The sequence below is a fragment of the Sycon ciliatum genome, chromosome 12, assembly GCF_964019385.1.
Source record: "Sycon ciliatum chromosome 12, ocSycCili1.1, whole genome shotgun sequence".
In the NCBI taxonomy this organism is placed as follows: Eukaryota; Metazoa; Porifera; class Calcarea; order Leucosolenida; family Sycettidae; genus Sycon; species Sycon ciliatum.
This window is the reverse complement of record NC_088654.1, coordinates 9,711,353-9,783,441: the sequence shown is the minus strand read 5'-3', so window position 1 is coordinate 9,783,441 and position 72,089 is coordinate 9,711,353. Positions and strand designations below refer to the sequence as shown.

The window sequence follows — 72,089 nt, the reverse complement described above, 5'->3', positions numbered from 1 at the left end:
TGATGCAATTTGCGAAGGTGGAGTCTGTAGCTAAGTTTGGAATCAAACGTCACTCCGAGCACCTTGAAAGATTCATCTTGCGGGTGAGAAGTTCCGCCGAATGACAGCTGTGGAGTCACGGTATCGTTCTGCTGGTGCGGTAGAGTAATGGTTTGCAATTTCGAAGGCTCAAACGCAATAGTCCTTATGCACGTTGTACAGATGTTCGAAGTTCTGTACTAGGGTCGTAGGTGTGTACATACCCGGTTCGGTGTTCATTGTGTGCTATGCATGCAGACCCATTCAGCCTCATAATTCAGGGCAAACAATCGCTTTTCCAGCTTCTTCACTTTGGGATTGAACTAACGACTAGCTGGATCTCTGCCAGAAAACGTTTTTGTATCATATACCTTCAGGGCCCATTTCATAGTGGAAATAGGAGTAAACACAATAGGGTCCTGCAAAATCAACACCCAACTGGGTCTACGGGATTGTACGAGATTCTTCGGGATTTTGTGCATCTGTACAACATGCATAAGGCCTATCCTCCATCTCTTGCCCCAGGCATGAAGCTGATCTAGGCGCCGTTGTAGTGAGGCATTCAAGGCTTGGTCAAGGAGGGAGTACAAAGTGGTTTCATCTGCAAACGTTTGGACCATGCAACAAGCAGCTTGAAATGTCGTTCACATACACGAGTAACAATGTAAGACCAAGGGTACTACCTTGTGGACGACGGACTGAACAGGGTGCACCGATGACCTCTGGCCATGAACAACAGCTTTAATGCAGGGGTGTCGGACACGGTACGGTCACTACGGTATTGACCGTACCACTATTTGCCCCAAGTACCCTGTTAATCAATAAAATGCACTGATTTTGGGCTCTATTTTCCCAAAATTTTCGGCTCAGCCATCCCTCCCCTACGAGTAAATTGTACTTCGAAGTACTTCAGATGGCTGACCGTACCACACTAAAATACCTTCCGACGCCCCTTTAATGGAACAACATATCAGGTAGCGCGTAAGCCATTTGAGCAGAGAACCCCCTATTCCCAGCTGGTGGGACTTGTAAAGTATGCCAGTATGAGATACTCTGTCAAAAGTCCCCCGCCATGTCCACAGCCACTGCTTGCATAACTCCACCTTGCGCCATGGCATTGGCCCACTCATACTGTAGGACAGTAAGGAGGTCTGGCGGCTCCGGTGCCACGACGAAAACTGTACTGATCAGTATTCGGCAGACGGTGGCGTTCTAAGAAGTTGACAAGTTGGGAGTTGACTATACTCTCCATTACTTTCGACAGGATGCTGAGACGAGACACAGGTCGATACTTCGAAACAATTCACTTGGAGGACTTCTTGTTTATGGAGGACACATGGGCTAGTTTCCAGAAGCAGTCTGGACCCCTGCTCTGAAGCATCAAGAGAACAAGGGACAAGCAGGCTCTGTCAGCTCCCTGTGGCATTCCTTCAGGACTCTAGACGATACATCATAGGGGCCAGTGGCCTTGTGCGGATTCCGCCCAGCTAGTTGATGATGGACATTGGCTGGGCGAAAGTAGATGGCTGTGATCTGATGTGTCGAGGCATCAAGCTGCATAGAAGGGAGCTGATCAGAGGCAGAGAAACCGTTGAAGCCGAGGCTGCACTTTGTGGCAAAGTACTGGGCAAAGCACTCGGCTTTCTCTCTCGCAGTGGTGTGCTCGTTTCCAGATCTGTCGACCAGAGCAGGAAAATCATTTGGCGGGTAACACCAGCAACTCAAGGTTTCTAGAAGCTCGCTCCTTGCATTGATATAGGGCATGTTACAGAACATGCACACAATGTGTGACAGATGCCAGGAAAGTTTCTTTGTCTTGAAAGCTATCAGGGTCTTGTCGCCAAACTGTCCAGGCTTGTTGCTTTAGGTGCACAGCTTGTTGGCAGGCAGGTGTCCAACAAATGCCTTGCAAGGAATGAACTGTGACATTGCATCACGCACAATTCCTGTCAGGGCTTCACACGCAGCGTCAGGGTCATTTGATCAATTGGTTGGCCAGTCAGTGCGGCTAAGATGTGTGCGCATCTGCCCCGAGTCCTCCCTAGCATACTGCCAAACGGTTCTCAGGGCCGGTTGCTCCTTGGGGGACATTATGGTCTATCTGTGTGTGTATGCACGTGTGTGTATGTATGTGTGTGTGTGTGTGTGTGTGTGCATGCCGGAGTATGTGGTGTGATGTGTGTGCGGGAAAAATAAATAAAAAGACCAAAAAGTAGGGATTCACTGGCCAGAAAAAAGCCACTTCATAGCTGTGTGGTGTAGACCAGGCTGAATAGTGGTGGTCAATTATTCAGCCTTGCAAGCTGTTGAATGGTGCAATCCCAGCACAAGTTGCTATGGCTTCTGCTGTAGCATCGCTATCATCGCCTCTGGCGATGGGCGTCCAATGGTCCAATGGTGTGTGTGTGCGCGTGTGTGTGTGTGTGTGTGTGTGTGTGTAACTGTGCTTAAAGGGGACGGTTGCACTTTTTGTAGCTCCGTTTTATCTGAGTTTTCAGTCTTTCCTCTTACTAGTCTTAGGCCACGGGGTGGCTCTGGGTCCACCAGAGTCGCCCCTGGCGTGTTTCTGAATTTGCTGGGGCAAGGGTTCCGCGACGCGGTCGCCAGGGCAGTGTCTTTTCTGTCACGACCGGTGTCGTCCTCGTCTCTCCATTCGCGGTGGTGTAGCTGACCCCCGAATGGTTTCAAACTGCGAAGCTCGGAGTACAGTGGTGACAGAGGCATGAGCTGTGAGTGGAGACGGTTGTTGGAGATGGATGGTGATGAAGGGAGAAGAGTTACGCTGCCTGACGACGCATGGGAAATTGTTTGATCCTGCAATTTCAGTTCGAGCGCGGTGGACTTCTAGACGATGTGTCCTCATGGCTGTTTTTCAACGCTTGGCCTATCGCTGATATCCCTGCGTGGAATTTTCTTCCAGTGGAGTCCAGGTGGGACTTCGGGTGCCCACACTCCATCACCTGGTTGATTGTTTCGGAACTGAAATAATACAGGTTCAAATAATTATTGTTTCCTTTTTGTGCGTATCTCTTGTCATCTCTCTTTTCTATACGTCGCACACCAGATGTACTACTATCGCTGTCTTTCTCCTGCTATCTCTCTCTGCTTGCTGTTTGTGTTTTTGTTGCCACTGCCCCTCATCATACCCATGCTTGGGTGGAGGGCGGCGTGACCCGTTAGGGCAGCTGTCAATACAGTACAGTACAGTGTGTGTGTGTGTGTGTGTGTGTGTGTGTGTGTGTGTGTGTGTGTGTGTGTGTGTGTGTGTGTGTGTGTGTGTGTGTGTGTGTGTGTGTGTGTGTGTGTGTGTGTGTGTGTGTTCAAGCGGCAAAAATGCAGCCGTGGTAGTCGCCCTACTTGTAAACAGAGAAATCTTGGAATATGAGTGCCAGCTCTGCAACAAACGTTTTCGGCTTCCACGAGATGTCAACCGGCATGGGGTTCACCGGCATTGACTCTCTTATCCTGACTCTGGCTCATGGAGTGGCGTGGCCCTATGGGGCAGTCATGCTAAAGTAGTTGTAGTAGTAGTAGTGTGTGTGTGTGTGTGTGTGTGTGTGTGTGTTTGCGTGCACTCGTGTGTGTATGTGTTTGCGCATGGGCGTGTTTGCATGTAATCTGTGTGTGTGTGTGTGTGCATGCGTGCACGTATGATTGCGCGCACGCGCGCGTGTGTGTGTGTGTGTGTGTGTGTGCGTGTGCGTGTGCGTGTGCGTGTGTGTGTGTGTGTGTGTGTGTGTGAGGTAGAGCAGCGATGAGCAAAGAAAAAAAGAAGTTGCTGAAAATCAAAAACAATAAACAATTGAGGGATAGTACCAGTAGGTTTTGTTCTGAAATCATCTTTGGCACAATGGGCAAATGGTGTACTGGAAACGCCTGCTTCCAAAACTTATACAATTACCATGATTATGACACTTCCAACTTAACCGAGTATGGAACAACTTTTGGCCACACTGTATCTCCCGGTTGTAATGCTAAAAGTGGATTGATTTCATGTGCTTCTTGCATGGTGATGCAACTGACACTGAAAGACACATTGAAAATAATCGACGCGGAAACATCAATTTTAAAAAAGCAATAAAGAGAACAAATTATGCTGTCATCGCCACACAAGAACGCTGTGTTCAGCACGGATATTCTTCAGTCACCTAACATTCCACTGATGAATGTGACATGAAAATCGATTTTAGACAACTTTCATGACTTCATTCTTGTGTGGTCATGACAGCAGAAAGATACCTTATTCCATTTTATTCCCGTAGCTATGCAGAAGACGTTACTTCAGTAACGTCTGGCGCTAGCCAGAGTCCACTCCACACAGCTTTAATTTGCTGTTTATTCCCGTAGCTATGCAGAAGACGTTACTTCAGTAACGTCTGGCGCTAGCCAGGGTTCACACAGCTTTAATTTGGTGTTTGTGTGTTTGTGTCACGCCTGGCGCTATCCCGTATCTGTCCCGTATCGTACCGTACCATCAAACACAGTTGGCCACATACAGCTGGCCGCAATATTCAAATAGGGCTTTCAAATGCAAGATCATAACGTGAAGCAACTTGGAAGAATGAATATGAATGCGAAGTGTATGGGGGAATGCATGTAGGGCGATAGTGCCGGTTCAAATCCCAGGTAATGCCTGAAAAAATAGGAGAATTAAAATAATTTAACATCCCTTTTCTTTTTTTCCCGTCATCAATGCGGTAGACGGTATCGTATTACCCTCGACCGTACCTGTCCCGTACCAGTCCCGGACCTATCCCGTACCGTACCGTACAATCAAAGACGGCTGGCCACAATGCATATTCAAATAGGGCTTTCAAATACAAGATCATAACGTGAAGCAACTTGGAAGAATTAGTATGTATACGAAGTGTATCGGGGGATGCATGCAGGGCGATAGTGCGGGTTCGAATCCCAGGTTATGTCTGAAAACAAAAAGTAGAAACTTTTAAGAATTTATAACATCCCTATGCTTTTTTTTGTCTAGGTCATCAAGGCAAAAAAGCATAGCGTAGGGCCCTGAGCTTCCAAGCTCTCTCGTTTGTTTGTTTGTGTCACGCCTGGCGCTATCCCGTATCTGTCCCGAACCCTGCCGTACAATCAAAGACAGCTGGCCGCAAACAGCTGGCCACAATATTCAAATAGGGCTTTCAAACGGAAGATCATAACGTGAAGCAACTTGGAAGAATGAGTATGAATGCGAAGTGTATCGGGGAATGCATGTAGGGCGATAGTGCCGGTTCAAATCCCAGGATATGCCTTAAAAAAAAATAGGAGTATTAAAAGGTATACCATCCCTATGCTATTTTTTGCCTAGGTCATCAAGGCGGTAGACGGTGTCATATTACCCTCGACCGTACCTGTCCCGTACCGTACCGTACCATCAAAGACGGCGGGCCACAATATAATAATAATAATAATAATAATAATAATAATAATAGGGCTTTCAACTGCAAGATCACAACGTGAAGCAACTTGGAAGAATTAGTCTGTTTGCAAAGTGTATTGGAGGATGCATGCAGGGCAATAGTGCAGGTTCGAATCCCAGGTTATGTCCTGAAAATATAGGAGAAATTTATAAGAAAATTTATAACATCCCTATGCTTTTTTTGTCTAATTCATCAAGGCAAAAAACCATAGCATAGGGCTCTGAGCTTCCAAGCTCTCTCGTACAACCTTATTGTCGTGTTTTCTTCTGCTGTATTAGCAGCAGGTTCCCTTGGAACTACAGGAACAGCCGCACTGGCAGCAGCTGGTGCCGTGTTCATGATCGCCATCATCCTAGTGATTGTCAGCATCGTGCTGGCTAAACGTTCGATGATCCACCGTCCTGCACATCTGCCGGTCAACGGAAAGGACTCGACGCCTAATCATTCATTATCAGCGGCGTGGGTTCCCATGCGGTCACAATCAAGCCCGTACGATGAACACACCGTCTCAAGACCCAGTCAGCAAGTATCGCCAGCCACTTCACCTGTGCTGACCGACAACAGTGCGTATGGCTTTGCACAGCAGAGCCAGTCGGCACCCTTGGTACAACAAAGTCTTCGTCCAGCCAATAGGATTTCAGCTGAGCCAACCTATGAAGTAGCTGAGACAGCAGGCACCCGGCTGGGTAGTGCGATCTCTAAGCCACGGATGGATTATGAGGAACCCATGTAAAACATATTTCATTTCTGCCTCTGGCCACGTTTTACAATCCAATCATGGTTGCTTCTTTTTTCGTCTTTGTTTTTATTCTCATTGGGCGCTTTCGATTACACGCATTTAGGTCAATTCTAGAATTAGTTATTGTTGATGCACAGTTTGATTACACAAAAAGTGACAAATTCCGTCAGAATTGATTTTATCCAATTCCGTCGAAACCGTCAATTCTGAAGAGAGGGCGGAATTTCTCTAATTCTGGCGCCAGAATTGCACCGTCGGTGTGTTACCGGTCTGGTCATGACTCAAGCGCTTCGAGTATTTCGTCTTTTTTGACGAGGACGTATTACTGGGGTATCGCACGCCGGAGAACCCCACGAAAGTTGTGTTGGATTTCCCAAATGATGACACAACATTGCACAAGTTCAACGAAGTGCTTCTCCAAGATCGGCCCATGAAAGCATGGGTCAGAGAACTGGTATGGTATGGTAAGAGATATGATATTACATTTTACTTCGGTACCTCAATAGCATTGAGTACTGTTCTACAATGATAGTCGAAGGAGATGAATTGCTGCGCACTTATTGTGAACTTCATTCCTTTTTCACATACATGCAGCTTTCTCACTTGCCCCTCCTCACTCCGCACTTGCGCATACCACTTCTTGCCTTGTAATCACGCCTTCACTGCTGTTACTTTTAGCATATTAATGTTTCTCGTATTAGTTTTAGATCAAATTTTATTCACTTCATTCTTTTTGGTAGCTAATGCCCCAAGGGCGAAAATTTGGAGATTTCATTTCTTTTCAAAAGAATTTGCAGCGTCAACGACCTTGGTGTGGTGGTGGTGGTGACTAAGCGTGATATGAATTGGCTGCATGCAGTGAGTGCGTTCGATTACACACTTGAATCGATTCATGAATCCATTCGCATGCATTCAAATCGTTCGATTTCATGTCATGAGCCCTGGAATCGATTCGGAACCATTCACTCTATTCACATGGGATGATGTGAATAGCGCGAATCGATTCATGAATCGATTCGTGAATCGATTCGCGTGCATAATCGAACGCACTCACTGGAGCCTCCGTGTTCTAAAAAAGCTAATTGAGCTACTTCAAAATTAGTAATTACGCGAATTTAGTTCGGTGTTGGGCTTTCAAATAATAATAAATAAGAGAACAGAGCTTGTAGTGCACGACTACACCGATTGAAGAGGAAGGCACTGAGGGACTAGTATCTTAACAATTATCCAGCTAGCGATACAAAAATCGACCACTATAGGTTGATGGTAAAACTGAATCATTTTCTGTGAGATTTGGACAATTTTCGTATCAAAAGCAGGAAAAGAGTCACAAGTGTTTCTAGTGCTGCAAACTAGAGCATCATGCCATACGAAGTTATTGGCCAATAGATGAGGCTTGGGGCAATGCATGCTGTATGAGACGTTGGATTAGTTCCTGAAAGTCACTCTAAATACTCATTAGTTATACCGATATACCACAGAAACACACTAGTCGACAGGTTAGCTAAGCACAGAACTGGAGATGGCTGGGCTCAGAAAGGAGATCAGGCGGGAGCTGCTTCCATAGGACTGCGCTGATTAAGTGGATGATCGCTCGACCCGCAAGACCGGGCCAAAATAGGACTTGAAGGAGGTGCTGCACTGCTCCCGGCCTGCGGTTACCAGTAACCCCGAAGGAAGAAGCTAGCTTGGGAGAACAAACAAGGACGGACAAAGATGGGGAGAACTCAGATGGTGAGCCAAGGAAAACAATTGTAACATGGAAAAATATGGATCGTATAACTTGTGCCCACATTTTTCCATGTTAAAAAGCTGAGGAGCGTGAGATTAACCGTGTCCTCCAGGGTGGAGAGGCGGAGCTGTTGAAAAAATCAGGTTTGTGCACGACAACAACTAGTGAAAGACCAAAGATTGTTTATTATCTCCGTAGGAATGGGTTTGCTCCCCACACTGGAGCTCTCGCTATTCTGTTGACTGGACACTTGACCGACTCACGGCTGCCATCCAGAGCACACCAGAAGTCCATCGAACCGTCCACTCAGCAAACCTGCAAGAAAGCACCACTCCCTGCTCAATATACAGTGTTTCGGGGACTGATTCACCCCTCATCAGTTGAGCTTGAGTAGGCGGAGGAAGATTGTGGCTGAAAAGCACCACTTATATAGTGCGCTCCAGGCACAAACACGACCAGGTCCAGGGATACAAACTTACAGAGACGCTCCGCTTCCAGCTCGACAAACGCCGTGAACGCCAGATAGCAGCGTGAGTCAGTGTCGCTCAGACGTCGAGGACCCTAGGTCATTCACAACACTGTAACCTGACAACCAGCTAGTCGCAAGCCCGCGCTTGGTACAACAGTACGAAATAGTGGTTGCGGCTAGCCCTTTCCCAAAGGTGCTCTTTTAATTCGCACTTAGTGCTTTTCGCGTCCCTCAAAATAATTATGCTGAAAAAGTACTCTTTTTTCAGTGAAAACAGGCAAAAAGTGCTCTTTTTTCAGTGAAGCATAGCCATGATACATGTTCAGATACAAACCCAAGCTGAGAAATGAATACGCACTCTTCCATTTATGGGTCCACGAAAGGCAAAACAGGGAGTAAAGTTCAAAAAAACACTTTTACAAGCTTCACCAACTTGTTGCCCCCTCCCCCCCCCCCCCCCCAAAAAAAAAGCGGCGTGCCAAGGCACATGGAGCACTCGGAAACTGTAATCGCACGCATGAGCAAACAGATTTTAGCACTTTTTATTATTATTATTCTCAATTCATGGATGACATGGTGTCAACCAATATTATGAATGAGGGCTACCAGCCATGGAATAAAAGAACAAGAAGGCAAAAATGCACACGCAAAATATGGCAAGTTAAATGAAAATGAAAATGAAATAAAAGTAAATCAATAATCAATCCAAAACCCAAATGAAAGTAGTATAGTGCCGTAGGGGTTCTGATCCAAAAGTGACCTTTGACCCCTGGCTGCCAAATAAGGAAGAATAGTCCATATATGGCAGATGACCTTTGACCTTTGAGTTGACATTTGACCTTTGAGGTACCATATAAGGCAGAATAGTCCATATATGGAAGATGTCATCTGACCTTTGACCTTTGGTGTTGACCTTTGACCTTTCCATATAAGGATGAATAGTCCATATATGGAAGATGACCTTTGCCCTTTGACCTTTGACCTTTCCAAATACGGATGACCTTTGACCTTTCCAAATACGGATGATTGTTCCATAGAAGGAATGTGACCTTTGACCTTTGGGATTGGTCTATATATGGGTGAAGTGTCCTTATAAGGAAGGTGCACGTGGTTCAGGTGTGACCTTTGACCTTTGAGATTGGTCTATATATGGGGTGAAGTGTCCTTATAAGGAAGGTGCACGTGGTTCAGGTCATAGTAGGCATCTTCCATAGTGGGGTGAAGTGTCCTTATAAGGAAGTTGTACACGGATGATGTCATAGAAGGCATGTGCCATAAAGGGGTGAAGTGTCCTTATAGGGAAGGTGTACACGGATGATGTCATAGAAGGCATGTGCCATAAAGGGGTGAAGTGTCCTTATAGGGAAGTTGTACACGGATGATGTCCTATAAGGCATATTCCATAGTAGGGTGAAGTGTCCTTATAGGGAAGGTGTATATGCTGTAGTTTTTAAATAAGGCATATTCCATAGTGGGTGGAAGATGCCTTATATGGCATGCGTATCCTGGCCAGGTCATAGTAGGCATGCAGTTGAAACAATCATTGAGGTCCTTTCTGTCTGAGGCTTTGAAGAAAAGAAGCATCATGTAACAAAGCTGGGTTCGTACCCGCAACCTCTCGTACGGAAGGCATGAACTGTACCAAACGACCAGGACGACTACACACAAGACCCAAGGCTCAAATCACCTATTTATACCCGGACCGTAAAGAAGAAGAAAAAACGCATCATGTAACAAAGCTGGATTCGTACCCGCAACCTCTCGTACTGAAAGCACCAACTGTACCAAACCACCAGGACGACTATGCATAAGAGGGAAGGCTCAAATTGACTATATATACTGGGACCGAAGCTCACCAAGGTCTCGCTGGATGAGAGATCAGCGACCTATCGTCATCTACAATGGCATCGAGGATGGAAAGAAGGGGGATGGTGGTGGGATCAGCATGGCATCCAACAGATGGACAGTCGCCAACAATCACTACCCGTGCAGGATCATGATGCAAGTCAACCCAGCACGCATACATCACGTACCTGGATGCCAACAATCTCTACGGGTGGTCTAAACTTCCTAACCCCCCTACAGACACCAGTTGATTGATGACATACTACAACATCCATCAGATGCACCGAGAGGCTATAATATGATTGAGTGTGTGTGTGACCTCAGGATTCCAGAGATGTTACACCACTATTTTCAATGACTATCCATTGGCTCCAGATCCCTTCACAGTCAGCCGACAGATGCTGTCACCATATCAAAGGGATCTGGCGGCCCCATTTTTGCAGTAAAAAAAACCAGGCGCCGTATTTTACGTTAAAAACGTCATTCTCAATGACGTCTTTAGCGGTGAATGGGTTAAATACGATTTGGATGGGGAAAACATGCGAAGAGTATTGGTTAGTTCATATAAGGCTGATTTTAATATATGGTAGGATAGTCTTTATAGAGAAGGTTTATAGTTCAGTTTTTATAAGGCATATACCATATTGAACCACCAGATCATCCAGCTCTGGGAATATGATGATCTGTTTTGCAGAAACCAAAGTCATACCACATACACACATAATGACACTGGTACACAGACAGGCAAACAGACCGACCGACAAACGGACAGAAAGACAGACAGAAAGACAGACAGACAGACACACCATCACTGACGATTTCCATCTTGTGCAGAGTTGTAGAAGCAGGAGATACCTTCTTCTTCGTGAACATCTCAAGTTGAAGTGGAGGAGGAGAGGCAGGATGAGGTCGCCATCTCGAAAAGAAAGAGGTTGCAAATGATCACCTGACAGGACATCTTCTCCTTTTTTTTTTTACTAAACACAATTTACCATCAGTCTCTATCTCAACAGGTCAGAACGTGTCTACCTTACACAGTTCTTAGACTTGCCTGGGACGCACTCCTGAAGCTCACCAAGGTCTCGCTGGATGAGGGGATTCAACTTCCTAGCCCCCTACAGACACCAGTTGATTGACGACATACTACAACATCCAGCAGATGCACCGAGAGGCTATAATGGTTGAGTGTGACCTCAGGATTCCAGAGATGTTACACGACTATTTTCAATGACTATCCATTGGCTCCGGATCGCTTCACAGTCAGCCGGGACATGCTATCACCATATCAAAGGGAGCTGACGGCCCCATTTTTGGGGTAAAAACCGGTCGTCCTATTTTTACGTTAAAAAAAATCATTTTTCGGGTGTTGTAGGCGGTTGAGGGGCATGACATCATGATTGTACCCCAATGGTTGTATCTGCTAATTGCCCCGGATGGGAGTGGGTTTATAAAGTAGGTACATTGTTGGATAATGTTTCATGATGAAGATGACGATGATATGGGGTGAAGATGGATTCTGATTTTGATACTTACGCTGCACATGAGCGGTTATGTGGTGTGGATCGTCATCATTTCCATTTTCTTTCGAAAACTGAACTCTTATCCGATCAGCTTCGTGCACACCCTCTTCGAGAGCAGATATGTGCGATGAAGAAGTCCTGTTTGTACAAGAGTCTAAACTATGCTATAGCATTATCCTGTATAGTATACGATACGAATGTGGATGCATTACGTAAACTACATTCCTGCTTACCTCATAGCAATGTGTCCTGGCTGATGTTCAGTCGAATCATGAAACCTCTTCCTCAGCATTTCCCACTCGTATACGTACTGCATCTCATGGAGTCGACTAGGATGGTGGCTTCATTGCAACTGTCCACGTTGCGTTCGAATTTGCTGCTTTTATCTCCATCTGATATATCTCTTATGACATCATTAATTGATGCTTATTGCTGCGAAACATATTCACTTGATCACGTGATCCAGAACGTGCACACGTTTGACTGTGATCTTATTTCCATACTGTATCAGCTAACAAAGGTGGCGGTATCGTGTGAGGAACCTTTAAAATGAGATGAATCATGATTTTGGCGGGCATGATGCTTATTGCTGGGAAACATATTCACTTGATCACGGGATCCAGAACGTGCACACGTTTGACTGTGATCTTATTTCCATACTGTATCAGCTAACAAAGGCGGCGGTATCGTGTGAGGAACCTTTAAAATGAGATGAATCATGATTTTGGCGGGCATTATGCTGATTGGTCAAATGTTTTTGGTGGGCTTTTTGGCGGGCTTGATGCTGATTGGTTAAATGTTTCTGGTGGGCTTGATGCTGATTGGTCAAATGTTTTGGTGGGCTTGATGCTGATTAGTGAAATGTTTTCACTACCCCGGGGGTTGGTTTTTTGCTGGATGCAAAGCTTACGAGCTTTTGTCATGCAAGGCTAACTTTTCGGCTAACTTTTCGGCTAACTTTTCGGCTAACTTTTCGGCTAACTTTCGACAAACGTTGTGATTAAAATTATCCTTGCTATACACAAACACACCACGAACGCCAATGATGGGTTAATGGTAAAGTGTGTTCATTGTTCTCAGGTTCAGTTCCATTCCTGCAAACCACCCTGAAGATGTCACACCCTAAAGCATGTTTTCTCTGGAGATTGAGTATCAGTGGTTCACAGTTGACAGGAAAATGTGCCGCTTGATTCAGATATTAGTGGCGAAGAAGCTCTTCCGACTGACGGAACGAATGCTGGGTTTCAATCGATTTGACTGTCTTGACATAGGGGACAACAATGGACGCCAGTAGCCATCAGCTAGATGCTCCTCGCCAGATGAAAAGACATTATGATCCAGGAGCTAAAGTTGAGGATGAACCACCGGAGAAACGCGCTACAGAAAGTGATGATGGGTTTGAATTGGTTGATGTTGCGCGACGAGGTGCGCTAAAGACGTACAAGATGGATGTAAATGATTTGGATCTCGTGGTGAGTTTGGATGCGAATTATGCGGCCATTCGCCCAGCACATTACCATGGTATTTCACAATCTGCAGCACTACGACGCTCACCATCTGATTTCGTTCATTGGTGGTGTAACGGACGTGGAGACGGTGGGCTATGTGAATAAGTATGGCAAGTCCAAGTCCAGACAGGTGCATGGGGCGGTATCTCAGTGATCCCAAACAACATGGAATAGTACATCAGTTTGACATGGAGGTAGTTTCGCTTCATCAACAGTTTGGCGTTTCTAAATGCCTCTCTCGAGAAATTGGTGAAGAACACACCACCGGAGGCTTTGGTGTACACTAACACACTGGAAAACCCGGATTTGATGAGCCAGAAAGGAGTGTATCCTTATCAGTACATGGACTCGTTTGCAAGATTCAATGAAACGGAGCTGCCATCTCGAGAGTCATTTCATTCAACATTATCAGGTTCTGGAATCAGCCTAGAGGAGTATGAAAGGGCGCAGCATGTATGGCAAGCGTTTGAATGCGAAGATCTGACACATTACCATGACATATACTTGCAAGCTGACGTATACCTACTTGCTGATGTGTTCGAAAACTTCAGGAAGACCGCTTTGAACATATACCACCTGGATCCTGCTAGCTACTATACGTTGCCGGGGTATAGTTGCAGGGATGCCTTGCTCAAACTCTCCAATGTCAAACTGGAATTGGTGACCGATGTTGACAAATACTTGTTTGTCGAGAAAGGCAAACGAGGCGGTGTCAGCATGGTACGTCATCGATATGCCAAGGCGAACAATAAGCATATGGACGATTTCGACAATACGCAGCCATCATCCTATATCCAATACATGTACTTGGGTGCTAACAATCTGTATGGATGGGCAATGTCACAGTACCTTCCAGTCTCTAATTTCCACTGGATCAATGAGGACCTCGACACCACCTTGGGCACAGAAGCGAACAGTGATGTAGGCTACATTGTTGAGTGTGATTTGGTGTACCCAGCGGAACTTCATCGATATCATAACGACTATTCTCTAGCCCCTGAGCATTTGAAGGTTACCGAGAGTATGCTCTCACTGTATCAACGAGACATGGTGCAAGAGCTTCACACCGGATAGGCAGTTTACAGTATATCACCTTGCTGTGAGTAAGACTGCTTGAAATATACCTGGATCCATACAAAAACTGGATCCTAGTGGATCCATTTTTTTTTTGAATTTTTGAAATTGTTGCTATGCTGTGAAGTAGGACTTTCAAGCCCTATTCAGCAGTGTGTTTATTTGTAAATTCGCCTTGGCCTTGTTGTTCTGCATACAGAGATTAAGGGTGAATGTACATGTACATGATGTCATGTACGCAAGTATGAGTACTGTTGCCTGTTGGCCACCGGGTGATCATCTTACTGCAAGTATATTCTTCTACTAGTTCTAACACAGAAGTACATGCGCTGTGCACTGTTAGGTCGAGCAGCTACGTTTCACAACTATAACCCAATGCTGTAGACAGCTAGCTGTGTCGGCCATCTTTGTCTCATCAGTAAAGCTACGAACTATAAGTAAGCCGAACTACCAGCCATGGCACAAAGGTGGCATCACCGACATTAATGGGGAAGTTAAGCCTAGGCAGGCACAGTGCCTAGGCAGACACAGTGCCTAGGCAAACACAGTGGGTTGGTCAAAGACCATGATTGAGATACGAGAGGTACCTGGTTCAAGTCCTGCCTGGGAGCGGTTTTTTCAGCCGTGCTGCTACCCACAGTCAACTGTGAACTTGTGGCCAGACACAAGGGGTACATTGATGCAGCTAATGGGGTCGTTTTCGGCACTTATGCCAGTGGTTGTGAGACTTGCCCACTCACCCCCACCGTTAGGCGCTGCATCTGCCACTAGGGTTTATCGGGTGTTAGCGGCCGTCGTGAGTTCTCTTCGGGAACGTGAGTTCCCTTCGGGAACCGATACAATAATTACTCTTTTTTTAAGCCAAAAATCCAAAATTTCACCAGTTGTAAACTTCGAGGTGCTGAGTCGAATGATCTTGGTTCGAGGAAGCTGAGACGCCCCCTTGCTTCTATATTCCCAATCGAACTCGCGCACTCCCACCGAAATTGGGTGACTGCGCCCTACGAGATGGGGATTTGCATGCAAAAGGTCACAAAAAGCGCCATTTCGTTCTTATAAAAGCACGGATGACCTGGATTGGCCCCTATGTTGTAGTCTTTTGGACGCGGAGTCGTCTGATTTTGATCCGAAAAGGCTGCGATACAGCGTTTGACCCTTATTCCCAATCGAACATGGCTGAACAAATGGTCACGTGCTCCTGCATATACCAGTCACCTGGTCATCGCGCCTGCAGGCTGCAACTTACAGCATGTTTGGGCGAGTTTCTGTCAATCGAGTTGAACCTTTGAACCTTTGAGTTGAATCTTGGTTTGAAAGTTGTCGCCTGCTGGCGCGGGGACCAGGTGACTGGTGTACGCAGGAGCACGTGACCGCTTGTTCAGCCATGTTCGATTGGGAATAAAGGCCGAACGCTGTATCGCAGCCTTTTCGGATCAACATCAGTCGACTCCGCGTCCAAAAGACTACAACATAGGAGCCAATCCCGATCACCCGTGCTTTCATAAGAACGAAATGGCGCTTTTTGTGACATTTTGCATGCAAATCCCCATCTCGTAGGGCGCAGTCACCCAATTTCGGTGGAAGTGCGCGAGTTCGATTGGGAATATAGAAGGAAGGGGGCGTCTCAGCTTCCTCGAACCAAGATCATTCGACTCAGCACCTCGAAGACTACAACTTGTGACATTTTGGATTTTAGGCTTAAAGTAAAAGTAAAAGTAAATTATCGTGTCCGTTCCGGAAGGGAACTCACGGCGGTCGCTAACACCCGGTAAACCCTAGCGGCAGATGCAGCGCCTAACGGTGGGGGTGAGTGGGCAAGTCTCACAACCACTGGCATAAGTGCCGAAAACGACCCCATTAGCTGCATCAATGTACCCCTTGTGTCTGGCCACAAGTTCACAGTTGACTGTGGGTAGCAGCACGGCTGAAAAAACCGCTCCCAGGCAGGACTTGAACCAGGTACCTCTCGTATCTCAATCATGGTCTTTGACCAACCCACTGTGTTTGCCTAGGCACTGTGTCTGCCTAGGCACTGTGCCTGCCTAGGCTTAACTTCCCCATTAATGTCGGTGATGCCACCTTTGTGCCATGGCTGGTAGTTCGGCTTACTTATAGTTCGTAGCTTTACTGATGAGACAAAGATGGCCGACACAGCTAGCTGTCTACAGCATTGGGTTATAGTTGTGAAACGTAGCTGCTCGACCTAACAGTGCACAGCGCATGTACTTCTGTGTTAGAACTAGTAGAAGAATATACTTGCAGTAAGATGATCACCCGGTGGCCAACAGGCAACAGTACTCATACTTGCGTACATGACATCATGTACATGTACATTCACCCTTAATCTCTGTATGCAGAACAACAAGGCCAAGGCGAATTTACAAATAAACACACTGCTGAATAGGGCTTGAAAGTCCTACTTCACAGCATAGCAACAATTTCAAAAATTCAAAAAAAAAATGGATCCACTAGGATCCAGTTTTTGTATGGATCCAGGTATATTTCAAGCAGTCTTACTCACAGCAAGGTGATATACTGTAAACTGCCTATCCGGTGTGAAGCTCTTGCACCATGTCTCGTTGATACAGTGAGAGCATACTCTCGGTAACCTTCAAATGCTCAGGGGCTAGAGAATAGTCGTTATGATATCGATGAAGTTCCGCTGGGTACACCAAATCACACTCAACAATGTAGCCTACATCACTGTTCGCTTCTGTGCCCAAGGTGGTGTCGAGGTCCTCATTGATCCAGTGGAAATTAGAGACTGGAAGGTACTGTGACATTGCCCATCCATACAGATTGTTAGCACCCAAGTACATGTATTGGATATAGGATGATGGCTGCGTATTGTCGAAATCGTCCATATGCTTATTGTTCGCCTTGGCATATCGATGACGTACCATGCTGACACCGCCTCGTTTGCCTTTCTCGACAAACAAGTATTTGTCAACATCGGTCACCAATTCCAGTTTGACATTGGAGAGTTTGAGCAAGGCATCCCTGCAACTATACCCCGGCAACGTATAGTAGCTAGCAGGATCCAGGTGGTATATGTTCAAAGCGGTCTTCCTGAAGTTTTCGAACACATCAGCAAGTAGGTATACGTCAGCTTGCAAGTATATGTCATGGTAATGTGTCAGATCTTCGCATTCAAACGCTTGCCATACATGCTGCGCCCTTTCATACTCCTCTAGGCTGATTCCAGAACCTGATAATGTTGAATGAAATGACTCTCGAGATGGCAGCTCCGTTTCATTGAATCTTGCAAACGAGTCCATGTACTGATAAGGATACACTCCTTTCTGGCTCATCAAATCCGGGTTTTCCAGTGTGTTAGTGTACACCAAAGCCTCCGGTGGTGTGTTCTTCACCAATTTCTCGAGAGAGGCATTTAGAAACGCCAAACTGTTGATGAAGCGAAACTACCTCCATGTCAAACTGATGTACTATTCCATGTTGTTTGGGATCACTGAGATACCGCCCCATGCACCTGTCTGGACTTGGACTTGCCATACTTATTCACATAGCCCACCGTCTCCACGTCCGTTACACCACCAATGAACGAAATCAGATGGTGAGCGTCGTAGTGCTGCAGATTGTGAAATACCATGGTAATGTGCTGGGCGAATGGCCGCATAATTCGCATCCAAACTCACCACGAGATCCAAATCATTTACATCCATCTTGTACGTCTTTAGCGCACCTCGTCGCGCAACATCAACCAATTCAAACCCATCATCACTTTCTGTAGCGCGTTTCTCCGGTGGTTCATCCTCAACTTTAGCTCCTGGATCATAATGTCTTTTCATCTGGCGAGGAGCATCTAGCTGATGGCTACTGGCGTCCATTGTTGTCCCCTATGTCAAGACAGTCAAATCGATTGAAACCCAGCATTCGTTCCGTCAGTCGGAAGAGCTTCTTCGCCACTAATATCTGAATCAAGCGGCACATTTTCCTGTCAACTGTGAACCACTGATACTCAATCTCCAGAGAAAACATGCTTTAGGGTGTGACATCTTCAGGGTGGTTTGCAGGAATGGAACTGAACCTGAGAACAATGAACACACTTTACCATTAACCCATCATTGGCGTTCGTGGTGTGTTTGTGTATAGCAAGGATAATTTTAATCACAACGTTTGTCGAAAGTTAGCCGAAAAGTTAGCCGAAAAGTTAGCCGAAAAGTTAGCCGAAAAGTTAGCCTTGCATGACAAAAGCTCGTAAGCTTTGCATCCAGCAAAAAACCAACCCCCGGGGTAGTGAAAACATTTCACTAATCAGCATCAAGCCCACCAAAACATTTGACCAATCAGCATCAAGCCCACCAGAAACATTTAACCAATCAGCATCAAGCCCGCCAAAAAGCCCACCAAAAACATTTGACCAATCAGCATAATGCCCGCCAAAATCATGATTCATCTCATTTTAAAGGTTCCTCACACGATACCGCCACCTTTGTTAGCTGATACAGTATGGAAATAAGATCACAGTCAAACGTGTGCACGTTCTGGATCCCGTGATCAAGTGAATATGTTTCCCAGCAATAAGCATCATGCCCGCCAAAATCATGATTCATCTCATTTTAAAGGTTCCTCACACGATACCGCCGCCTTTGTTAGCTGATACAGTATGGAAATAAGATCACAGTCAAACGTGTGCACGTTCTGGATCCCGTGATCAAGTGAATATGTTTCCCAGCAATAAGCATCATGCCCGCCAAAATCATGATTCATCTCATTTTAAAGGTTCCTCACACGATACCGCCACCTTTGTTAGCTGATACAGTATGGAAATAAGATCACAGTCAAACGTGTGCACGTTCTGGATCACGTGATCAAGTGAATATGTTTCGCAGCAATAAGCATCAATTAATGATGTCATAAGAGATATATCAGATGGAGATAAAAGCAGCAAATTCGAACGCAACGTGGACAGTTGCAATGAAGCCACCATCCTAGTCGACTCCATGAGATGCAGTACGTATACGAGTGGGAAATGCTGAGGAAGAGGTTTCATGATTCGACTGAACATCAGCCAGGACACATTGCTATGAGGTAAGCAGGAATGTAGTTTACGTAATGCATCCACATTCGTATCGTATACTATACAGGATAATGCTATAGCATAGTTTAGACTCTTGTACAAACAGGACTTCTTCATCGCACATATCTGCTCTCGAAGAGGGTGTGCACGAAGCTGATCGGATAAGAGTTCAGTTTTCGAAAGAAAATGGAAATGATGACGATCCACACCACATAACCGCTCATGTGCAGCGTAAGTATCAAAATCAGAATCCATCTTCACCCCATATCATCGTCATCTTCATCATGAAACATTATCCAACAATGTACCTACTTTATAAACCCACTCCCATCCGGGGCAATTAGCAGATACAACCATTGGGGTACAATCATGATGTCATGCCCCTCAACCGCCTACAACACCCGAAAAATGATTTTTTTTAACGTAAAAATAGGACGACCGGTTTTTACCCCAAAAATGGGGCCGTCAGCTCCCTTTGATATGGTGATAGCATGTCCCGGCTGACTTTGAAGCGATCCGGAGCCAATGGATAGTCATTGAAAATAGTCGTGTAACATCTCTGGAATCCTGAGGTCACACTCAACCATTATAGCCTCTCGGTGCATCTGCTGGATGTTGTAGTATGTCGTCAATCAACTGGTGTCTGTAGGGGGTTAGGAAGTTGAATCCCCTCATCCAGCGAGACCTTGGTGAGCTTCAGGAGTGCGTCCCAGGCAAGTCCAAGAACTGTGTAAGGTAGACACGTTCTGACCTGTTGAGATAGAGACTGATGGTAAATTGTGTTTAGTAAAAAAAAAAAAGGAGAAGATGTCCTGTCAGGTGATCATTTGCAACCTCTTTCTTTTCGAGATGGCGACCTCATCCTGCCTCTCCTCCTCCACTTCAACTTGAGATGTTCACGAAGAAGAAGGTATCTCCTGCTTCTACAACTCTGCACAAGATGGAAATCGTCAGTGATGGTGTGTCTGTCTGTCTGTCTTTCTGTCTGTCTTTCTGTCCGTTTGTCGGTCGGTCTGTTTGCCTGTCTGTGTACCAGTGTCATTATGTGTGTATGTGGTATGACTTTGGTTTCTGCAAAACAGATCATCATATTCCCAGAGCTGGATGATCTGGTGGTTCAATATGGTATATGCCTTATAAAAACTGAACTATAAACCTTCTCTATAAAGACTATCCTACCATATATTAAAATCAGCCTTATATGAACTAACCAATACTCTTCGCATGTTTTCCCCATCCAAATCGTATTTAACCCATTCACCGCTAAAGACGTCATTGAGAATGACGTTTTTAACGTAAAATACGGCGCCTGGTTTTTTTTACTGCAAAAATGGGGCCGCCAGATCCCTTTGATATGGTGACAGCATCTGTCGGCTGACTGTGAAGGGATCTGGAGCCAATGGATAGTCATTGAAAATAGTGGTGTAACATCTCTGGAATCCTGAGGTCACACACACACTCAATCATATAATAGCCTCTCGGTGCATCTGATGGATGTTGTAGTATGTCATCAATCAACTGGTGTCTGTAGGGGGGTTAGGAAGTTTAGACCACCCGTAGAGATTGTTGGCATCCAGGTACGTGATGTATGCGTGCTGGGTTGACTTGCATCATGATCCTGCACGGGTAGTGATTGTTGGCGACTGTCCATCTGTTGGATGCCATGCTGATCCCACCACCATCCCCCTTCTTTCCATCCTCGATGCCATTGTAGATGACGATAGGTCGCTGATCTCTCATCCAGCGAGACCTTGGTGAGCTTCGGTCCCAGTATATATAGTCAATTTGAGCCTTCCCTCTTATGCATAGTCGTCCTGGTGGTTTGGTACAGTTGGTGCTTTCAGTACGAGAGGTTGCGGGTACGAATCCAGCTTTGTTACATGATGCGTTTTTTCTTCTTCTTTACGGTCCGGGTATAAATAGGTGATTTGAGCCTTGGGTCTTGTGTGTAGTCGTCCTGGTCGTTTGGTACAGTTCATGCCTTCCGTACGAGAGGTTGCGGGTACGAACCCAGCTTTGTTACATGATGCTTCTTTTCTTCAAAGCCTCAGACAGAAAGGACCTCAATGATTGTTTCAACTGCATGCCTACTATGACCTGGCCAGGATACGCATGCCATATAAGGCATCTTCCACCCACTATGGAATATGCCTTATTTAAAAACTACAGCATATACACCTTCCCTATAAGGACACTTCACCCTACTATGGAATATGCCTTATAGGACATCATCCGTGTACAACTTCCCTATAAGGACACTTCACCCCTTTATGGCACATGCCTTCTATGACATCATCCGTGTACACCTTCCCTATAAGGACACTTCACCCCTTTATGGCACATGCCTTCTATGACATCATCCGTGTACAACTTCCTTATAAGGACACTTCACCCCACTATGGAAGATGCCTACTATGACCTGAACCACGTGCACCTTCCTTATAAGGACACTTCACCCCATATATAGACCAATCTCAAAGGTCAAAGGTCACACCTGAACCACGTGCACCTTCCTTATAAGGACACTTCACCCCATATATAGACCAATCCCAAAGGTCAAAGGTCACATTCATTCTATGGAACAATCATCCGTATTTGGAAAGGTCAAAGGTCATCCGTATTTGGAAAGGTCAAAGGTCAAAGGTCAAAGGGCAAAGGTCATCTGCCATATATGGACTATTCGTCCTTATATGGAAAGGTCAAAGGTCAACACCAAAGGTCAAAGGTCAAATGACATCTTCCATATATGGACTATTCTGCCTTATATGGCACCTCAAAGGTCAAAGGTCAACTCAAAGGTCAAAGGTCATCTGCCATATATGGACTATTCTTCCTTATTTGGCAGCCAGGGGTCAAAGGTCACTTTTGGATCAGAACCCCTACGGCACTATACTACTAATGAATTGTACAGGTAGCATATATGATTTACTTTGGAGCTTGAAGTAATACACAAAGAGAATTGAAATCAATGATTAGTAAATGAAGATCGACGTATGTAAATTTTATCAAGCTTAAAAACGCATTGAGGGTGTTGCTGGACTTTAATTGCTTTCACCTAAAAAAGCTCAAAAAGGGCGATATTCACCAAAAACGCGATAAAGAGCGAAAGAAATGGGCTTTTCCTAAAAGGGCCAAAAAGGTCGAAAAAGGGCGAGCACCTTTGGGAAAGGGCTAGTTGCGACTTTCGGCGAAGATTTGTTAGGAATGGGATTATCTCCATGTTCAAATAATTATATTCACTTACACCCAGATTTTCTTAAGTGCCCGTCGCCAGAATAGCCGTCGCCTACATAAATTTGAGTTCAACAATCATGGAAGATCCCTTTCATCGCTATTTCTGTGCAGAATTGGCACCTTGGGGAACAGCCTTTCTCCAGCTCCTACATCTACATGTATTTCAGATTTACAAAGAACGACACGGGCAATCAAGGCTAGTTGGGCCCCTTGCCCACTACGTCAATGATTCAAGCCTCTTGCACGGGCAAAAATACCATCTTGATCAGTAATAGAAATGCACCTAAAACCCAAAACAATTTTTGTGAAGACCTCAAAGCAAAGGAAAAGAAAAGATCCACACCAGCCGCACGCGGAGCACACAAGGGGCAACAGCATGACGAAGTAAACAACCTCAAAAAACGTATCACTGAAATACATGTTTTTTATTTTATTTTTTTATTTTTATTTTTTTACAAAAAACACACACACCATTTGACGGCACAAAGCAGCAAGGCAGCGATGAGACATATGGAATGGCAGGAGTGGGGGGAGAGGCAGGGGCAGCTTGGCCGACTATAGGGTCTCGGCTTCATTGCATCCCAAGCGCTCCACAAAAACAAAATAATTATTACAGAAAATACGCAGGGGGGGGGGGGTAGATAACTGGGGATTACATGTGCTGGAATTCAGACCGGTACTTGGGCCTCCGACACAGCCAGTGCAGCAGACAAAGCGCCAGCCTCCAGAACAACGGGCGTGCAAACAGCTTCCTGCAGCCTCGGAGACACATACATGTAATACATTGCTACTTCCATTTTCGTATTTCTATTTTCATTTATTTTTCTCTTCATTTCTGACTCCTCTTATTGGTTGTCATCGCTTCCATAATATTGGGCAGAACTGCCCGTTTGCCTTGCGATGTAAAATAAATAAACAACAACAACAACAACAACAAGAGCTAAGTAGCGAGAAAGACAACTTACATCGAACATAGGCCATGACGTTACAATACTGCTTGGGTTTCTTTGCTGCCAGAAGAGCGGCCACCCTTGCGTATAATGTCGATGCCGCCTTCCCCATCATTCCACTTGCCGCCATCACCACTGGAACGAAAGATGCCTGCTCCACGTTCCTGACACGTTCCTCATAATGTCATATTTTCCTTTTCTCGTGCGTTGGTACACAGCGGTACGTGGTGTTGATCGATTTGAGCGAGCATATGGGTTGAACAGCCGAACATCAAGAAGGGTTCGCTCAAATCGACTGCCCCACAAACCGCTGGCAGCCACATCCAGTCATGCATGGTTCTCCACATTAACAGTACGATATCTAAACTGCTCACCAGTCAGCGGCTGCAACACAGGTTCAATGGAGACATGCGAGAACATCTGATCCAACAACTGGGCAGTTGTGTCCCGGATATCGTTATGACTTATCGACGGGAAACCTCCATGGGGACATGAAAGCGAGTGCGTCACATTGACTTCATGGGCATAGGAGCAATGGAATGGAAGCCTTGCAGGTGTCCACCCATACGGGATGCACATTGCCAGTAACACCTCGTCGCGGAAGTTGGCCAAGTTCCTTTTGTCTTTGTCGTTCATCTGTGGGGGCTGCTTTAAAGCCACACTTCAGCAGCTTCCATAACTTCTTGTCCTGTCTGATCTCCGGCTGCGGGTCATCCTCCTTGAGGCCTACACCCTGAGACTGGGGCTGTTGCCACCGAAGGGTGAAAGCCATCATCTCTACTGATGTCTCAACCTCCATTCGTTCTTGCTTGGTAAGCCTCTCCGTCGACGGGATAAAGCTAGGTCCATGCTCCAGCAGACGCTGGTCTGGTCGGACACACAGTCGTCCATCACCAACCCCCGCTCATGGACTGGCTCAGCATTGGCCGCATGCCCTAAAGGTGACGCAACACCAATGACGGCTACCTGAGATCGGCCGGGGGGTGAGCTGTGGGTTTCCGTTACACGTTGATCCGCCTCTCGAAGTCCAGAAATCTTCCGATTTAGCCTGACGCTGGAACTAATCCGTTCTTCAGTAACCACTGCACGTTGAAGAGAACGGATCGATAGGTATTCCGACTGTATAAACGTCCACATTTGCTCTCTGTACAGCTGGTCTTGCCTCCCACGGTAATCTTTCTCTGCGTATTTGTCTTCGATGACATCGCGGAGAAGACGGCGGCAATACTGATGTCTCCTGTATTCTCTGATGGTCGTGTGACGGGATGATGTTGGCTTCCGCGCTCACTGCAAAATGAATCTGGGGATCAATCCCTCTCGCCGGTACTTTCATAAGAAAAGACAAATGACACCCGCTCCTCTGCAGCATCCAAGACCATTGCACAAACCGCCACGCTGCCTCGCTCCGGGAAGAGGAGAAACAAGTCTGAAGAAGGGCTGGGCCTTCCTGCAGCTTCATCTGTGAAAGGAATTCGGATGGACACACCCATTCCCATAGCGCTGCACATCCGAACCAATTCCTTTCTTTATAACGTGTCGGCACTTGGCCATCGTCAGGTAAGAGTAAGACGAACAATGAATACAGTGGAAAAGTTCCCTGGTGATAACAGTTAGGAATGGGAAGTGTGGGATCTCGCGGTTGTCTGCTTTTCTCGCACATTCTGTGATTAACCTCATGGTGCATTGGCGTTAGGCTCCGGCGGATTATGCTCGCGAAATCATGGAATTATGCTTTCAAGGATTCTCGCATTATGCTCGTAAAATCCTCATATTATGCTTTGGCACCCGGGGATATATATTCACTTTGTTGTACTTATGGAGCCTCAAAGTTCGGAAAATTGTGCTTTTTTCGTACTTGCAAGTTGCAAGTGGCCATAAGTACAACAAAATACATGAGTATCCCCATATCAAGGTGTCCATGCATGTTAGAGATCAACATGGAAAAGAGACAACATTACTTCTTCTATTCATCACTTGATTTCTTTTGTACTTCAGCAAAAATATTATTTCATTGCCAAATTAGTTAGAGTTACCTTTGAAAATTATTATCATGTTCAACTCACGGTCTTCGTAATCATCATACTTGTCCAACCGATGTCACCCTCACCCTGCGAATAATCAGCTCATCTCACCCGTAGCTCCACTTCTCCTTCCATCATGACCGAACATCAACTATACATCAATTTCGAGCAATATCGATAGCCTGCAGTCATATCCTGACTGCTAAAATCCAGAGCCTCGTGACTTCGTAACATCAAGAGTTCATAACCCCTTGAACTCTTGGTAACATGCATAATGTACAAATGTGATGTACATGTATGTACATGTAAACGGAGCTTTGCGGACTACCCGCCACTACCTCGTCCGCCCCGGGATACCTGCTGAAGGCTGATTCACCCGCATCTTCTGCTACATCATGTACTGTGTCAGTGTGAGAAAGAACTTTGAAGAAGACGAGTTCGAGCATACAATACTGTATTGCCATGATTTCTACCCTGCATGCTTTTCATTGAAAACACTATCTACATGACCTCCGAACCCTTTACCATGCAGACCACCAGCACTGATCAGGTGCATTGTACACAATTGTATAGCCTACATAGTAGAACTGTGGTATAATCGTGTAGTTATGCTCCCACCTCCGAGAGGATGCCAAATTATGCTCCAAATTTTCTACCACCAAATTATGCCAGCATAATCCGCCGGTGCCTAATTGGCGTATGGGCTTCGCTGTTCCCCTACTGTATTGTGCTAGAATGAACACCATAATTATTCGGCATGCACCCTGACTTCGCAGAGCACAATGGCGCGCTACCTTCTGTTGCTTCTTCTCCGTGATGTGCACAGTTGCACCTTCCCCCCCCCCCCCCCCCCCCCCCCCCCGCTGCATAGAGGTGTAGGGTCCAGCGGATTCTGCCGGCAGAAAAATTGGCAGAATTCGGTACTTTTTCTGGTAAGTTTCATGCATGTTTGGCATGTGGAGAAAGAAATGGAGCAGAATTCGAGGAATTTCCGCCGTTTGTATGGTTCTGCCAATGGTGCGAACTCCTTCCGGTACCCCCGTACCGCAAAGTGCCATTGATGAATGTCTTCTGCAACTGGAACGGCCCCGTAAACGCTGTCCCGTCCGCCGACGAAAAATATTGCTGCAAAGACGTCCGCTCTAGGCCTTTGGAGGCATCGTACCCCGTCCCGAAAAGTGCCATTGAGAAATTAGTGAGAAAGCACTGACCTGACGCTGTGACGGGGAGGAGAACGGCAGAAGTGGACACAGACGAACGAGGAGGAATCAGGACGAGCGAGCAATGGCAGGACTGTAAGTAATAGCTCAATTAGAAATGAGAACTTGACATTCATGGCACTTGCCACTGCATATTTCTTGTCCACTCACAATGTCTTTCCTCTGCCCCTGTGTGCCCACGGCCCTGTTGCTGCACTGGCCCGATGAATCGAATGTCTTCTACAACTGGAACGGGCCCGTAAACTCTGTCGCGTCGGCGGACTGTATGCGCAGGACGAAAAACATTGCTGCGAAGACGTCCCCTATAGGCGACGGTAAGGCATCCCTTGATATGTTGCCAGTGTGTGCCATGATATCGCGCGATGGTGAATGAGGAATGATGAAGGGTAGACCTACGGTGGGACGGTATACCTGTTATCTTCCAACACGTTATCAGGTCGACAGCGCATTGTACTCACTCTATTCTTGTAGTTCGTTACGTTTAAGGTGTGTGTATATCTTGCCAATAGTTAATGGTGTACAGTCGCACGCTACAGATGCCATGTTCATTTGCAGGGTTTGCAAACTGTACGTGAAGAAAGACAGCATGCCGCCATCTTGCGTTCTCAATGACTTGCACCTTCACCCTGTACCCCAGTGCTTGTCGCGACTAAATTCATTCGAAAAATTACTCATTCAAAAATTGGAACCCTTCCAGACATGTTACAAGCTAGACACAAAGCATGGCAGTCGACCGCATTCAAAGCGAGTGAGGTGCCACGAACAAAATACTCCACCTTCCATTGCCAATTGACGACAACCTGCATCTCATGCATGACTTGTGTGCTGACAATACAAACCTCATAGTGAACTGTGTACCAACCAGTGCGAAGATTGTCTGGAAGCACCTTGTCTAAAAATCTTGCCAAGATTGTCTGGAAGCACCTTGTCAGGCCGAAGGTTGTTGTCGCACCCTTGCAGTGGTTATCTGAGGAGGCAAGACGAAAGACTCGTGAATTGCTTGCACATTTGTACCAGTTGTACCGGCTATGCGAGTGCCATGGTGACAAACGCAGGTTCTTGTTGAGCTTTGAGACACATGTCAGCAGGGCGTTGTTGCATCACTGACCTCTTGCAGTCATTCCGTGAATGATATTTTGCGCGAGTTTGCATCGCACGCAGCATCGCAGATCGTGTCAAATTACGCATCACACTGCAAAATTGCTCCTCTGCATGCAAGTGGATTTCATTGCACTTCTCAGTTTGGGAAATGCTCGAATATGATAATTCTGCATGTGAGTGCACTAGCCCTGAACATACATGTAGGTGACCCGTTTGTGGTGTCTCATAGCCTACCTCATGACCTTCTGCTTTCTTTCTGCATCACTTGTATCTTGCAGGTATATCATCCTGTGACGACCACATTGAAGTCTGAATTTGAAGTGTGAAGATGCTTCAGCAACCACATCGTACTTTTCCATTGCTTTCATTGAGCTTCTACTGTGCATGTGTGTAAGTTGTGGGGTATACTTGTGATGACATTGTGTGCTGGCGACACGGTCAGATGTTGTCCATGCGTGTAACGTACACCTGCATGTTATGCATTGAAAAGGATCTGCCACTTACGATCCTGGGACGAGTATCAGGTCAGCTTTGTCTTGTGTGGGCTGTACCAGATTGCTGTTCACTTCTCTATCTGTTGGATATGTGACTTTCTGCAAGTTTCTGGTGTATGGTGGCCACTTCCTTGCTTGTCACTTTGTATGATATTACATTCTGTATTCGCTCCTTCCATGGCGTGGTCTGCAAACTGCAATCCTTGAGCAAATGTCATGTTTGCTATGTAGACCGGCAGCCAAATTTGAGAAATCGCTCGTATCAACAGGCGTGCTCAGTCCTTTTTCTGCTGATAACCTGCAATTTCTACAGTGCATTGACTATACTTGTAGGAAGCTGAATCTTTTAGTTGGCCATGCTAGAGCTGTGCAGGAACAGACATACCGAGAGATTTTCTGCACTGGAATTTCACAAATCTCCGGCCATTGAAGCACCTTCTTCAAGCACTCAAGACCCTGAAAAATTCAAAAATTCAAGACGTTGCCGGTTCAAACCCCACATCGGGCGACTTTTTTTTCTTTTATTTGGAACTGAATTGCAGTGTTCTCGTGGTATTTAGCCTTTAATTTTAGCAGTATGTCAAGCCGATCGTAATTAACTTCTTCACAGAAGTAAGAAAATTCACTGAATCCCCATCAGGACCATCAATCCGGAAGCGTTTGTAAGAGCAAGCATGTTCAGGCTTTCCGTCTTCTTGGGAGAATAAAGTAAAGACAAGACAATACAAAAAAAATGTGAATTAGAGTGTCAACTGCCAGCACAAAGGATCACTAGCGAATCATCTGCCAGGCATATGTAATGGCCAGCTGTATTGATGTTTACACCTAGTCAGACATCAAAAACAGCAACAACTAAATCGACAACAACAACAACAATAGCAGCAGCAGCAGCAGCACACACACGTTTGACAACCCCACCCATACATGCACAAACACACACACACATTAACACTACTACTACTACTACTACTACTACTACTACTATATACAGCTGCAATTGCTGGCCACGCCGCTCCCAAGATGTGGGAGACGACGTCACGGAAGAAGTTCATCAATGACAGTACGGCTGATGCCGTCCCAGATCCTGGGGACGCCGAAATTGCCGGCGCAGCTGACACCATGAAGACCTCATCGTCTTCTTCTGTTCGCCCTCCGAGATCGCCAATCACAGATGTCATCAAGCCAATATAGTTCTCCTCACTGAGGTGAGCGGCAATCACCTTCTCCGGCTCCGTGACAGAGGAGCGAACGAACTTCACCCGGCCTTGGTACTGATTCAGTATCCTCGCTTTGACCAGCTCCGTTTTGTAGTTAGGGCTTGGCCTGCCGAGTGCTTCAAGCCTAGCAACGAATTTGCTGCGCAGAAACTGAATGGTGACAGCTCGTATGCCTCCTCTCCCATCTTGCTGCAAGATCTCGTTGTCGATGACATCAGCGACAACATCGAAGGCCTGCTGGTATATCGATGCAGTCTCAGATCGCTCCCGGCTCGACTGTGTAGTACAGAGGGTGAACTTGGCATAGCACGAGCGATGGTATACAGTATCGGTAGCGATACAATCCGGATTACTCTGGACCTCCAGGAGTATGCGGGCATCTTCCTTCTCCAACGCAGCGTCCAGAATCCTCTGCGCTGCGTCAAAGCTCTCGCACACTGACAGCTTTTCAGCTGGCTTCCCTCGCTTCCGCTTGCTCTGTTGTTGGCAGAACAAACACAGCTCTTTCTGTGTTGGCTGTGGCGCTGTGCTACGTGTACATGGCCTTTTCGGAGGTGGTGGCTGATCATCCTCATCTGAGACTGAGGAATCAGAGCAAGAACTGTTGGCATTTGCTTGGGCTTTTGAGATTCTCTCGAGACTTTTCTTGTGCGTGTACTTCCTGTAACACTCTACATGTACAAACCCACGAGGTTCCGCATTCTCATCTGCGCAATTCTGTTGAACCAGGAAGGCACAAGTTGCATCCTGCCGTAACAATGCTGCTTTCACGATTCTCGGCCAAGACACATCTGTAACATTCCGCTGATTGGTAGCGCCAGGGCAGCAGTGGCACAAGCATCGCTCCCAAGACATACCAGCTGCAGGAACAGTGGGATACATGCACAGGCAGTCCGGGCTGTTTGTTCAAGAGCTTCAAAACTAACAAATTTAAATTACAAAATAAACTCACCTGCGTTCTCCTTAGGGGTGAAACGGTTCGGGTAAGGAACCGGTTTTGGAACCGCCAGCTGAAAAGAGTCGGGTACCCGTTCCGTCAAATTTCGAACCGAAACTCGAAAAACCTCGTTCTTGTACAAATACATGCACATGTACACGTCAAGTCTACTCAAGATTTTAAATGTCTTACCTTACGATTCCCACTCTTCCAAAGAGTTCTCTGGTCATTATTATTCTTCGCACTTGGACTCTCCGATGTCTCATTCTTGTTTGTAAAAATGTTTTTTTCTGAAAAATAATTGTCGCAAACGCATTTTGTCGGTCTGGAGAAAAGAGTGCATGGAACCGATACCCGAACCGTGGGAAACAATGCTGGCATTCGGGTACCCGAACATGAAAAACATGGAACCGTTTCACCCCTAGTTCTCCTCATTTCCTCGTCGTGTCGGCTCGCATAAAACCAGAATGCTACTGCTGGGTGAGGGGTCCGCACAGTCCTCGTCCTCGGTGCTGCTCTCCTCACTCTCCATTCTACCTCAATACACCTGACGATAACTAAAAACTGTCGTGTGGTCGAAAGGCAAGGACAATTGTCATCTACTTCGAGTGTTGAGAATTGAATTCAAATTTTCCCGGGGGCCGGCGTCGTCATTCACATCACCTGCTCAGGTATTCAAATTTGTGCGGCTTTGAGCAGCGCATGGGGTGCGTATTGTTCGAACCTCGAAATCAAAAGTCGACGATTTCGCGAGGTTGTGCACAGCTCCGCGATGGCCAACTACGCCAGGTACAATCCCAAAGGGGCTGCCTACCAGCATACAAACTTTCAGCTTGTCAGCATAAAAAGGAAACGTAAAACAGGCTTTTGAAAATCGGCAGTCAGACTAATGTTGTGCTTTGGCCGTCAGCTTGTCTACACATTGTACAGTCAACTTCACTTATAACGACACTCGACGGGGCATCAGAAAAGTGTCCTTATTCGCGAAGTGTCGTTTTACCCGAAGTCCCATTATATGATTGTATTACAGTTGGATGGGACTTTGCTCTGGGCATGGAAATTCTGTCGTTATTCGCGAATTGTCGTTATATCCGCAGTCGTTATTATCGAAGTTGACTGTGGTTGAATTTTTTTGTTTCACATCTGACTTCCTGAAGTACGGTGGCCACTGCTTTGCATAGCATTATACATGAAGAATTTCCTGTTTGTGTCGTGTGCATGTGCGTATGTGTGCGTGGCCACATGGGTGTGCCGTGTGCACCCGCGTGTTTGTGTATCTGTGTGCGGGGTAGCGAGGTGGGGAGGGCTGGTATGTATCAGTGTGTTATTGCAGTCTCATGGCTACATACAGTACATCGCGCGCGTGCTCATCATGTTCACCTTCGGGGTTGGGGTGGGGAGGGAACGGAAAAAGAACTGAAATTATCCATATAAAAATCGCTCTGTGAGCGGTTCTGAAAAACCTTTACTGGTGCTGCCCCGTCGTAAAAGTAAGAAATTAGAACTGGAGCATTCCCCCCCCCCCCCCAAATGCGAACAGATCCACCTAAATCGCCAATGACGGGACCCGAACGCACTAGTAGCACGAGGTTCCTAGCTGTGGATGCAGATGGGGACGTTGTCCATGGTCGTCGATAATTGTACGTGTACTAGCAATACACTGCCACTGATACAATGTGCAATGTACTGCACTATAGTAGTGGTGGTGTCACCCTATGATAATTGCTGTGATCCTGTGCCCTCCCGACCTCGTGCTACTGGTGCGTTCGGGTCCCGTCATTCGCGATTTAGGTGGATCTGTTCGCATTTGGGGGGGGGGGGGGAATGCTCCAGTTCTAATTTCTTACTTTTACGACGGGGCAGCACCAGTTAAGGTTTTTCAGAACCGCTCACAGAGCGATTTTCATATGGATAATTGTTCTTATTACCTGACGATGGCCAAGTGCCGACACGTTGTAAAATAACGGAACGGGTTCGGATATGCAGCGCTAAGGGCATGGGGTGTGTCCACCCGAATTCCTTTCACAGATAAAGCTGCAGGAAGCATCAGCCCATCTTCAGTCCATCACCTCTGCCCTCTTTTCTCTTGCACCCTCCGTATATATTCTTGTGAATGCTAGTTTTGGTCATGCTGTCTGATGAGTGTTTTACACATAACTCGCCGGAAAAGAAATTGGTTGAGACATTGCTGTGTGATACATGTACATGTACATCCTTCAAAGCAGTGAACCCCTTGATAGGCGACAAGCCTCTGGGTCATCCTAATAAAGATATTATTATTATTATTACCATCATTGTACTACTGGTCACGCTTCTATAAATGGTCACGGCTCTACCTATGGTCACCACATCTCTGTTCAGTGTACAGTCGACATGGTGCACCGCTCTACAGGGTCACGAGCTGCGCCCTTTGTAGTCCCCTATGTCTTGATGTTGTTGTTGTTGTTCTCTTCAATTCTATATGTAGGCATGTGCACTTTCATAAAAATATTAAAAATATAATAAAAAGCTGATAGTCATGATGGTGCTGCAGTATGAACCAGGGATGGCTCCCTGGTATGAACATGGTAACCATAAAAAAAATGTTTACGGGCAATCACAGAACATGATTTCACTGGCCTGACCGCGGCAACAACTGCAAAGCAAAACAAAACAAAATATTTATCTGCACACAATGACAACTCCATTTTTCAGATACCGGTAGTCTCTGCTGATCAGTCGGTATCCGTTACCCGTGTTAGCTAGTTGCCAACAAGGTCACCATGAATTGAGCAGTCGTTTTGACTCGTTGCTTTCAGTTTGACTGGTTTTCTTTCTTGTTGTCTGAGCCTGGTGTGCTTGCAGTTGTACTTGCAGTTTATGAAATTGAAGCACTTATTCTATTATCACTGCTATATTAAAGGTTGATCTGTTTGTAGAATGCAGTTTGAAGATGAAACAGGGCAATAGAGTTGGAAAGTCCACACGGCGTACTTCAAAAACTAAAAATCGAAATATCAAACAAAGAGTCTCATAGATCATGTTGCAGCACATGGTTTGTGTGAAGTTACTATTTTAGTTTGCAAGAATTTATTTCATTTTGTTCGCCATGTATAAGCACATTGTTTGCATGAACTGACTGTTCAATTATTTTTGCAAGAATTTATCCCAATTGTTGGTTTTTTTAGACATGTTGCAGCAAGGTTTTACGGTTCAGTTTTTCAATGAACTGCTTTCCTCTTTTCCCTTGTTGATCGATTGTTGTGATCATATTTAAACAAAATGGATGGCAGGCGACCATATACATGTATAGAGTGACCATGTATATGTACATGACTGTATATGCTGCCCGCCATAATGCTTGTGATAGGGTCCGGCGGATTCTGCCGGCAGAAAATTGGCAGAATTCGGTACGTTTTCTGGTAAGTTTCATGCATGTTTGGTATTTGGATAAAAAAAATGGAGCAGAATTCGAGGAATTGCCCGCCATAAGGTTTGTATGGTTCTGCCAATTTCACTGCTTTTCGAGCAGAATTTGCCACCTTTTCGAGGAGAAGCCGCCGGTCCCTAGCTTGTGAACACAATCATATAGAGAGACCACGTATAGTGGTCTCTGAACAACTTCACCATACATGTATATAGAGCGATGACCACATACAGAGGATCGCTGGGCTACCGAGTCCTTCATCTAAAACCCACCAAGAACAAAGGGACCGTGGAAGCCACAGAAGGCCCAAACACACAGGAGAATGTACATACTTCAAGTACATGTAACATGTACTTGAAGTATGTGTGGCACATAAAAAGAATATTACTATACATCGGCACTTGGCCGAAGGCAGGAGATTGGAACCCACCAGGCTAGCATCCAGCAACAAAAGGTGAACTTACAAATATCGATCAGGAAAACAAGACCGAAAGAACTCCATTCCCCACCCCGCAGAAGACTTAGAAAACAAGGAAACCGTTATTAACTGTTAGTAGTAACGTTAGTAACAGAGGTCGCAGACGGATATAATTTTAAACGAAGGTAAGATCGCAAGCGTCCACGCACATTTTCACACATCAAGCCAAGAAGATGCTTTTCATTTCGTATCGAACGTGTTCGTTCCCTTCTATTCAAGAATGGTAGAATTGATCAAGTGGGAGAAGACGACTCATATAGCTTAAAGATAATAAGATAACAAGTCCCACCACAAGGTGATAGTTTATCAAGTTCCGAACGACAGAAACTTCAAAGGAATATAAAGATAACAATGACAACAACGTAGTGAGCTAATTTTGCAATAATTGTCCTCTTCGACGAGGAGTAACGCCAAACAACACATGTTCACAAATCTTAATGCACAGGCACACACACACACACACACACACACACACACCAACACAGAAACCCACACACCTCACACACACACAAACATATAAGTATCTTTGTGAAGATAAATCATTCTTCACAGGTTAGAGAGAATTCAAATAAAAAAGTAATACAAAAGGTGTTACCTAGAGTCCATAACCCCCAGAGTGTGCAACGCCACATAAATGTCTGTCACGACTCGTTATCAACATTACGTCATTTTCATGTAGCTGCGCGTGCAGGCCGCGGCATACGCTATATGAAAATGACGTACTAGTAATGTTGAGAACGAGTCGTGACAAGACCCTATCGCGCGTTGCACACTCTTGGTTGTGGACTCTTGGTGTTACCCAACTCTCTCTCTCTCTCTCTCTCTCTCTCTCTCTCTCTCTCTCTCTCTCTCTCTCTCTCTCTCTCTCTCTCTCTCTAGTGAGCGCGCCCGCTCGCCACACACACTCACACGTACACACACCCACACGCGCACACACACACCACCCTACCTACATAATTATCACACTACGCGAATAAACCGTGCATGCACCTACCGACCCAAACGCACACACACGCACCTCTCGGATTCTCCATCGGGCTCTGTCAGTTACGTGCAAGTCTGTGGAAAGCTGGTCTTAGATTTCAGCAGTTCGCCAAAGTTTACACCTTGTGCGTTGCGTTTACAGTCGGGCCAGCCGTACGGTTGCCGAGATAGTGAAGTTTGTATTTGCTCTTTAACGGCTGTGATGTTAGAGTCAATACTGAAATCGGAGAAGTTTGCTCCAGAGAGGCACTGGTTGACAAACATGATAGCATCATCCCACATCAGGTCATTGCGCGGATACTTGTAGTTATGCACCTGCGTCTTGCGATCGACCACTATTTCATTGTAACTGGCACAGTATTCAGGGCCAATAACCGAGATGTACATGTTTAGAATGTAAGCAGACAGCCACCAATTCGTTTTATCGAAGTGTGTGGTGTATGGCTCCAGAAAGCGATTTGCTGAGCGATGATACGCCATTACCAAGTTGTCCGCCTGACATCGGCTCTGGCAACGCAGATTTTTCTTGTTCCAGTCAAATTCGTTGAAGCTGACCCCCGCTTTCATGGGCCGATCTCGGAGAAGCACTTCGTTGAACTTGTGCAATGCTGTGTCGTCATTGGGGAAATCCAACACAACTTTCGTGGGGTTCTCCGGCGTGCGATACCCCAGTAATACGTCCTCGTCAAAAAAGACGAAATACTCAAAGCGCCATTTCTGCTCAAGTTCCCACTGATGTCCAAGCTTTGCCATGTGGTTACGCGACGAAGTCCATGTCGACTTAGCATAGAATACGTATCGAAACGTTTCCGAGACGTGCCCCTGGAGCTGTACAGTCACGTCAGATTTCCAGCTTACGTAGAGCAGGTTTACGTCTGGCCAGCTCGCTCGATTCAACCACCGTTTCTGAGGCTCACCCTCGCCTAATACCATATAGATGAAGGTGCCCAGACGAATCCCCGTCTTCTCATCCACAAGCACAGTGGGAGTTGTGATGATTTTCTTCTTTGGTGCAGCTGATGAAGAGGCAGAGGCAGAGGCAGAGGTGATTGACAGGGTCTGGTTATATCTCTGTGTCACGGCATGTGCTGGCTTTGATGTAACTACAGGAGTACTTCGGAGAGAGGTACTGCCATGCACTGTGGTCTTCGCTACTGATCTGGCTCGCTGAGGCGTGCTTCGGACTGCTGACGATGCGCTGTGGGTACTGGCGCTGGCGAATATTGTAGTCGTCACTTCTAATTTGGATCGCTGCGGCTTGCTCTGGACTGCTGACGTTGCGCTGCGAGTTGTGGCCGGCTGCAGTGCGGAGTGTTCCACCTGTTGGCTGGTAGGTGACTTCAAGACCTCTCGCTGCTGCTGCCGCTGCCGATATTCCTCTTTTAGTCGACTCACCACCCGGTCCTCCACCCCTTTGCCAAGCAATGTGCTGGGAGAAAGTGCTCTCCAGCTAAGTGCACTCACCACGCAAAGCACGAAAATAGCGGCTTTGTAATTGAAATGGCATTTACACAGATTCCGAAATGGTTGCATGATCATTCTGGATCAGTTGGGCCGCAAGTAGGAACGACTGCCGGTAATCTGCTGGGACTGCAATACTAGTTCAAACAAAATACAGAAAAGAACAAGAATAATGAATGATTTGTTTTACACGCCTCATTATTGATTTTTTGGTCATGTTTGCTGCGCGCAGCCTTTTTTCATTCAATCTTCGGATCAGAATCAGATTATCCGGCCGGCAGTCCAGTCCATGCTCGGCATCGCACTTCGCAGCATAGTAGCTGCATACATTGTACTGATGTAGCGAGCTAGCTAGCCTGTAGTGCTGTACACAGTCAGTGTCACTTTACTGTGTAGATCTACTTTGTAGTCTGTAGACTCGTGTACTACAGACTACAGACTCAGTAGCACTAGTCTACTCATGCGCTGGCGTGGACATGGAAATCCAGTCGAATGACCACTGGCACTGATGACTGGGGCCGGCCCGGCCTGGTCAGCGTGCACAGAACGAGAGAAGGTCGGCATTTCATGCATGCAGATCACATGACTGACAAACTGTCTGTTGTGTTGATCCGATGCGACCAGCGCGCTGCACTGCAGTCTGCAGCATGTGTGTAGATCTACGGCAAGTCAAGGCGCTAGGCTGCATGTCCAGCACCCTGCGACCGCTAGACGTGCGACGGGATTTCCATGTCCACTACTACAAAGTCATGTACTCTAATAGACCGATCCCCTTATTATACTGGGTTCGAGCACGGGGGCAACCTCACTCGCGATCGAGCTAGTTTTTGAACGTGACAGCATCTTTGACAGTGTGTTTCAGGTTTGTTTTGGAATGTCTTCTGCTTAGTTCAAGTGGTTTGCGATGGCTTCGAGCGGTGCTGAACCTCCTGCTGGTAGGAGCAGAGTCTTCGAGAGAGACATGGACTGTGATGCAGCTGCAGGATTTTTTCAAGGCGCGGGAGAGAACGATCTCGGGCCACAAACAGGAGTTACTCCAGAGGTGAGTTTTTTTGTTGTTGGTATTATTCGAATCGCGAATCGTGTTGTGAGATTTATTTTGTGCCTAGGCTACAGCAGACCGTATTTCTTTCTCCTTGAGATCGGTGCTGAAGATAATAGTAACCTTTTTCTGGTCTGCCTTTTCCTCTCCAGAGCCATCTTCTATGAAGGTAACCGTGGTGCTGCGAAGTCACCAAGTCGCGATCGCGATCAGCAGCCCTGAAGTGGAAAAATCGATTTTCCAACGATCTGGTTGGACATCAGCCACTAAAGTACTTCTGATTTGCCTGTAGTGACAACAGCAGCCATCCTTGGACACCTTGCAAAGACAGGAAAAGCCACTGGTGGAAGCGACTGCTATGAGGTGACGATAGCAGTGGTGATCGCTGTTTTGTCAAGTCGAAGGGCTAGCCAACCCAGAGGAAGCATAAAAAAAAAACGATGAGCAGTGCGTGGTATTTGTTGAGCGTGAAGAGCTAGAGGAGGACAGTGCAAACACATGGAAGGAGTGGATGGTGTTTGAAGTGCTGTGTGCCGGCTGGTGGTGATGGTGGTCTTTGTAAGCATGTATTCGTGCTGCTTCTTGTGCTGGAACACTTCTCGCCCAGGAAGGCAGATTGCGTGCTCCCTGGCCCGCAGTCGGCAATGGGGCATTTGTTCCAGGAACATTACCCCAGAACATTACCCCACACCAGCACAGCAAGGACACTTCCGTTGACAGATATTGTTTACGCCTCAAGACAGCTGTTTCGTTTCTTCGAGCTCATCGTTAGAGGAGGATAGTAGCAGGATATTAATGATGATATAATATAAGATGATAGACGGTTTATGGTCCGATATTGATGATTGGAGATCTAAGAAAGCAATGACAGTGATTGCGAAATGGATAATATTATCATGATTATATGCCAGTCTGGTAATGCGTTGTACTGGTGGACAGTATTGAAATCATCACTGCATTCGATGCAAATATTGGTATACCTTGGTTTCAGTATTGGAAAAAAAGAGTAAGAGAACCTGGTTGATTTGGTTGCATCTGCGACTGGCTACTGGGTGTTGTGATCAGCAATGTTACCATGGGAGAAAATACGAGCGCAAGGATCTGTTGGGTCTTGTTGTGCCGTGCCGGTGCGAGAACCCTAAGTGCATGGCAAAATAGAACTGTTTCATCCACAATGCAGAATATCTTGCGGTGCATGGCATCGATGACTGAACATCTCGCCAGCTCGCCCAAATGGGGATCATGCCCAAACGGAGGAACAAGACATCTTTCCAGCTCAGCTAGCTATATACCGTGAAACGGATGATTAACTTGTGCCACGCATGCCAGCTTCTGTTCCATTCGGCCCAGGCTTAGACACATCAATGCCAATAGCAGCTGATCCTCCATTACATGCTCATTGGCGATTTACGGCCACCTCCAACTGTATCCGCCGTCCCTCAGTTTCCGTCTTCGCAGATCTGGCGCGGCGCAGTACATTTTCTCGGCTAGGCTCAAAGGAGTCCCACAGAGCAGTCCAAACACCTGAAGGCAAACCAGTCAGAAACTGGAGCGGCTCAGAGTCTTTCTTTATGTTACTGTACGTAAGCTGTTTTTCGGCTTTCTTCACCCCAGTCCTCACATCGTCCAACTGCTCCACGAGACTCTGTACACGAGCTCTACTTGCTGCCAGCTCCTGATGCAGATGCTGCACTTCCATTACAGGACCAAACTGCACTAAGCCAGCTTCCTTTCCAACTCAAAGTACCGTTGCCTCTCAGCAAAATACTGGTTTGGGAGCATGGGGAGCTCGTGATGCAGACGCTGCACTTCCATGACCGAACTGCACTAGGCTCAGCAAATACTGTTTTGCGAGCATGGGGAGCAGGGCGTCCAGACTCCACTCTCTTGCGAAAAGCAAACCTGGTACCGTAGGACAGCTGTTCGGGTTCCTGGACTCATCCTGCCCTTGTAGAGCTGGGCAAAACGATTTCGATTTCGGGATCGAAATGATCGCTGCAACTATTCAGAGTGACCCTAAAACTACGCCCTTCCTCACGGGGCATAGCCTGGATCCGCTGCTCCAGGCCGCTGTGGCTCCACACGAGGAAAGGAGTGAAATGACTTGTTTGCATCGTCCTCCTGTTCTGACAGTGAGGAACGCAGCAATGATCCTGAGAAGGCATCCTGAAGTCGTAAAAAGGAAGACGTCTGAACAAAAACAAAACAGCTCAAATCAAAAGTCCTTGTGACATTTTTTGTAGACAGGCTTGCACTGCATGTAGATTTCGCGTGCTCTGCACTTCGCATGCGAGAAGTCGCGCACGGCCGAGGTGAGGTTGGTCGCGTGTGTGCAGCAGGATCCCACGCGACTGCGGAGTTGCCCCCTTGCTCGAACCCAGACAATAATAAGGGGATCGGTCTATTTCAGAAATTTTCGGTGCTCAATATTTTCGGTATGAGGGCAACAGGCTAGGTTAGGTGAACAGAAATTTTCGGTACAGAGAAGCAGTTCCGTGTTAGTGTTTGTTCGGTGTATTGAAATTTTAGGTATGAAACAGACGCACCGAAAGTACCGAAAATAAAAGTACACCGAAAATTTCTGAAATTACAGTATTTAGAAGATTTGATTGTCTAAACAAATTGCATGGCAGGCGACCATATACATGTATGGAGTGGCCATATACATGACTGTATATGCTGCCCGCCATATGCTTGTGACCACTTATAGAGAGAACATGTATACAGTCAACTTCGCGTATAACGACTGCGGATATAACGACAATTCGCGAATAACGACATAATTTTCATGCCCAGAGCAGAGTCCCATAGTGGTCTCTGAACAATTTGACCATACATGTACGTGTATATAGAGCAATGACCACATATAGAGGATCGCTGTGCTACCGAGTCCTACATATAAAACCCACCAAGAACAAGGGACCGTGGAAGCCCCAAACCCACAGGAGAATGTACATGACGTGTACTATTGTAGTGTGGCACATGAAAAGAAGAATATTACTATCCATCGGCACTCCGCCGATTGCAGGAGATTGGAACCCACCAGGCTAGCATCCAGCAACCAAAGGTGAACTTACAAATATCGATCAGGAAAACAAGACCGAAAGAACTCCACTCCCCACCCCACAGAAGAAGCAGAAAACAAGGACACCGTTATTAACTGCTAGTGGTAACATTAGTAACAGAGGTCGCAGACGGATATAATTTTAAACGACGGTAAGATCGCAAGCGTCCACGCATTTTCACACATCAAGCCAAAAAAATGCTTTTCATTTCGTATCGAACGTGTTCGTTCCCTCCTATTCAAGAATGGTAGAATTGATCAAGTGGGAGAAGACGACTCATTATAGCTTTAAAGATAATAAGATAACAAGTCCCACCACAAGGTGATAGTTTATCAAGTTCCGAACGACAGAAACTTCAAAGGAATAATTATAAAGATAACAATGACAACAACGTAGTGAGCAAATTTTGCAATAATTGCTCTCTTCGACGAGGAGTAACGCCAAACAACACATGTTCACAAACCTTAATGCACACACACACACAGACACACACACACCAACACACACCAACACACACACACACACACACACACACCAACACACACCAACACACACACACACACACACACACACACACACACACACACACACACACACACACACACACAAACACACTAACTTATATCTTTTATAGATAAATACTTCCTCACAGCTTCGAGAAGGTGTTACCCACCACTCTCTCTCTCTCTCTGTCTCTCTCTCTCTCTCTCTCTCTCTAGCGAGCGTGCCCGTTCGCCACACACACACACACACACACACACACACACACACACACACACACACACACACACACACGCGTACACACACGCCTGTCCTGTCCTGTCTTGTAGAGCCACTGCCACAGGGGTCACATGGGCCCCAGAGGGGTATCAGACAGGAAGATGGAGCACGCAGCCTGATGACGCCGGAGATGGTGGAGCAAACGGAACCGGCGAGAACACACGCATACATGACGGAACGAATTACGCTGCTGGGCAGTCGGGCAGCGGGCCAGTCCTCGAGCACCGGTGACGACCGCGGCCTTGCACAGTCCGAAAGCAGCGGGCACACACAGCACAGTGCGCAGCATAGCAGGCATCCTGCACATAGACTTGCCGGGGCTCGGGAGGCTGAGGTGCGGAAAAGCAGTGAACAGCTAGACCTCCCTTGCTTCGAAACCAACGCCCACAATCTCCACAGTGGCAAGCCCCTCGCTGCTCAGCAATCGGCTTTGCCCGCTCAACCACACATTTGTGCCCACATGTACACACACCACCATACCTACATAATTATCACAGTACGCGAATAAACCGCGCATGCACTCACCCACCCAAACGCACACACACGCACCTCTCGGATTCTCCATCGGGCTCTGTCAGTTACGTGCAAGTCTGTGAAAAGCTGGTCTTAGATTTCAGCAGTTCGCCAAAGTTTACACCTTGTGCGTTGCGTTTACAGTCAAGCCAGCCGTACGGTTGCCGAGATAGTGAAGTTTGTATTTGCTTTCTAACGGCTGTGATGTTAGAGTCGATACTGAAATCGGAGAAGTCTCCTTCAGAAAGGCACTGGTTGACAAACATGATAGCATCATCCCACATCAGCTCATTGCGCGGATACTTGTAGTTATGCACCTGCGTCTTGCGATCGACCACTATTTCATTGTAACTGGCACAGTATTCAGGGCCAATAACCGAGATGTACATGTTTAGAATGTAAGCAGATAGCCACCAATTTGTTTTATCGAAATGTGTGGTGTATGGCTCCAGAAAACGATTTGCTGAGCGATGATATGCCATTACCAAGTGGTCCGCCTGACATCGGCTCTGGCAACGCAGATTTTTCTTGTTCCAGTCAAATTCGTTGAAGCTGACCCCCGCTTTCATGGGCCGATCTCGGAGAAGACGTTGCGCTGCGAGTTGTGGCCGGCTGCGCTGCGGGGTGTTCCACCTGTTGGCTGGTAGGTGACTTCAACTTCAAGTTCAAGACCTCTCGCTGCTGCTGCCGCTGCCGATATTCCTCTTTTAGTCGACTCACCAGCCGGTCCTCCATCCCTTTGCCAAGCAACGTACTGGGAGAAAGTGCTCTCCAGCTAAGTGCACTCACCACGCAAAGAACGAAAATAGCGGCTTGCATGATCATTCTGGATCAGTTGCCTTGGGCCGCAAGTAGGACTAGGAACGACTACCGATAATCTGCTGGTACTGTAATCAATGGTAATACTAATACTACAGGCTGCTACTAATACTATACGCACTAGTTCAAACAAAATACAGAAAAGAACAAGAATAATGAATGATTTGTTTTACACGCCTCATTATTATTGATTTTTTTGGTCTTGTTTGCTGCGCGCAGCCTTTTTTCATTCGATCTTCGGATCAGAATCAGATCGTGATAATTTTATCCGGCCGGCTCTCCAGTGCAGTCCAGTCTCCAGTCTCGGCATCGCACTTCGCAGCATAGCTAGTACTGGTCTGTAGTGTAGCGGACATGGAAATCCAGTCGATTGACCGGGCCGGTGTTCTCAGCGCGTACAGAACGCTGCGTGCAGTGCACAGTTAGCATGGACCAGTCATTGTTGATCCGATGCGACCAGCGCTGCATGCAGCGCATAAATGCATGTGTGTACCACTTACTTATCCACAGCAGCATGGCCTGCGCCCTGGGGCCGCAGAGGCGCAGACGTACGTGCGACCGGATTTCCATGGCCACAACAAAGTTACATACATAATTATTGTATGGTGTAGTACTAGTACTAGTAGTAGTAGTCTACAGTGTAGAGAGATAATCTGATTTCGCACTGCCCAGCGGCGCCGGGTCCCGCGCTGACTTGACGCGTTCGAGGGTCACGTGCGCGCTCGGCAGCGGGGCTGAGCGAGCCTGACGTGATCGTGAGTGCAGGCGCTAGGCAACGACAGTCTAGTCTGCCGTGATGATTGGTCTCATCACCATGATCACAGTTGATGTGTCGTAGCAGCAGGAGCAGGAGGAGCAAGAGGAGCAGCAGCAAGAGGAGCAGCAGCTAGAGGAGCAGCAGCAAGAGGAGCAGCAGGAGGAGCAGCAGCAGGAGGAGCAGGAGCAGCCATAGCAGGAGCAGCCACAGCAGGAGCTGGAGCCCTTCCGACGGGACCACAGGCAACAGCAGGTTGTGGGGCAGCCGCCGCGGCAGCCAATTGAGCACGGGTTCCTCTCAGCGCCATTCTAGAAAGCAAAGGGAATAAAGAGAAATAGAAAAAGAAAGAAAAACGGACGGAGAGCAAATACCAAGGAACAGAAAACACTACCACTCGACGGAAGCGAGACTGGCAACTGAGGACGATCGCCAACTCCCCCCCCCCCCGTTTTAGCAGACCCAATACATTCCCGTACATTCCAGGCATCACCACAATCCCATATCCCGGGTAGACCTACGATGCAATCGATCGCACCCGGCGGCGCCCTCAGGATCGTTGCGCCGCATGCGGCGTAGAGTCCAGCGGATAATGCCCGCATCATATAGTATTATTATTTTAAATCGGATACTGAGCCAGTGTCAATAAATGTAAAAAAAGAGAAGAAACAGATGAGAACGAGTTATGCAGCAACTATCCACGACTGTAACAAGATGATGAACGGTCAGAAAGTGCGTTCGGTCCCACGTAACCATGAACGTTCCAAGTTGGAAGGCTGTTGGTTTGCGCACTGGAGATGTGTGGGGTAGTGCCTTTGCTGTTTGCATTACGCAGAGCTCACTGACTTGTCAGTTTGAGCACTCTGGCAAGGTACGTTCGGGCCTGATTGGAAATTTTTATTTTCATTGCTATCAGGTTCGGCCTCATTTCCTCTGTGCTGCGCTGATGAGTTCACAAAGAACGAAACAGCATGCTGTCCGCAGATTGAGTATTAGAACTACATGTACATGTAGATCTGGGGTCGCTGAATGTCTCAGTAGCCTGTCAGTTTTGTGCCATCTTATCGCACTTTCTGACAGTATAATCATCTTGTTACAGTCGTGGATACATGTAGTTGCTGCATAACTCGTTCTCATGTATTCCTTCTCTTTTTTTTAAACTTTATTATTGTGGATTCACAGGATTCACAGGAAGTGTGAGTTACGAAGTCTGAAGAAAATGTTGAACAGTCTCTGCTGGGATGACGACTACACCATAGCTCAGTGGTTAGAGCATCGCTAGCTACAAGCGAGGGTCCCTGGTTCGAGTCCTGGTGGTGACAGTCAATTTTTTCTTCAGACTTTTCCCGTTTATGTCTTTCCCTCAAACTAGTCAAGATATTATTATTCTATTCGGCATTATGAGACTACCTGAGCATTAGAGCATTAGACAGGAACAAGACAAGCATTATGTGAGGTTTGAGCGGCATAACGAGTTTCATAGGGGAATGTCTGGAAATTTCAGGTTTTTGGCTAAGCCATAAGTTATTAGGTGCAACGCCATGATTGTATTGCACCGGTACATGACTTTGTGATTTTGTAGACACGTAACACCTTTACTTTAGCGCTAATGCTACATTTACCTGACTACATACATGTAATGCCGTTGCTACATAAAGTCTGTATGTAGCAGGGAGTAGTAAAATACGTATTTACTACTCCCTGGTATGTAGCAATGTAGTCAGGTAAATGTACCGTAAAATCCCGCCAGAGTCTCTCCCATCCGCCCCTCCCTGACTTCTTGTCAGGGTGATTGATTGATTGATTGTATCCTCGTACGAGTATGACTCTGTCGCAGTCTGTGATGCCGTACTGAACTGCAGACGCGTGCTCGACCCCGTTGGAAATGTACGCAACAGTGCCCACCCTCCTGACCAGGGATCGCACAAACCCTGCGTTTTGTCGGGTCTGTTCGACCCCTGGCTCTTGACCTTTGGTCGGTGTACGAGATGCACGTAAAGTTTTCGTAGGGTGAGTACTTTTTCATGTAGCACTGAATGCGGCAAGTAGGACTCGCCCATCCGCCCCTCCCCACCTGAAGCGTCGAGGAGGTAGGGGCGCTCTGGCGAGATTTTACGGTATCTCTAGCGATACTGAAGTAAACACTGATCCATTGATAAATTTGGACCTAGATGAAGGAGCGGCTATAAACAGAAAGAGCTTGTTCCGAATAACTGCCTTTGCCGATCAGCAGGCTCGAAAAGAACTAGATATTCTCATGGACGCAGTACCAAGTCGATTGGAGTGCTCAGCACGACAGCAGCGCGTGTCTTACTTTCCTGGTGAAGCACGTACAGTTAGTCGTGGATGATTGTAAGGCAAGGCCTACAGTCAAGTGCTATCAAAAAAGAAGAGTATTGTGGCCCGGGGTTTGAACCATTTGTCTCGGCCACGCAACCTCTGCATATCTGGAGAAGAAGACAGCCAGCGGCAAGCAGAGGATGTAGAGCGGCAAAATAACTTCTGACCACGTGTTTTCAGGATTCCTGCAAATGGGAGGGATCTCGATCTGAGATCGTCTCTCAGGAACTGGCCTCATGTGAGCTGTTTCAGATGAAAACATTTTTCACAGAGTGGAAGCAGTGACATCTTTTCTGCAGGCAGGAATACCACTTCCCATGATAAGCTCCCAGCATCCAAATGATCACCAGCAATATTTTATTATTTTTTTAGTGTTTATTTGAATTCGGATAGCTCAACAGTACCGAAGTACAACTACAAAGAGTACCGAATAGAAGGCCCCGAGAACGGGAAACCAAAAAAAACAAAAAACAAAAACAGCAACATCAATTTACTGATTATGCACATTGCTTGAAAGCAAATCACAACAATGATTTCCACGGGTACTCGATCGGGTGATGTTTCCATGATGTTTCCATAGTAACACCACAATGCACCCCTTCCCTTACACACTGGGTAGACAATATACTAGACATGCAGGGTATGGTATCACATGAATTTGTACACATGCACTGTACATGATGTCATCTGCGACTTCGCGTTTTCAGGTACTATTCTGCACCCAACTGCCCGAGGTCCTCATGGGCAGCAGGGGTACCCGACTACGCAAGGTCCTCATGTGTAGCATGGGTACCCAACTGCCAGTGCACACCCCTAATTATTAACTGTTCGTAGTAACGTTAGTAACAGAGGTCGCAGACGGATATCATTTTAAATGAAGGTAAGATCGCGAGCGTCCACGCATTTCACACATGCAGCCAAGAAGACGCTTCTTATTCGGTGTTGAATGTGTTCGTTCCCTCCTCTTCAAGAATCGTAGAATTGATCAAGTGGGAGAAGGATACGACTCATATAGCGTAAAGATAAAAAAAAAAGATAACAACTCCCACCAAAAGGTGATAATTTATCAAGTTCAGAATGCCACAAACTTCAAAGGAAGTAAAACAACGTAGTGAGCAAATTTTGCAATAATTGCTCTCTTCGACGAGGAGTAACGCCAAACAACACATGTTCACAAACCTTAATGCACAGGCACACACACACCAACACACACACACACCAACACACACACACACCAACACACACACACACACACAGGCACACACACACACACACACACACACACACACACACACACACACCAACACACACACACACAGGCACACACACACACACACACACACACACACACACACACACACACACACCTTTTGGACCTTTTGACGTCCATCGCCGGAGGCGATGCTACAGCAGAAGCCATAGCAGCTTGTGCTGAGATTGCACCATTCAACAGCTTGCAAGACTGAAGAATAGACCACCGCTATTCAGCCTCGTACACCACACAGCTATGAAGTGGCTTTTTCTGGCCAGTGAATCCCGATTTTTTGTCTTTTGTTGGTAACCGCCCAGAATCCTAGGAGAATGATAGAAAGTCAAGAGGAGTCTGAGAAAGAGAAGAAAGACGTGTGACCATAATCGTCGGGAATCCAACCAGCAACCTCTCGATTAGAAATCGCTGCACATGCCACTGCACCATATGGGACAAACACATACACGCACACACACACACGCACCTCAGACCTCAGACATGCCCATCGCGGAAGCGATGATAGCGAACAGCTACATGTATGTTAGACATAGCAACTTGTGCTGGGATTACACCATTCAACAGCTTGCAAGGCTGATGAATTGACCGCCACTATTTTTAGCCTGGTATCCACCACACAGCTGTTTGAAGTGACTTTTTCTGGCCAGTGAATCCCTATTTTTCATTTTTCCCATTTTTTCTACACACACCACACCACATACTCCGGCATACACTGGCTGTTGGTAACCACCCAGGAGAATGAAAGAAAAGTCAGGAAGAGTCCGAGAAAGAGAAGAAAGCCGTGTGCGACCATAATCGTCGGGAATTGAACCCGCAACCTCTCGATTGGAAATCGACTGCACATACCACTCCACCATATGGGACACACATACACACACACACACACACACACACACACACACACACACACACACACACACACACACACACACACACACACTAACACACTAACTTAATCTTTTTAAAGATATAATAATACTTCCTCACAGCTTCGAGAGAATTCAAATAACAAAGTACTGTAAAAGCAGAAATTTTCAGTGGTGTAATATTTTCAGTATTCTCCAAAATCGGCGGTTCGGTGGAGGGAAATTTTCGGTAAAACCAGTTTTCCAGGTAAGTGTACTAGTACTACATGTATACAGTTCCGGTTGTAACGAAATTTTCAGTGCGTTTTATTTTCGGTCAAAATTGTCGGCACCGAAGTTACCGAAAATAAAACACCACCGAAAAGTTCTGCTTTTACAGTAATACAAAAGGTGTTACCCACCACTCTCTCTTTCTCTCTCTCTCTCTTGCGCGTGCGCACGAGCGCCCGCTCGCCAGTGCGTGTACACACACATACACACACACACACAAACACACACACACACACACACACACACACACACACACACACACCACCCTACCTACATATCACAGTACGCAAATAAACCGCACGTACACCCACCCACACACGCACACGTACCTCTCGGATTCTCTATCGGGCTCTATCATTTACCTGCAAGTCTGTGGAAAGCTGGTCTTAGATTTCAGCAGTTCGCCAAAGTTTACACCTTGTGCGTTGCGTTTACAGTCAGGCCAGCCGTACGGTTCCCGAGATAGTGAAGTTTGTATTTGCTTTCTAACGGCTGTGATTTTAGAGTCGATACTGAAATCGGAGAAGTTTCCTTCAGAAAGGCACTGGTTGACAAACATGATAGCATCATCCCACATCAGCTCATTGCGCGGATACTTGTAGTTATGCACCTGCGTCTTGCGATCGACCACTATTTCATTGTAACTGGCACAGTATTCAGGGCCAATAACCGAGATGTACATGTTTAGAATGTAAGCAGACAGCCACCAATTCGTTTTATCGAAGTGTGTGGTGTATGGCTCCAGAAAACGATTTGCTGAGCGATGATACGCCATTACCAAGTTGTCCGCCTGACATCGGCTCTGGCAACGCAGATTTTTCTTGTTCCAGTCAAATTCGTTGAAGCTGACCCCCGCTTTCATGGGCCGATCTCGGAGAAGCACTTCGTTGAACTTGTGCAATGCTGTGTCGTCATTCGGGAAATCCAACACAACTTTCGTGGGGTTCTCCGGCGTGCGATACCCCAGTAATACGTCCTCGTCAAAAAAGACGAAATACTCGAAGCGCCATTTCTGCTCGAGTTCCCACTGATGTCCAAGCTTTGCCATGTGGTTACGCGACGAAGTCCATGTCGACTTAGCATAGAATACGTATCGAAACGTTTCTGAGACGTGCCCCTGGAGCTGTACAGTCACGTCAGATTTCCAGCTTACGTAGAGCAGGTATACGTCTGTCCAGCTCGCTCGATCCAACCACCGTTTCTGAGGCTCGCCCTCGCCTAATACCATATAGAGGAAGGTGCCCAGACGAATCCCCGTCTTCTCATCCACAAGTACAGTGGGAGCTGTGATGATTTTCTTCTTTGGTGCAGCTGATGAAGAGGCAGAGGCTGAGGTGATTGACAGGGTCTGGTTATATCTCTGTGTCACGGCATGTGCTGGCTTTGATGTAACTACAGGAGTACTTCGGAGAGAGGTACTGCCCTGCATTGTGGTCTTCGCTACTGATCTGGCTCGCTGAGGCATGCTTCGGACTGCTGACGTTGCGCTGCGTGTTGTGGCCGGCTGCGGTGCGGAGTGTTCCACCCGTTGGCTGGTAGGTGACTGCAAGATCTCTCGCTGCTGCTGCCGATATTCCTCTTTCAGCCGACTCCCCACCTCGTCGTCCAGCGCTTTGTCAAGCAACCTGGACGTACTGGGAGAAATTGCTCTCCAGCTCAGTGCACTCACTATGCAGAGCGCGAACATAGCTATGGTGGCTCTGCAATTGAAATTGCATGTACACAGATTCCGAAATCGTGGCATGATCATTCTGAATCATTTGGGTGGCAAGTAGGAATGACTAATCTGCTAGTACTGTAATGGTATCATCATCTTTCCATTTTTCACCCTCTATACTCCCCCCGGCGAATCGGCATATGGATGTCTGGAATCGAAGCTATTCGATCTGAGCGACCCTCCGCAGCTACTAATACTAAAATAGCAATAATTCAAGGAAAATATTTTTGTTCTTGTTTGAATGCATGCGGGCGGCCTTTTTCATTCATCTTTCGGATCAGTTGTATCAGGTACTCCTACTACGAGTCCTAGGTGGTGTGACAAAAGCCGGCCGCCATGACCATGATGACTCAACGCAGCCCAAGACATTTTGTCGGACATGGCGAAACATCCATATTTGCAAGAGTTCATGCCCCCCCCTCCCCGCCGGGGGGTTATGCACTCTTGATACCGTTATCCCTAATATAAGCACAGTCTCCAATAATAGAACACCTTGGGGCGGCATTCAAAAAAATAAAGTGCTCAGTCTCATATCACACTGTGTACCAGCGAAAAAAACCCGGAAATGTGTGTGTCTGAGATATTAAATACGAGCCGTCAGATGCGAAAACCGACCACGTCGGACTCTTTCAGCTTTTCGGCCATCCACCTGTACCGCTCTGTGTCCCTCTTCATTCTTTTGTCAAAGCGAGTCTTCACTTCAACGTACAACTGCAGCAGTAGCTGCTCTGATTCAATTGTCCACTTCATTATCGAAAGTGAAATCAAACAGCAATAAAAATCGCTCACTATGTCCGAGTGTCGCAGGAGCGGAACTTCCGCAGGATCGAGCATCCGCTCCGAAAATTTTGGGGTACGAGCGGATTTGAATTTTCCGCCACGGCGGAAGTTCCGCTACTCGCAGTTTCTATGGTGATACACGCTGTTGCGACACCGCTGCATGCAGCGGATCCGCAACTCTCAAGTGCTATGTGTGTGGGACTGCACAGTGCAGAAAAATGCACTTGAAAGATTGAATGATCCGCGTAGCTCGGGACGATGGGACACTTGGCCGTGGTCTTTTGTTCTGCATGCAGTCTGAACCAACGCATATGGCCGATTGGTTTGCAGGCCTGCCTGCGAATCATGAGGTCCCGAGTTCAAGACCCGCGCTGGTAGTGGTAGCAGGGAGCGTGTAGACTTTTTACGCGTGCTGAACTGCGCCGACACCCAGGGTACTCACAGCTCGGAGTGAGAATAACAAGGATGACATGAATGAGGATGGAGAATAACAAGGATGCATGTCACACATGCACTTTTTTTGGCGGTTCCGCCAAAGCGTAACTTACGCTTCCGCCGTTGCCTCGGCAACGGCGGAGGCGTAAGTTACGCTTTGGCGGAAAGTTTGGATTTCGCTACGCCAAAAAAATGCGAGCGGAACCTCCGCTTTCGCGGATCCGCTTTGACGGAACCTGCATGGTGAATCTTGGTGATGGCTTTGGAGTTTGGTGTGCTACTTCTGCACTGAGTTCTGGTGTTGTTTGGTTGCCGTTTGGTATTCAGTTTTCATATTGTTCTTCTTTGCCAATGAACTGTACGTTCTGGAGATCTCGCAAACGATACTGCATCGTTATGAGTGGATAGTGGTGAGAGAATCCCTCTCCGAACTCATTGGCCCCGATCGCGGAAGATCTCCAACTCTCTCCAAGCAATGCGTCCACGAGTATGCAACACTAGGACTGCAACCAGGGAGTAGTAGAGTACTCTGCCACACACTCACTGCAACTGCAGGCATCCACGCCGTCGCTGGGGTCGATGATGGATCATGGAGGAGGCAACGACACCCATGCTATACAACTATTTGAATTTGATATTGATGTAAACTAAACTAATATTCAAATACACCCGTACTGGGCCGCCTGTGAATGTGCCCCAAATCCACAAGTGTACTTGACAGGAGACATTCAGCAGCCTGTCAGCGATCCACGATAGCTCTACTTGTACAAGCGAAGGTCGCTAGCGCTTCAACTCGGACAATAATAACATCATTCTAAAATTTCATAGGACGTGCTGCATTTGCATTCCCTCCGCCAAAGCGGAGCGTTGAGGAACGCAGTACCAGTACTAGGCAGTAGTCTCCCTGTATGTGTGACCGCTGCATCGTGTGTTCCGCCAAAGCGGCTGCGGTAGCTACGCTTTTCGCCTCCGCAAAAGCGGTGCAGAGGTAACTGGTTTCATGTGTGACCGCGGCCTACAAAAAGTAGTTACGCTTTGGCGGAAAGTTTGGATTTCGCTACGCCAAAAAACTGCGAGCGGACCCTCCGCTTTGGCGGAACCTGCATGGTGATGGCTTTGGAGTTTGGTGTGCTACTTCTGCACTGAGTTCTGGTTTTGTTTGGTTGCCGTTTGGTATTCAGTTTTCATATTGTTCTTCTTTGCCAATGAACTGTACGTTCTGGAGATCTCGCAAGCAATACTGCATCGTTTAAGTTGGTGAGGGAATAACTCCGAATCCGTCTCCCAACGAGTCATTGGCCCCGATCGCGGACGATCTCCAACTCTCTCCTTCTCTCTCCAAGCAATACGTCCACCAGAGTATGCAACACTAGGACTGCAACCAGGGAGTAGTAGAGTACTCTGCCACACCCTCACTGCAGCTGCAGGCATCCACGCAGTCGCTGGGTCGATGATGGATCATGGAGGAGGCAACGACACCCTGCTATAAAACTATTTGAATTTGATATTGATGTAAACTAAACTAATAAGTAATATTCAACCATGATGGCGTCAAAGACAGTTAAGGATTTTGTTGGTCGTGTGTCGGGGGCATTGTCCCCGCCGAAACTGAATGCAAGCTTAAGAAAGAGAAGGTCTAGTGAGTTAGAATCAGAAGTGTCCTGTGGGTCTAGCCCTCAGCCCCTCTGCGGCAAGCGTAAGCCTGAAAGTCCGACGGAAAGTCTGCACTGCATTTCGGACGCGAGCACTGATATCACCTGCAGTCAGTCAGGCGCGCCGAAAGTGGTCCGCAAATTGGGCAGCGCTCCTGTAACAGCTAGCGCAAACGACTGTGCGCACCAGGATCTGGTGGCGAACCTACAAGTGCTCTTCGCAGACTTCAAGCAAGAAATTCGTGCAGACCTCACGACGATCGGAAAAGAACTGGTCCAGGCTCTAGACAAACGCCTCACAGCCGCCGAGAAGCTCATCGCGGAGCACGCTATCGAGCTCAACCGTCTCAATGCCGAGACACGCAAACTGAAAGGCCTTGTTGAGAGACAGGTACAGAATGTATCAAAAATAGATGATGGAGCTCGTTCCGCCATTACGGAACTTGAGAAGAAGCTGGATGACGTGACGTCTAGACAGCCAGACGCCACCACTGATACCCAACAGCAACAAATGGCAGGTACTGCCAAAATCGGCACAGCGAATGTCTCCCTCATACGGGACCTGGTGGAAGAGGCCAGTGAACAGCGAAGACGTGCTGATAATGTGATCCTGCGCGGGATCACGGAGAACACAGGTGAAGACCTAAAACGTACTGTTGCTCACCTGGTGCCGGATTTGGATACCAGTGATATCCTCTCGGCGGAGCGCATCACTCCAAGACGCCAAACGGAGCAGTCGCGCCTGGTGCGCGCCACCCTCACCAGCCATGGCAAAGCTAAACTGATGCGCAACAAGACAAGGGCCAAGCACCATGATGTAAATGTGTACGTGTCACACGACCTGACCAGGGGAGAACAGGAACGCCGACGTGCTTTGGTACCCCAGTACAAGGCCCTGCGCTCTAAAGGCATTATATGCCATCTACCAAAGGACACAATAACCCAGAACGGTAAGAGCCTCACCCCCAGTGAAGTTGAAGGTCTCCTAAAAGACCAATAGGATATTGCTAGGGTACCCCAGCCTCCCACCTCATGCATTGTAACTGCTCCCACCTCATGCTTTGTAATTGCGCACATCAACATTTGTAGTCTTTTTAGTAAATTGAATTACGTTTCCTCCCTATTGCATAAGTATAACATTGATGTCCTTGGTGTTACGGAGACGTGGCTGTCTGATGCTGTAACTGACAATTGTATACACCTGCCTGGATATGATCTCCATCGCTTAGACCGATCATGCAAGAAAGGCGGAGGAGTATGCATTTATGTTCGTGACGAATTCAAGAGCAGAATGATTAGTCTTACCCATGACACTGAAGCACTCTCTGTCCACATTTCCCTACCACAACATCCACTGACAGTCATCTGTGCATATCGCCCTCCTACACAGACAGTCAATTTCTGGCAGAAGCTCACCGAAATGACAGATGACACACTTCAGTCTTCACCACCAAAGTCTACTCTTATTGTGGTTGGTGATTTCAATGTCAATGTGCAAGACAGGCAACATCCACATTACCACCATCTGGAAACATATTGTCATGATCTAGGCCTCCGTAACATAGTCAATGCACCAACGAGATTTCCCAGCCAATCCACTCTAGACTTAGTCCTAGTACCGAATACATTGCAATACATCTCACCTAATAGTCAAGCACACACCGACCTCTATCTCCATACCTGCTCAGTAGAACCGTGCGACGTGTCCGACCACCAACTTGTAACTGTACAACTATGCACCTCCTCACTACCAATCGTACGCTCCCAACATCACTTCTACACTCGCAAACCACCCATTCGTACGCTACCTATTTGTGAATTCCAGACAAGTGTAGCTCAACAACTGGACAGTTTACAAACTCACAACGATGATCTCCAGAGCTTGCAGGACAAGATCACTTCTTCACTAGACCAATACTGCCCGTTGGTACAAGTACGTGCTACCAGGAAACAGATGCCGCAACCCTGGGTCGATGATGAACTCCGTCAACTGCTTTTCCGAAGAAAACGTGCCCACCGTGCCATGATCAAACACCCAGACTGTGCACGTCTTGTCCAGAACTTCAGAGGCCTTAGACGGCAATGTAAATTGCTTACTAAGAAAAAGCGCTCTGCGTTTTTCCAGCAACAACTGCATGACCATCGACGCAATCCACGTGCCCAGTGGTTCATTCTCAACACTTTACTTGGAAGGAAGAAGATCTCGCAAAATCCTGCTGCAAGTCTGCACGATATCACAACTACGTTTGCCAAGGTCATTACAGACCCTTCACTCAATTCACAAATCCCTCTGACAGTTCCACATGGGCCACTGCCTCTACACTCTTTCTCGGAGTTCACCGCTGTGACAGCCGATGACATCCTGGCTCTCCTACGACGTCTTGACAACCGCAAGGCCACAGGTCCTGACTTGATCCCTCCCACCATCTACAAGACACTTGGAGAACAAATATCAGAACCACTTGCACGGCTCTTCTCGTCCTCTCTCTCCACTGGTGAGTTCCCCGAATGTTACAAATTTGCGCATGTACGTCCCATTTACAAGAGAGGTGACAAGTCCATTGCTACCAACTACAGGCCGATATCACTGTTGCCCCAGATGGCTAAGCTTATGGAGACACTGGCACATGAACAACTCATGGATCACATCTACACTGCTCCGACTGAGACACCACTACTCCCTCCGGAGCAATTTGCGTACCGCAAGCACCACTCCTGTGAAGACCTACTGGCGTGTGTAGTGAACGACTGGCACACATCCCTTGATCAAGGACATTTTGTTGTTGCTGCATTCCTGGACATGTCCAAGGCATTTGACTCGGTAAACCATAGCATGCTCCTACAAGAATTGACAGACATTGGCGTGGGAGGTACAGCTTTGCAATGGTTCCTTACGTACCTACAGAATCGGGAACAGCGTGTCGTCACGAAGACAGCTCAGGGAGACACATACGCAGGAAACAGAGGTGTGCCGCAAGGCTCTGTCCTTGGGCCCTCTTTATTCAATATATCAGTTCGTAATCTTCCCTCTGCAACGAAGCACTGCAAGGCACGGCAATACGCAGACGATGTTTCCCTCTACAAAGCTGGCAAGGACCTAAACCAACTCACACTCGATCTCGCTGAGGATATTACCATTGTTCGTGATTTCCTGGCTGCACGAGGTCTCTGCCTCAATCCGGACAAGACTCAGTTCATAATCTTCAGGTCGAAGTCCACACCTTTGACCCCTGACGTCAGCCTTCAACTGAACAACACCTCAATTGCCCCTTTGCCTGAAGTGAAGTATCTTGGAATCGTTTTGGATGAACACCTTACTTTTGGTGCCCACATCGCCCACCTTGAGCGCAAGATTGGAAACAAGATCGCTGTGTTCAGGAAGATACGACACCAACTCACGGAGCACGCCAAGAAAACATTCTACATATCGTCCATCCAATCAGTTCTCGAGTATGGGTCGAATGCGTTTGCTCACTGCCTTCGTGAGGGTCAATATGAGCGCCTGGTTCGCTTGAGTAGACGTGCCTTGCGCACGGTGTTCAACCTCACTCGCTTCAACAGCATCAGTGCACTACAAAAACGCAACCATTTACTCCCACTGGCCGCTCGGTATCAGCTCAGACTTTTTGTTCTTATTTTTCGTTCACTAAATGATCTAGCAAGCCCCCTACTCTCTAGTTGTTTTTCGTTGCGCAGTGCATCGTCACACACAAACTCCCGCACACGCTCTCAAGTTTCTAAAGCCCTTACTCTTCCCGCTGCTTTAAATCGGTATGGTCTTTTTTCTCTTAGTTTTCTAGGCTCAGATCGTTGGAACTCTCTACCTGCTGACATTCGCCTTTGCACATCTGTTTCTCGCTTCCGTTACCTTGTATTGGCACATTTAGGGTACCCTGTAAGAAGGCCTTAGGCCTGTGGGGATTGCCCTGTCAAAAATTTAATAATAATAATAATAATAAAAATACACCCGTGCTGGGCCGCAGTGAATGTGCCCCAAATCCACGAGTGTACTTGACACGAGACATTCAGCAGCCTGTCAGCGATCCACGATAGCTCTACTTGTACAAGCGAAGGTCGCTTCAACTCGGACAAGAAGGAGGCAACGACACCCTGCTATACAACTATTTGAATTTGATATTAGAGAGGTTCCGGGGTACGATTTTCCGTGCCAAAATCCGTATGGGCGCTACGGATTTTTTCCAGGCGTGCTCCATACGATTTTTCGGCACGAGAATCCGTGTGGACTGGCTTTCATACGAACCATGCTCCGTATGGAGATTTTGCGTCATCGGGTGCAGAATGATTTTTCGCGTACAAATTTGGTACGAGAAACATCGATTTTTCGCGGGAAGTTTTGATTTCGGTACAAATTTTCAAAATAAAAAGGCATAGCGCGGGAATGTGACGTGTTTGCGATCGTAACCCTAGGCAATGACGCGTCGACGGCAAACACATAAGTTCCGTACCCCGGAACTTTTCACTGCTCGAAAACGACGTATAAAAAATCCGTAGAGCCTCCACGGATTTTGGCACGAAAAATCGTACTCCGGAACCTCCCTATTGATGTAAACCAAACTAGCAATATTCAAATACACCTGTACTGGGCCGCAGTGAATGCGCCCAAAATCCAGGAGTGTACTTGACAGGAGACATTCAGCAGCCTGTCAGCGATCCACGATAGCTCTACTTGTACAAGCGAAGGTCGCTTCAACTCGGACAAGAACATCTAAAATTTCATAGGACGTGCTGCATTTGCATTCTCTCCGCCAAAGCGGAGCGTTGAGGAGCACAGTAGTCTACATGGATGTGTGACCGCTGCATCGTGTGTTCCGCCAAAGCGGCTGCGGTAGTTCCGCTTTCCGCTTCCGCAAAAGCGGTGCAAGCTTTTCATGTGTGACCGCGGCCTTACCTCTCTTTCTTTCTTATCTTTTCTTTTCCTTCTTCTCTCTCTTTGTTTACCACGGCGAGTCGGCGACCCCGTGTGCTGTACTACTTTTTCTTTTTTTCTCTTTTACGTTTACTTTATACCAGGCGTGGGCCATCCCAATACTCCTTATGCTGTATGTGTACCATCAAGAGTACATAACCCTGGGGTTATGTACTCTTGGTACCATCAAGAGTACATAAGTATATAATAACACATGGTACGGAGGGCATTATGGCTGATTTATGCCCTAGTGCGTAGCCCGAGGTCGTGCACCGTAGCCCAAGGGCCGCAGGCCCGCGGGCTACGGTGCACGACCGAGGGCTACGCACTAGGGCATACAATCAGCCATAATGCACGACGCACCATGTGTTTATTATAGTTCATACATGCCACGTGCCTAGTTGTAGACAAATAAGGTAAACATGGTCAAGGGAGGAGGAAGGTTCCAATCAGCTGTCATATGAATGAAGGGTCGAACAAGATCGGAAGGAGCTTTCTCCGTGGAATGATAGAACGTTTTGTGTCAGATTTACTTGCAGTTCCAGGAATATGCCTTTGCATTTTGGTGTTAGTGTTGCCTATTGGGCGGTGCGGAAGTTAGCTGATTCGCTGCTGCTTTGGAGTTAACGTTGGATGCAAACATCCTTGACCAAATGGCGCTAGTAATTAGACTAGTTTTGAGAGTACATTGTAATTGTTCTTATTCGGAACAATGATACTTTTTCACATACATCTGAGATTGTGTTCGCATTGCTTTCAGTTTACTTGAGGTCCATGCATGTATGTACACTGGACATGTAGCTAGGTACATTTGAAGTACATGTACATGTAGATGTACAAGTAGCTGTATATTTTGTAGGAGTTCGAGATACAATCTGATCTATTCCAGATACTTTGTGATGCATGTTCACCTGTCGACTTGTTCGTCTCAATTGACTTGAATTTAGTAATGCATTGCAATGACATGCTGTGTGCTATTGTCACGTTGTTATAAATTACTTCTCCTATGTCGATATTGCCAGTAAAATATAAATGTTTTGGATGGTGCACGTAAGTAGTTTCGTTTTGTGTGGTGTGTGCGAGTGCATGTGGTGTCCTTAGGAATGGTCCAATGCGTTCTATGTGCGCTGGAGTACTGCCAATTATGTGCCAGGTCACTGCCCAAAAGGCATGGCTTGGTGCATATTTGGCAGTGCACCAGCGTACGTAGTACGCCTGGGGTCATTCCTAATGGGCATGGGTACGCCGTACCCGGGCATTATCGTCTGATAATGCCCTGGTACGGTAGTGCTCTGATTGGCCAAATGCTAGCAACAACCTGACAACAGGCACGTGACATGTATGAACTTTTTTTTGTTACTAGAGAGGTTCTGCAAAACGAAAATGTGTACGAACTTTCGCTCTACGTCACGAAGTGAGAAACTTCGCACGAACTTTCGCAACTTTGGACGCGAAACTTGCAGGGAACGCGAAATGAACTTTCGTAGGAAGTTTCGTGAGATTGGGTCATGTCGTACGTGCACTTGGCGCGTGCAAACTACGAAAATGTGCAGAACACAAAGTTCGTGCGAAAATTCGTACACACTTTCGCAAGGCCTGTCGCGAAACTTCGTTCGAACTTTCGTTGTGCAGAACCTCTCTAATAGGGACCTTTCGCACCACGCGTACGGATACGAAACGAATGCTGATTCGTCACCTGGGTTCGAGGATTCGTCAGAGTCCCTGCGGAGAACTCGTTTTCACGAATGGAAGCCTCTTCATTCGTGGCACGCTCCGAATCCGTCAGGTACACATGTTTTGCAAGGTACACATTTTTCCCTTGATTCCATGATCCATGCACGTGTGCGTGTAAAAACCCGTACGCCAAGCTACCGGCGCCCGCGGCCGTATTCGTAGTTGCCATGCACATTTGCATGACGACTTGCGAAACCTGAAATCTGTTTTCAACGAAACGATTACGAGCCGAATCAAACTTTCGTTTCGCATTCGTTTCGTAGCAAATGCGAAAGGTCCCTAATATCTACTCTTGGTACCATGTTTGTGAACTGTGTGTATCTACTGTGACCTTTCGATCTGTTTGGGATGCATACGGCTCCATAGTACAAATAATTAGGTGCGGTGCATTACATCAAGAGTACATAACCCCCCAGAGTGTGCAACTCCCACATACCCTGCTGTCTCGCGACAGAATTTCAAGTTGACGTCATTATTTATGACGCAATGCTCCTTGCACCAGTGATTTACAACATGTGTAGATCTACGGGTGTCAACGCATCACACGTTTTTCTTTGTAATAATTTGTACAGGATCGATCGGCTTCGCGCAATTCGGTCAACCACAGGTTCCGGATTCGTCTGATAATCCGTGTACAGTGCGCATTGCATCATCAAAATGACGTCAACTTGAAATTCTGTCGGGACAGCACCCATAGTGGAGTTGCACACTCTTGGGCCGTTAACGCGTTATGTACTCTTGATTACATCATTGCCATTGGTGTCCATTTGTGGCGCTGTCCCCTGACATGACAAGTGTCGGATTTCACTTGCCGCAACTGTACATGTACCGGTACTAAAAAAAGGAGTTGACGAGTTGCCGAACTTTTCTGATAATTTTGAGGAAGCGAAAGATCATGGACCAAGGATCATCCCATCCATGAGAAGCGGACGGACCTGAAACTCACAAGCTGAAGGAGCTGAAACTCACAAGCACGTCCCCGACCACCACCCATACTACATGTACCAAGAGTACACGGGTTATGTACTCTTGATACTACGTGTCTTGCTTTTATCAGAAAAGCGAAAGACAAAACCTGAAACACCATCATACCAAGACTATAGACTATAATTATAGTGGGGGGGGGGGGATTGTAGAGTCCATATATAAACCCAAGAGTATGTAACTGTGATCTCTTTTCTATGGGCCAACCGCGCGGCGCGCTGCCTTCATTACATCATTCAGCTGCAGTCCGCGCACTGCGGAAAATCAAACACCGCATTTTCCCTTATTATACAGTATAATTTTATTCTCGCACAGCGATAAGCCACACTCGCTACATACCAAACAACAGCACATTTGTATTGCGGTTAGGAGGGCCAGAAGTGTGCCACCACGTTCTTTTACATGGAAGGATGCGGAATTGTAGAATAGCGGAAGAAGGGACAGAGCACATGGATATTCTATGAAAGCAACGCAATGGCAGCAACTGAGAGAGCAATGACCGAAAACCAGAAGCACCACTTGGGACCGTCAGATTAATTCGTCTGGGCCGAGCCAGCCGGGAAAAAACCCTCGCGCCGACTGACGCATTATTTTTTTGAGGGAAAAAACCGGGTGTAAAACCCCAAGTGGCTAATCTGACAAGTACAAAAAACAGGGAGGGAGGTCTCGTGGGTACCTCAAGACGACTGGCCAGTCGTGCTCATGCGCAGCGGTTTAGAGAACATGTGAAGATGTACGAGTAAAAAGAAATTGATCAGATGACTGCTCACTTGTGAGAAAAAAACACGAGAAAAAACCGCTGTGACGAGAAAATACTTCTCGCCTCTATCGCTGCGCTCTGCCGTCGAGAAGATACCATTCATATTTTGATAGGGCAATCCCCACAGAAAAAAACTAGATGGGGATTTGTATGCAAAATGTCACTAAAAGCGCTATTTCGTTCTTATTTTCCCTCTGGTTTGAAATGAACTTTCGTACGGAACTGGAGTTCACGCGCCAAAATTTAGAGATCGCGTAGGTACTGGAACAAATCGAGCAAAAACGGATGGGCTCGGACGAGACATTGTGGGTTTGAAGTAGACAATCATAGAGGTCTGGTAGGTAGGCCTAGCCCAAATTTGCCGGCAATTCTTCCAGCAAAATATCGAATTTTCCAACGAAAAGAAATTGCTGGCAAATTCCGAGCAAAATATCGAATTTACAGGGGATCCGGGTGTGTTTTGGCCATTTTATTATTATTATTATTATTATTTATTAAATTTTTAATAGGGCATTCCCACAGGCCTAAGGCCTTCTTACGGGGTACCCTATATGTTTTTGTATAGATGAGCGGAAGTCTGATAGCGTGGAGCAAATACGAACAGAAGCAGGGAGCGAATTCCAGCGATCTGCACCTAAGAAGCTTAATGCGTACAAGCCATAGCGGTTATTAGCCGGGGGAAGAGCAAGAGACAGAGTAACCTGCGAGCGGGTGATTGACGCTGTGTGTGTGGCATTGACTCTAGTCACAAAACAGTCTGTTAAGAGCGGGCTGCACACCTTATGTAATGATCTGTAAATAAGTACGAACAATTTGAATCTCAAACGTAAGGAGATAGAAGCTAGGTGGTATCTGGCTAGAATAGTAGAAATGTCACAGAACCTTGGATAACCAAAAACAGTTCTAACTGCACGGTTGCTGAGGCAAGTCAAGCGATCTTGTTGCCCAGCCTGCAGACTGTGATAAAAAGCATTGGAACCGTACTCCAGTTGAGCCTGTATGAACGCGCAGTAGAAGGTTCTCTTTGCATCAATTGTTAGACGGTCACGGATTCTACGAAACACAGCTAGCTTGTCGCCTACCTTTCGCTCAAGGGCACTGATGTGGTCAGCGAATGTCAGGTGCTGGTCAAAGGTCATACCAAGGTACTTGACGGTGGTCGCTGGTGGAATTAAGACATTGTCAATGGTTAGTCGGAGGGAGGAGCATACTTTTTTCGATCTGGAGTGGAACACAATGAACTGGGTCTTGCTGGCATTCAGGATTAGTCCTCGTTCACTGAGGAAGTCCCTGATACGACACACATCTCGGGCCAGTTCTTCGGTAGTTTGTTGTAGGTTGCGGCCTGCTAGGTACAGGGCGACATCGTCAGCGTACTGGCGCACCATGCTGGAAGATGCTGCCGAGGGCAATTTGCGTACAGATAGGTTAAAGAGCACAGGTCCGAGGGTGGATCCCTGAGGAACTCCCCTGTGAGCTTCGTACAGTTCACCTCTGGACGTACGTGTTACCACTCGCTGCCGCCTGCCTCGTAGGTAGCTCGCAAACCATTGCAGGGCGCTATCTCCGACGCCGATCTCAAAAAGCTCCTGCAGGAGCATGTTGTGATTGACCGTGTCAAATGCTTTCGACATATCAAGAAACGCTGCCACCACAAATTTACCGGCATCCAGACTTTGCTGCCAGTCATTCGCCACCAAGGCTAGCAAGTCATCGCAGGAGTGTTGTCTTCTGTAGGCGAACTGTTCAGGCGGCAGTGCTTGGTTTGCTTGTGGAGCGTCACGCACGAATTCCATTAGCTGGTCAAGGGCGCAGCGTTCTAACAGCTTTGACATTTGCGGAAGGAGCGATATTGGCCTGTAATTAGTAGGATCGCTGTGATCACCTCGCTTATGTATTGGCCGAACGTTAGCCTGTTTGTACGGAGTTGGGAAAGTTCCAGATTGTAGTGAGTCTGAAAATAGCGGAGCGAGAACAGGGGCAATCCCGTCAGCTGCAGACTTGTAGATTGCTGCGGGTACGTTGTCGGGGCCGCACGCTTTACGGCAGTCCAACCGCTTTAGGTAGAATTCTACGAGGCTTGTCGGGATGCGGTCAAAAGTGCAAAAGTTGTGTTCAGGCATCGGACCTAGTGGCAGTGTAGTGTGCGTTGTAGCGGTTGGTGTAGTTGGCGAACCCGGTGATACTATTTCGGAGAATGTAGCTGTGATGGCTTTGACCTCTGCACCTGGTTCACGGTGGATCTTGATTCGACCAAGCAGAGTGTTTAGAACATTCCATTGGCCTCTGGGGTTCTTCCTATTGTAAATAAATTCGTTCTGAAAGAATGTGGCTTGCTTGCGACGCGTGAGAAGTTTGCATTGCCGCCGCAGTGTCCGGAAGTTCTGGACTAGTTGCGGGTCAGCTGGGTTCTTTCTCATTTTCCTGTGCGAACGCTTCCTCCTGAACAACAATTTCCGGAGCTCGTCATCTACCCAAGGGGCAGGTTTGTATTTGCCACGTAGTTTGACGGTTGTCATTGGACAGTGCTTGTCCAGGACCTCAGATACGTTGTGTTGGAATAGTTGAATTCGTTGGCATGTAGTAGTTGTGGTGTCAGTGGATGTGTCGAGCAATGCGGATGCCAGTTGGTCTCTAAAGGTACTCATATCAATCGATCTAATGGGCGGCTTTCTTGTCTGGACCCACTGCTCCTTTGGGAGGGAACGTAGGGTTACTGTCATGTCAACTAGGACAAGCTGGTGGTCCGATGCATCGCATGGCTCGACTGTGCAGCTGTTCACGGTGAAGTGTCTACCTTGTGTGGCCTGAGATAGGTGGGTGTTGTCGAATGTCTTGGGTACTAGTACTAGGTCTAAGATGGATTCAGTAGGAAGTCTAGTCGGCGATATCACTATGTTATGGAGACTGGTTGTGTGGCAGAATGTCTGCAGGTGCTTGTGGTGAGGATGCTGAGTGTCTCGTATGTTCACATTGAAGTCACCAAGAACAATGGTGTGGGACGATTTTGGTGTCTGTGCTGCGATGTCATCAACAGTGTTGGTGAGTTGTTGCCAAAACGACACTGGTGTTGAGGGTGGTCGATATGTACAGATGATATTCAGTGGATTTCCATCCAACCGCAGGTGAATTGCTGCAGTTTCAATGTCAAATATTGTTCTTAGTTGACGGTACTTAAACTTATTTCTGATGTACAAGCAAACGCCGCCTCCTTTTTTGCTTGTCCTGTCAAATCTGTGGACGTCGTAGCCTGGTAGAAAGATGGCACTGTTTGTCGAGGTGGCTGTCAGCCATGTCTCCGTAACAGCAAGGATATCAATGTTGTGTTTGTGCAGAAGATAGTGAATGTCCCTAAGCTTATTCAATAGGCTGCAGATATTAATATGTGCTATAGTAAGATTAAAGAGTAATAATGTATTGCATGCATTTGAATGAGTGATACTTATCTGTGGCGTAGAGGCAGAGATGCTCTGGGGAGTGCTGCATGCGTTGGTGACAATAGTATTCTGTTGTGCGGGGACTCGTCATTGTGCAGGCTTGTCCTGAAGTAACCTCGCCAATTCAGCGTCATCCAGTGGTTTCCCTTGTACCAATATTTTGTCGTAGGGAAGGGAACAAGCAGTGCCAAGCCCTCGCAATTGTTTAAATGTGGGAAGTACCTGTCTCCTTCGTGCCTGTTGACAGGGAGTTAGGTCGTGGCTAACGTAAACCGGTTGACCATTGTGGCGGAGCGTCATTTTATTTCTTAGGAGAGAGGCTTTTCCAGATTTGTTTGTTTTAATGAGGACCGGTCTGGGGCGTACGTTTGTGTCCTCTCTTGGCCTTCCAATACGTAGCACCTCTTGGATCAGAGTGTTTGACGGGACAAGGGTTCGTGCGAGTGAGGGGAGGTCCTCTCCCTGACACTCCGCCACGCCGTGCAATAGTACGTTGTTTTCCCTTCCCTTCTGGTTCAGGAGTTCCTCGACCAGATCTTGAGTAGTGCCATTCACGGTCTCTCGGTTCAGGCCGGGTTCGGTTTGGTTGTGAGGCTGGTTCCGCATGTGTACCTCCAATCGGGACATCCTGTCAAGAATGGCTGGTTTACCACCGTCTTGGCGCCACTCGCTGACCTCTCTGCGTAGGCCAGTGTTCTCCCGTTCCAGGCTGTCCACTCTCTTCATGAGTATGTCTATGTCACGGGCCTGCTTTCGCAACAAATTTGTCATGTTTTGCAAATTCTCATGGACTGGCGCCAGTCCGTCTGCCACAACATTACTGAGGTCGGAACGCAGGTCCGACCTCAGGCCATTTATTAGGCTCACCATGTCCATATTGAGTTCTCCGGATGCGGGTAGAGACGGGGCCGAAGGCGATGGTAGGTTTCCAGTTGTCTGGCGCTTGGGGGCCGGAATTTCGGTGGGGCTGTCGGACCGATCCTGCACCTTGGATTTTTCTCCGACTTTCCTCACTGGTGTAGGTGGCACAATGTCGGGATCCTCTAAAAGCTCTGGAGTGTTACCTTCCCCACGACCAGCGTGAGGAGGGGAGGTAACACGACTAAGTAAATTCCGAACTACTCGCGACATCTTGGAATCCGCGGAATTTTATTCAAATTTCTTTGGTTTCATTGGCCCAACGTCGTGCTGAAATACATGTAGCTCATGCAGGTTGTCAGGGGTACATCAATTTGAAATCATGCTGAAAAATCCGTAATACTGACATCATTATAAGTTTTGCTTTCCTCATCAGAGTCACCATCCACTTTTACCAAAGTAGACGGTTCATTCGAAGTCATTTTTGCCACAAAACAGGGGCAAAATGGAGCAAAATATCGGAAGCGAAAGGCAATGCCTAGCAAAATATGGAAAGTGATCGGGCAAAATAACGACGCGCCCCGAGCAAATTTGGGCTAGGCCTACTCGTACTGGCAGGACTTTACGGCTGAATCAAGGCCGAGTGCGTACGGCCAAGGGCGCAGGCCAAGTAGTGCTGACCCGAATTTGCTAGCAATTCTTCTAGCAAAATATCGAAGAATTTTGAAAGGGAATTTGCTGGCAAAATGGAGCAAAATATCGGTGTGTTGGCTGGGAATTGGGAGATTTTACACATATACGGTGCACATGACTCATTTCGGCACAATTTTACCAACACAGTAGACGGTTCATTCGAAGTCATTTTTGCCACAAAACAGGGGCAAAATGGAGCAAAATATCGGAAGCGAAAGGCAATGCCTAGCAAAATATGGAAAGTGATCGGGCAAAATAACGACGCGCCCCGAGCAAATTTGGGCTAGGCCTACTCGTACTGGCAGGACTTTACGGCTGAATCAAGGCCGAGTGCGTACGGCCAAGGGCGCAGGCCAAGTAGTGCTGACCCGAATTTGCTAGCAATTCTTCTAGCAAAATATCGAAGAATTTTGAAAGGGAATTTGCTGGCAAAATGGAGCAAAATATCGGTGTGTTGGCTGGGAATTGGGAGATTTTACACATATACGGTGCACATGACTCATTTCGGCACAATTTTACCAACACAACCTGTCTTCTGCCAAGTAAAAGTTCTGGCCTTTGCCCATTTTTGTCCACGTTAGTTCTGCGTAGAGATATCTCCAGTACAGGTGCGAAAAATAGCCATACATGTCCCACAGCTACCGCAGACAGTGCTGGCAGCTAACCGACCAAGCGAAGTGAAAGTAGGGTGCGGTTTGACATTTTGTGCTCCGAGGATTAGCCTCGAGGTGCGTCTCTCTACAGAACTACCCCTCCCCATTATTGCTTAGAACTAATAGAAGAGACCAACAGTACCAATGGCGACAAACGAAGGCATGGACCTGGCTTTGGTTGGCTATGAGGAGCTCATCAAGATCGGCGAGCAAATGTCTGTGGATAAAGCCTCGAGCCTCTCCCGGCCGGATCTGGTGAGCGAGCTGAGGAAGCGTGGAGTGGGCGTGTTGGCGCAGAGTTCGCTACCCACATCGGAGCTCCAACTTGCAATTGTAAGCCTTACTGACTCAATTAGCTGCATGTCACAGGAAATTGTCTCCTTGAGACAGGATAGAGCCGACAAAATCCTGAGTCTGGAATTGGAAGTGCAACAACTCAGGCGGGAAGTTCAGGGGCTCCAACAACCGGAAATCTGTGTACACCCTCTCGTACAGGAAGCACAGCAAAATTTGGCAATGTCCGGCGGGAAGTTGTACAGCACCGCCGTAGGAGACTTGAATCCCCCACGTGCACGCACCCATATTTCCTCTGGTCCTATGCAGTACACACAGGGTAGTACGGGTTCTAGTACTCACCATATGACCCCCGCTCACACCACCTCCAGCCATTTGTCGCAGCCTGTTTTGTCAATGCATGGCACCAGACCACACCCACCTGAGCAATCCAACCCAGGGTCGAGTGCTGCAGGTGCAGAGTGGTCGGAAGTCACACGCCGTAGGGTTACGTCACGCTACGTGAAACCACAGCCAAGGGCAGCCGACCCGCGTGTGCTAACAGGGCCTGAACGTACAAAGAAGCTTGTTCTGTACGTTGGAAATGTCAGTCCGGGTTGCAGGGCAGAGTCAATAACAGCGTGGTGCAAGGCCCGCCAAGTTGACGTACTGAACTGTTCGATTTCAGAAAACACGTACCTGGGTACTAGCCATGCTCGCGTAACCGTGGCAGCATCGGACGAGGACAAAGTTCTCGACTCCAAATTCTGGCCTGCCACCATCCAGCACACAGTGCGAAAGTGGCGCTTTGCTGATGCCCAAGGTAACAAGTCGTCTTCTACTTCGCGGCGAGGCAGTGATGATCAATCCTGAACTGTCATGCTAACAAACCAACATACACAACGATGCAGCAACAACGACTAAATCCCAACGCCCCTGTATTCACCCCACGATCGAAACTAGCCCGCCCGCTCTACCCCGCTCAGCCCTCCTCTGGCCGACCCGCACACATTGCATGTCCAGCGCTAAATCCATCAGCGTTCCCTTTTTTCCCTAAATCCCAGCGTGATTTAACCCTAGTATCTCTGAATTGTCGCTCTGTTGTCAACAAGTTGTCTGAGCTCTGCGTTATTGCCGAATGTGCTAAGCCTGACATAATCTGCCTAACGGAGACGTGGCTCTGTCCCTCGAACCCGCTCTCACTGTCAGGCTATATCTGCATCCGCAGAGATCGACCTCCGGAAGACAATCGGTCAGCACATTGCAGCCGTGGGTATGGGGGTGTTGCCGTACTTGTCCGTTCGGACTCCTTTCCGTACGTCTCCCCTCGTGCCGACCTTCAACGCCCTGGCTGCGAGTCTGTGTGGCTTGAACTTGGCTCCCCCTCTACTCAATCTCAGAATCCCATCTTACTATGCTGCATGTATCGACCACCCTCACAGAGCACAATGCAATTGTCGTACTTTTGTGACATGTTTGTTGAGGCATTACAGTCAGTCTGTTTAGATTCTTATGATCTGCTAGTGACTGGCGATTTCAACGCCCACAACTCAAGCTGGTGTCCCACCGATTCTACCTCGAAGGCTGGTGATCTCCTTAGCACAGTATTTGCTGCTCTTGGGCTCCACCAGATGGTTGACTTCCCCACTCATTCCTCGCCTAATGGCTCTGTTTCGTGTCTGGACTTGGTGATCACCAACCGACCACGCCTCGTGCGCTCAATTGATCAAGCACCTCCCTTGGGTATGTCTGACCATATACAGATTGTTTGCACTTTATGTTACGCCCCTATTTCGAACTACTTCCCCAACTCTGCCACTGGTCCTCCCTCTTCACTGTATCGCTTCAAACAAGTACCTTCGCACCTTTGGCAATTAATCAACGCTGATTTAGCTGGCTACAACTGGTCCTCTCTGAACTCGTACACTGATGTTAATGACGCACTTCATCACTTTGATTGTGAGCTCCAGTCCGCCTTCCGTCGGCACCTCACTTCATTCGGAGCCACCCACACTGTGACATCTCCACGACCCCGCATGCAATCTCCACCATGGGTTACTGCTGAGCTCAGGTCTGCTGTAAAACGCAAGCGTGATCTATATAGTGTGTACAAAAAATATCCGACAGCAGTAAATCATGCAGCTTATAACCGACAAAGGAATGCTGTAAAGCACCTGTCTCGGCAAGCACATCGTCAATATATACGCTCCATCCAAGCATCACTAACGTCACCGAATCGACCTACACTCTTTCAGTTTGTGCGAGCACAGCGGCACACTTCCGGCCGTGTCATGCCCCAAACGATGATAGCATCCGACGGTACGGTCGCCACGTCCCCCAAGAGCATAGCTGATGTTCTGAACACTCAGTTTACCTCATTTGGGCTACCTGATGATCCTTCGTGGCGCATTCCCCCTTTGTCCCAGTCGCCTTTCATATCTGTTCCGTTCCGTACAATCACTGTCACTACGTTTCAAGTTCGGAAATATCTGAAGCGCCTGAAATGTGGAAAGTCTCCCGGCTCAGATGGGATCCCGAATGAAGTGCTGCAGTCTCTTGCACCATCAATAGCCTATCCTCTCGCCATTATTTTTAATATGTCATTTCGAACTGGTACATTCCCACAGGATTGGAAATCCGCCATCGTGACACCGCTTTACAAGAATAAAGGCTCCCGTGCTTGCCCGGCAAACTACCGCCCCATCTCTCTGCTGCGCACAGTTTCCAAACTTTGTGAGCGTATTGTATTCGATTCCCTCTACCTGCACATCGCTCCGGCTCTCTCACCAGCTCAGTCGGGATTCTGCCGTGGTGACTCAACTCAATACCAGGTGACTCGACTTGTCCAAGACATAGCGACAAAGAGGAACTGTGGGGAGCACGTGGGAATGGTGTTTTTCGACTTGGCTAAGGCATTCGACACCGTTTGGCATCGTGGCTTACTTGCCAAGTTGAAGGTCACCTTCCGAGTGGAGGATGCTGCCTTGCGTTGGATATCCTCGTATCTGTCTGCTCGTTCTCAGGCTGTTCGCTTGTTCTATTTATTGTCTGATCCCCTCCCTGTAACGTCTGGAGTGCCCCAAGGTTCCATTCTGGGTCCTTTGTTATTCTTGCTTTACGTTAATGACCTACCTTCAGTTGTCCCCGATGTTAGTTTGTATGCGGATGACACTGGCCTTATCTGTTCTGATTCCTCCCCTGCACAATTACTCCTTACCATGCAGCATCGCATCAACAGCACTGTCATGTGGATGCAAACGTGGAAACTCCAGCCCAATTTAGACAAGACAGAAGCCATGTATATTTCTTCATCCCCTCCTGATCAACCATTATTCTTCCCTGAATCGACTATGCCTATCCGTGTTGTTACTCAGCACAAACATCTAGGTGTGATGTTTGACTGCAAACTCTCTTGGGCTGCACATGTCAACTGTGTATGCAAGCGAACCAGTTCAGCCTTAGGGGTACTACAACCACATTGCACTCATTTGCCCATCCAGTGTAAACTATTATTTTATCAGTGCTATATTCTCCCTATATTCGACTATTGCGATACCGCTTGGTGTGGCCTTTCTGACACAACTCTGAGCCAATTAGAAGTCCACCATAGATTTATACTTAAAATTCTTTACAACAAGGATCGATGTTTTCCTTCGGATGCCCTTTATCGACTTGCACGCACTTCTCCTCTCTCCGTTCGTCATAAGCACCATCTCTGTACACTGGTTCATAAGATATTTCTTCATAAAACCCCTTCACACATGATGAAGTACAATTGGTTTTCGACAAGCTCAACCCGTAACGCGCTCACCCTGCCTCTTGTTAAGTCAGCCCAGTATCTAAAGTCCCCTCTGTTTTCCGGCTACTCTCATTGGTTATCATTACCATACGGTCTGAAAACTTGTTCTTCTATTGGTCAGTTTAAAGATCTACTATCACAACTGAACTAGACGCAATAATTATCACCGAAGAACATTCTCGAATACCTGGGTGATGCACGAATTTTGATAGTGCTCACTTCCGTTAATCGTTTTTCTTTGTAATTTTCCATTCATCTTCTGCTTTAATTCATATTTGCTTTGTTTTCCTAGCTTACTATTGCCGTGGCTGGCTCAACGCCCTTGTCTCAGGGGATTCTGTCCCTGCATTAGCTATGCTTGTCACATGCTATGAGATTGTGTCTAATAATAATAATAACACGTGACTCACTTTTTCTCATTTTTGCCAACACGTAACCCACTTTCGGTCAGTTTTCTCACACGTGACACAAATTTTGGAGCAAAAAGGGAGCAAAATATCGAGTGGTCTAGCAAAATGAAAGCAAAATTTCGACGATGCACGAGCAAAATTATGCCGCAAAATATCGAGATTCAGCTGGCAAATTCGGGTCAGCACTAAGGCCAAGGCGCGTAGCGCCGAGGCCTGCGCCCGCGGCCGTACGCACGAGGCCTTGATGAAGGCGAAAAGTCCTGCCAGACCTCTGAAGATGGTGTTTCGGGTTTTGTCTTTCGCTTTTCTGGTATAAAAGCAAGACACGTATAGGGGTGGTGGTCGGGGACGTGGTGGATTCAGCTTGTGAGTTTCAGCTCCTTCAG

General features: G+C 47.1%; 2 protein-coding genes and 1 long non-coding RNA gene across 4 annotated transcripts in view; 2 read left to right on the top strand and 1 right to left on the bottom strand.

Moving 5' to 3' along the window:
* Positions 1–6,986, top strand: part of LOC135828159 (fibrillin-1-like) — a 67,328-nt gene extending 60,342 nt beyond the window's left edge. Inside the window, exon 17 of one of the 2 annotated variants that reach the window (XM_065340605.1) lies at positions 5,723–6,986. In XM_065340605.1, the coding sequence (XP_065196677.1) occupies positions 5,723–6,177 (455 nt within the window). In that variant the 3' untranslated portion in view covers positions 6,178–6,986. The remainder of the gene's footprint in view (positions 1–5,722) is intronic. The other variant, XM_065340606.1, reaches the window with a different exon arrangement.
* A 30,660-nt stretch (positions 6,987–37,646) lies between these two features.
* LOC135828551 (uncharacterized) lies at positions 37,647–38,932 on the top strand. The gene is made up of 2 exons (XR_010555705.1): positions 37,647–37,917; positions 38,070–38,932. It is a non-coding gene; the product is annotated as an uncharacterized LOC135828551 (long non-coding RNA).
* Positions 38,933–47,501: 8,569 nt separating this feature from the next.
* Positions 47,502–50,518, bottom strand: LOC135828607 (uncharacterized). The gene is made up of 2 exons (XM_065341034.1): positions 48,954–50,518; positions 47,502–47,875 (listed from the first exon to the last, which is right to left on the bottom strand). The coding sequence occupies exons 1-2, from the start codon at positions 50,339–50,341 to the stop codon at positions 47,854–47,856; spliced, it is 1,410 nt and encodes a 469-aa protein (XP_065197106.1). The 5' UTR covers positions 50,342–50,518; the 3' UTR covers positions 47,502–47,853.
* Between the last annotated feature and the right edge of the window lie 21,571 nt (positions 50,519–72,089).

What these genes read in the sequence shown, in the direction of transcription:
- LOC135828607 (XM_065341034.1), bottom strand. Translation starts at nt 50,341, where the DNA reads ATGATCATGCCACGATTTCGGAATCTGTGTACATGCAATTTCAATTGC. An exon ending in AGCTTTCCACAGACTTGCAG is followed by an intron (nt 47,876 to 48,953) that starts GTAAATGATAGA and finishes CATATGGTGCAG; the next exon opens with TGGCATGTGCAGCGATTTCT.